The 70754-nt window shown below is 49.4% G+C and overlaps 1 protein-coding gene across 2 annotated transcripts; it reads left to right on the top strand.

Annotated features, from left to right (window-relative positions):
- The first annotated feature begins 33505 nt into the window (after positions 1-33505).
- Chst1 (carbohydrate sulfotransferase 1) lies at positions 33506-49167 on the top strand. Of its 2 annotated transcripts, none has more exons than XM_020172332.2 (4): positions 33506-33946; positions 45608-45743; positions 46059-46160; positions 47076-49167. In XM_020172332.2, exon 4 carries the CDS (start codon positions 47118-47120, stop codon positions 48351-48353), a length of 1236 nt encoding a protein of 411 aa, XP_020027921.2. In that variant the 5' UTR covers positions 33506-33946; positions 45608-45743; positions 46059-46160; positions 47076-47117; the 3' UTR covers positions 48354-49167. The 2 variants fall into 2 exon arrangements, with proteins under 2 accessions (XP_020027921.2, XP_073900774.1); XM_074044673.1 differs by lacking the exon at positions 33506-33946 and adding an exon at positions 39440-39460.
- The last annotated feature ends 21587 nt before the right edge of the window (positions 49168-70754 follow it).

Genomic DNA, 70754 nt, shown 5'->3' with positions numbered 1-70754 from the left:
TTTGGTTACTAAACCAAGTCATTCATTCTCCAAGGGCTTGACTTATTTGGGGGCCAGCTTTCTGTAAGAAAGGTTGCTTTTAATTGGCCAAGAATAAGGGTTAGGGGGGACTTTTGGATCAGTTTCAATTCTTGCCACCCCTCTTTTGGACACTTCTCTAGATTTCTTTTTCCATTTGAAGGAGGTGATATATATTTCTGATTCCAGTCTGATTCTTGCTACTGAATGATGGTCTTTCTCTCTCCATCAAGTGATAGAGTTAACTTGTAAGAGAGAATTATAGATAGAAGACCCAAGTCAGGATATGTGGCAGGACCACCAGTATAAGAGGAGGCCAGGGTCCTGCTGGTGATCATTGTGCAGCTCAGCTTGGGCCTGGAACAGAAGCTCAGTGGAATGAGATGAATTTACATTCTTTGTAGCTGAAGGCACAGTCAGGAGTGGCAGGTGGGGGTGGGGAGGTGGCTCTTAGTATTAGTGTGGTTGGTGGAAAGAAGGTTTGAGAAAACCTACGTTCATGACCCTGGTCAGGGGTGGGGAAGAAAGAGGCAGGAGGGACCTGGGTCCAAAATGGCTGAGCTCCATGTCTGGACAGAGGCATCCAGAGTGGATCTAAAATGACGCAAAGCCCAATGGAAAGTGAAGACAACCCTTCGACTCCTGGTAGCTGCCCACAAAAAGCTAATTTTCTTTTTGATTGGGGCAAAACCCTACCCAACTCAAAAAGTGGACCCTATGCTTTTTCATCAAGAATAGAGTTTGGGCTGTGGTTGCCGCCACGGCCAAGGCAGGCAGGACCCTCACAGTGGGAGGTTTGAGCACTGAGGGCAATGATGTGACACTGGGCAGAGTCATTTCACTTCTCTGAGCATGCTTCTTCATTTGAAAAACGGAAATGTCACTTTTCTTCTGGAATTAGAGATAGGTATCCGTGAACTGAGGTTTTTGGTAGGTGCTCAGCGAGGGAGCTGTAAGCTGGGTAGGCTGCACTCAAATGCACAGACAGGAGGATCACTGGTTTTTGAGCAATCATGACTCATCCTTACAACCTACCTGTGTTGAAAGCTGCATCCCTAACTAGATATCCTGGATGGGGAATTCCATGGGGTCTTAGCATCAAGAGATCCTTGTAATCGGGTCTTGCACATGTGATCTTATAGGAATGATATCAGCAGTGGGAAGGACTTCAGAGTCCTCCAAGTCCTGACATCCCTGGGGACGTTACCTTGGTGCTTTAAGCTGGGAGGAAGCTCTTTGAATTTAGGGAAACTGGTTAGGTGTGACCCACTCTGGCTTCCAAAGCATCTACTGGGAGGACATCTGCCTGATGACACCCATAGGCTCCAAGGGCTATCTGCTCCTCAGCCTTTAGTCTTTAGGCCTGACCTCTCTTCTTGGTTGCTCACACACTTCCTCATTCTCAAGACACTGCTTCTGCATCTGAGTCTAGCTACCTGTAGCCCGCCTCAGGTAATCTGTGAGCCTAGGATTGGAGAATTCCACGTGACCTTGTCCCCCAGAAGGCAATTGTGGCGACCCTGGGAGGAGCAGGGCTCCTGTTTGTACTTTCCTGGGACAAAGCAGAAGGGGTGAAGAAGGGGTGATTAGTTTTGGGGATCTTCTCTCTTGGTCCTTTCTTCAGATTCTTTCCCAAATCCTTTCCTACCTCCAAGGGTGATCTAGGCATCCTCCCCCCTGCCCCAACCACGACCTGGGGTCTCTTCTTGGACCTTTGCACCATTGCCTTTCTGCCTCAGGAATCTTGCAGTAGGACTCTCGCTGGTCATGCGCCCCAAGCCTCCATCTGCTGTCATGCATTTTTCACATTACAGTCACCTCACCACCACACACTTATCTGGGGATTACAGGCTGCCTCTGCCACCTCCACTTTTCCGCAGCTTGGGGTCTAGGAATGCTTCATCACTTTTCACCCCTCTCTTTTTCTTGTCCTCAAGTTAACTATACCCAACCATCATTCCATGGCCAGAAGCCTGGTGGGCACCCCAAGCTTCCAGAAGCAGGGAGTGTGGCAGGAAAAACTAGTGCTGTGCTTCCCTGTCACTCCGCTCTGGTCTCTCTGCACATCCACACGCGCTTGGACTGCTTTCATCTCTCCTGTCCCCAGTCACTGATTCCTGGACTCACTTCTTGGGCCTGGCCTACACCCGACCATTTCCACTCAGGAGCTTACTTAGGCTTCTTTCTTGGCCTTCTAGGCCCTGGTGGGCTAACAGTTGGCAACCTTTCTGCTGGGACCACCTCCCTGCCCAGACTTTTTTCCCCTCCTCTTTCTCTTCTCTGCACTGTTTGTTTCTCTGGCCATTTTCTCTTGTATCTTAAGGCTTCTGCCTGGAATGCCTTTTCCCCTCTTGCCTGCCTGGGAAACTACCCACTGCACATCCTCCTAGGCGGGGCTCCAAAGCTAACCCCTTTGGAAGTTGTCTTGGACTCTCGATAGGCCGAATGGGAAGACTGCCCTTTTCCTGAGCTGTGCCTGCAGCTTCTGGTTCCACCCTTCCTTACACTGAGTTCCCTGCCTTCCATGAGATGACAAACTGTCTGAGAACAGGAATCAGGGTGATCTTTGTCCTCGTGCCTAATTTGGCCTGGAACACAGGTGCTTAGTGCACATGTAAGGGATAAAGAAGTTTTAGCTGAGTATTTCCTGCTCTGACTCGGACTGTGAAAACTGGAGGTGTGGGGGTAGGTAGGGTGGAGGTGTGGGAGGTGGGGTGTGTATGGGGAGGGAAGCAGAGCATAAAACAAAAATAAATAGCTAATTCCTCCTAATAATGCCTGATTTCCTCATTTGCTATTCTGCATTAATTATAATTACTTGCTAGGAGATAAGATATTAATATGTGGCACTTCTGTGGAGTTGTGATGGTACCTGGGTGCCTGGCAGCTGAGATGCTCAGAGACTCTGAGGAAGATGGAACAAGGCTTGGGCACCTGGGAGAGGGTGCTAAGTGTGGGGGCACGCAGTCTGGAGGTTGTCTCTGGGTCAAGGAGCCCTTGCTTGTGTGCTTGAAAGGGGGTGTGCTGAACCCTTGGATCTGGTGAAGATGGAAAGTGAAGGGGTTCATGGCTCCAAAAGACACATGTGGGTTCAAGTCCTAGCAGGAAGTAGTTACTTCCCCCTACTCTGTTCCTAGTGTGGAGACAGGCTCAGGAGAGTCCAGTGTCGGCCAAAAATGGGCTTCTGCCCCCAGATAGTTGGCAGTCTGCCCGGAAGATGATCTGTTCATATTCTGAATAATAAAAACAAGTCCCGTTAATAAAAGCTTTTGAGTGGCTTCAAAGGGCCAGGTTCATGTCCTGACTTCACTACTAACTGGTGGTGTGACTGCTTGGCATTTTGTGTATTTCCTATTTATTGCCCCTCTTCTGCACTTAGAATAATGGCAGGCCCCTCAGTTTGGTCCTCTGTCATTGACATGTGGAAGGCACTTGATGGATGACTATTGGATGAATGAATGAATGAATGAGTGGGCTGTTCTCGTAACTGTGCCCTCAGGGCATTTTTGTTTGGCTCAAAGCGGGAGCAAGTGGTCAAGTGCTCAGAGGCTAGTGAAGATCCAGGATTTGGGGAACTAAAGGAGAACTACTACTTTTAAACTTGGGTGTTTTTTAGAGGCCAGGAAGGGTCTGACTTCTTGACATTCCAGTTCATTTAGTTCATGAAGTACTTTGCAGTGTCAGCATTGCCCATTCATAGATGGCAAAACTGAGGCTCAGATAATTTAAGTAATTTTCTGGATGTCACATAGCTACGAAGCAATGGCGTTGGGATTGGAGCCTTAGTCTGCCTGATGCTAAAGCTCTTTCCATTTTCCATTTTGCTGCCTCCATAAAGGTAGGGGGAAAGATGAAGCTGGGGTGTTCTAACCCTGGGGTGGACACTTGGCCCCCAAATCTTACACGATGACTGTCTGTCCTGCCCAGGGAACTACCCAAACCATTTTCTATAAGAGGTCTTGTCCTGGGCTCCAGGATAGTTTTTAGTTTTCTGTGGCACTCTTTGTGCAAACCTGGGTTGAGTGGATGGCCTTCCCCTCCCTTCTTCCATCTTGCTTGGCTTCCTCCTCTTCCATTCTCCTTGTCTCCAAACTGGAGCTCCCTCAAACTCTTGTTTTTTGAGGATGGATATTGCCAATTTAAGCCAATTCACTGGAATCTCAAAGGTCTGTTCTTCTCAGTCATTAATTTTAAACTTGTAGATTGCCAGGAAGTGCAGCCCAGAGCAAGGCCTGGGTTAAACTCTCGCGACAACTTGATTAGTGATTTTAGCATGCAGCATCGTGCAGTCTGGAGAGACCAGGAAACAGGAAATCATCTCACTGCTCACACTTTCCAGGATTCATCAGTGGGGTCCTCCCTTGGGGGCCTATGGGAAACAAAGCACAGGAATGGTCAAGAGGAGCTGTGCCTCCTCTGGGAAAGAGGAATAGAATGGGGTGGTGGTAGCAGGTGAGATGCTCTGAGCCTCTCTCTCTCCTCTCTAGGACATCTCTTTTCTCTTGGGACTTCCACTCCTGGGTTGGGATTCTAGTAGGTCTTCTGAGCAAAGGGATTTAAGGAACAGGTAGCATCCCCCACCTTGCCCTTAAATAGTTGCATCTGTACTATTTGTGACGGTTTTGAGTTTGGGGCTTTCTAGGATGTGCAATGAAGCATCTTCAGCCCAGTAAACCGTGTAGCCAGCTAAGAGTTAGGACAGCATCTGGGATAAGCCTTGTATCCCTTGGGAGGGGAGATGGGCTTCAATGAGGAGCCAATGGGGGAAGAGGAGAGCCTCCAGATGGCCCTGGTGACTCAGGGAGATGAGAGGTCCTTCCTCGGTGGGCATTTTATGAGTCTCACCCTGAGCTCCAGGACATTCTTTAGCCCTCTGTGGCACTCCTTGTGCAAGTCTGGGCTAACTGATGGCTTTCCCCATATTACCAGTGCATTTTGGGGCCTTAGATCTGGTGGGGGCAAGAGGAGGTTAGATAATGCAGGAACTGGAGAATATGCCTTTTGGGGGGCAGCTTGTGATTTCTTTCTTTGCCCTAGGGTTTTGGGGAGCAGGACTGGGGCAGGTACAGGCAAAAGGAGCTGACACGGATGTCTGTGAAGCTCTCTTGCAGTTTTAACATTTTAAAGTTTTTATAGAAAGAGGCTTGTGGTAAAAACAGAGTCTGCCCCTCTCTGACTCTTCAGTTCTTGCTTCCCAAAGACAGATACTGGACAGGCAGCATGATAAAGAGGCAGGCCCAGGGGACCTGAACAACTGAAAGGGACAATGGTGGAGTTGGAACGGGCAGCAGGTGGTGCTGAAAGATAGCAAGTCTGCTGGATGAAAGGCAGGAATGGCTGGCAGGAGCTGGAAGGGGGGGATTTGGAGAGGGAGGTGCAACTGGGAGCCCCACCTCCCCATCCCCAGGCAGAAAGAAGAAAAAGAGAAACCAAACCCAGGGACTGCTAGAGAGTTGGGGACAGGAGGAGGAGGGTGAGGTTGGAGCCTTAGGGAGGGAGACAGGGTAATAACCAGCCAGAAGCAACCTCAGTGTCCAGTGTCCGCACCTTCTGCCCCTTTGCAGCCTGTGGGGAAGGAGCTACAGTGAGACGACAAGACTAAAGGAGGACACATATGTATGTGTGCCCGTGCACTCATGCATGTATGCCTGGAGAGCCAAGGCTGCTGCTTAGGGATGTCCCTAGCTCAGCTGGGAATTGGCTCCAAGTGACAGGTGGCATTCCGGTCCTAACATGTGACAGAGGGGAATAGATGTCTGTGCCCAATGGTTGTGGAAGTGGACACCAGAGTCTCTTCCCTTTGTTTTTTCTCTTCACCTCTGCTGCACACTTGGGAATAGGTCCTGGGACACGCTTTCCGTATCCCAACCATGATTTGGCACATCCCTCGCCTCCAGCTTGGCAGTTTCTGAGGTGACGCTAGGCCAGCTGGGATGGTGAAAATGTTCTTACATTTCCTCATCACGGGTGCCTGTCCATTCTCTTAACAATCGCTCTGTCCTTCCTAATTCTATTCTTTTTTATGTGATCTTGTGTTATAAAAGGAAAATGTATTGAGTACTGAAAACCCGGAAATGTGTATGCAGAGAAATCCAGAAGAGAATGAAGTCAGCATCTCATGGTGCAGTGCTAACACAGCACTGCGATCTGTTTTCTTTTTCCTGACCTGGTGAATTACCCAGTTAAGTTGACAGACATTTTATGTACATATAATATTTACATATGTCATTATATCTAGTCTTTTCTCTTTATAACATATGCATTTTTCTTGATGCTATTAAAATTTCTCAAAAATATTTGAGAAATATTTGGCTATCCTAAGGAGAGGCCATTTGAGTTTTACCAGACATTTTGGTAAGTTTTTGGCCATTATAAAGTCTTCTTGGAAAGTTATTTTCTCCAGTTGTTTCTATGTGGGCAGTGTTTTCACCTTAGGATGGACCCTAATTCTGAGACCCTGCAAGGATATCTCTGGACAAAACTGTCCAAAGTCCTCAGCCGTCTTTTTTTTTTTTTCCTGTGGTATACGGAGCTTTCTGGTAGCTTGTTCATTCTTTGACAAGTGGCCAGAGAGACATTTTTGAGAAAGTGCCAACTATGGCCTGTGCGCATTCCCAAGACTGCCAAACCAAAAGCCACCAAAAGCACAACCAAAAGCCACGACAGAGAGGAAACCTCCTTGCTGATGTGTGAGTGAGACAAGTTCTGCTGTCACAGCCTGTCAAGTGGGCTGGGTGACAGGCTCTAGGACCCAGAGCCTAAGGATCTGGCCAGCACAAGGTCAAGGTCAAGGGCTCAGTCTTCCTGTTCCATCCCGTGCTGCCATGGGGCCTCTTGTCCACTTCTCCCAAGAAGCAGGCACTGACTAAACACAGCCCCACCCTGGCCTGTGAGCAGACACTGGTTGAAAATATATGGGGGCCACTTGTCTCTGTCTTTAGAAAGAGACTTGAAGGCCACATCTAAAGGGGAGGGTAGCCACCTTAGTGGTAAGGTGATGTTGATGGAGCCCATGAATCCTTGGTATAGAGAAATCCCCAGTCCAGGCTTCCCAGGGAAATCCACCATTGCCATTGGCTAACTTGTGTGTGTGTGTGTGACCAGAGCACACCAGTGTGTGTGTGTGCAGTTCTTCCCACTCATTTATCAAGTGCGTATTGGGTGACTACCATGTATCTAGATCCAGGCTGGATAGGAGAAGGGCCTGGTATGTTTTCTAAGGAGCACAGGATTTGAAGTCTCAGACTCCTGGGACAGACTGTGAGAGTTGTGAAATAATCGTGGTGGTTTTAATAAGGAGACAGCTCATATTCACCTTGGGTGGAGGGTTCTCTGCTTGAGAAAGAAGCAGTATTCCAGCAGGACCTTGAAGCTGAGCAGGGCCTGAGTTGGAGATAGAATAGCCCATGTAGGCAGGATGGGCAAAGGTGGAGAAAGAGGGCCTATGTCCTGGTGGCCTTCTGGTGACTGTGACCCAGGATGTGGTTTATAGCTTATCTATTGTGTGCATTAGAAGACCAGGAATATGCTGGAGAATTGGGACCAGGAGGGTGAAGTAGGGAGATGACAGGAGATGTGAAAAATGAATTTGAGCCATAGTGAGAAATTCCCCAGGCTGCTGGCTGCTAAGTGCTGCTCATGAGGCACTATCTCAGGTTGAACCCGATTTGACATTTGCCTCTGAGCCCTATGTCAGGAGGTGGTCACTTCATCCATGGTGACAAATAAGGTCATGCTCATGAGAGCGCTTCACAAACATCACGCACAAAAAATAACACAGTGAACTCTGGTGGTAGGCTGAGCATTGGGAGGTTTCCATGCAGCACCCCGAATCCTCCCGATGACTCCAGAGGACCCCACTTTGCTAAGTCACACAGTCTCAGCTGACCCACATGGCCTCCTCAGGCCCAGACTCCTATGTCATTAGGCTGATTTGCTTCTTTCCCAGCTGTGAAGAAACAGGGTCTGAGAGAGGCTGGGAAGATGAAAGTCACCGAGGGGACCCAAACTGAAGGCTAGTCCTCTTTACACCCAGCACAAGTGGCAGTGGCAGGGGCCAGGAGGATTGCAGTGAGGGGAGAGACAGGGTTTCCAGGACAGAGAGGGGGAGCAAAGAAAGGAGAGGATGCCAACTTGATCATGGTGCCCCTGGCCTGTGGCATCCATTCTGGAAATACACCCAGTTGTATATTTGGTCTCTTTTACATGGGGGCCATTTGGTTCTAGACCTCAAAGAGTTCACACTCTTAATGATACCTCACATGGAAATGGCATTGTTTATTTCCACTTCCTTACACTGTAGACAAGATAGGGTGAAAGACACTGTTATAAGAGGCTATGTCTTCCTCGAGGTGACAGGGGCACCTGAGCTGTGATTGGGAGTGTGGACTCGAGGACTTGACCAGGCTTCAGATACTATCTCTGTCATCTACTAGTTATGTGACCTTGGGTAAATTACTTGCTTTCCCTGTGCTTGTTTCCTTATCTGTAAAATGGGGATGATAATAATACCGACCCATTGGATGTGCTGCAGAGATGGAATGAGTTAAGCACGTAAAGTGCGCAGACTGTTGCTTTCCCCAGAGTAAGCACCATGTGGGTATTTGCTATGATTTCTTCACTCTGCCTCACTACTTGGATCTCTGGCAAATACCAATGGGTATTTCCAGTCCTGTGGCTTGTCCCCATGTCGCATACACTAAAATGTGAAGCTGTGTCCTGATAGCCTCCATCAAAGGGTCGCATCTGAACTCTGAGGTCCTGCACTTGTGGCTGTGTCTCTTTCTCTCTGGTCTTCTCAATCCTGCAGCTCAGACTAGTAGAGTATTAAAGTACTCTGTCTTAGAGCATGAGACCTAAAGCAATACCTCAAGACCACCTGCTTCCAACCCTTGGTTCTTCAGGGTCTGAGATGGAGAACATGACCTTAATCTCCAAAGCCACTCCTCCCTAGAGTTCATCCTAGCCTAGGTCTTTATATCTCCAGTCCTGCAATGATACTTGCTTTCTCATAGACACTTCTTCAGAGGGGTCGTGGGGGCCCTGTAGGTTCTGGCCTCAGGGGATGGGGAGGCCCCCTAGGCAACTGGCAGAGGTTTTGTTAGATCACCTAACAAAACTTCATATGAAAATGGTCCTTGCGCCAATTTTATAAAATACACTAACATGTTGGTGGGCAGGCAGTGAGGAGAAGGTTTGGGTACTCCTCCCTTGCCTTGGGGAGGAAGAGGGTATTTCAATCCAATGATAAGGGAAGGGGACTGTGGGGATAGGTAGGAGGGAGGAACTGACTGAGAGCAAGAGTAAGTTCCAGCCCTACTGGGCTGATTGGAAGGGGCTGGGTTCAAAAAGGAGAGTGATGTTAGTGTGGTAGGGGCAGGGCAGGCCAGGGAGGCAGCTCTTGTTGTCATCATGACAAAGACAAGTACCAGGGACTTGCCATGCTTAGAGGTACAGCATCCCACTGTTCAACACCCGGGCTGCTTTTGGCAGCATCGGCAGTCCCTTCTTGCTGAGGGTCCTGCCCAAGTGTATGCCTGAGCTCTGGGCCAGAGCCAGGGAGCTCCTTGAAGTTGGCATCCTCCAGAGATTCTAATTGTGTGGGTCTGAGGTGTGGCTGGGAGCCTGCATCTTTAATAAACTTTCTGGGTATTTCTGCATGCATGCGGCTCGTGGACCACATTTGAGAAGACTGATTCTGGGATCTGTAGAGTTGAACAGACTGTTTTTAAGAGAATGGCAGCAGCTCTGGGAAGGAGTGGTGGGTCTATATTCAACATCACACTGATGATCTAACCTATGATATGCACCTACTGTGTTTCATGCCCTGGCTGAAGCACTCCAGAAGCTGCGGGCTCTGTTTTCAGGCAGGAGAAGCCCAGACCAAATCTCTCAGCTATGGCTTGGAGTGGGATAAGTGCTGTAAGAGATGGGCAGATGGCAGCTGTGGCCTCAAAGCTGAGAACAGGCTGATCCCTCAGGGATAATTGTGGCAGTGGTTTGGGGAGGCTGGACTGCCATGCTAAGAGCTTTAGATTTTCTTCTACAGGAGGCTCACTTAGGCAAAACTTAGCCCACGGCAGTCAAGGACTTGCCCAAATTCACACAGCTAGTTAGCAGCAAGACCATACTTGAAACTTACTTAAATGAAACCACTCAAAGAGTATGGTATGTTCAAAAGTGCTTTGGGGACACCACTCCCCTTATGTGTAAGATGAGCTGGGTGTGGGCAGAATTCTGCAGTTTTATTATAGTAGAGGGTAGGCCATGCTGGAGGGAGGAAGGCCACTTTACAACACTGTTGAAAATGCCCATTTACTGGGTGTACTGAAATGGGAGAGGTAGAGGACCTGGAAGGCGTAGTAGTTCTTTGAGTCTCCCATAGCACCTGGTGTGTGGTGAGCACCTGCCAGACCACTCTGTTGAATGACTTTTTTAAATAGAATCTAGGAAGATCTTGGTTCCCCTTGTTTATTGGTGGTAAAGAGAGCAGCACCTGAGACAGGTGAGGCCAGGGGTTGCTTGTGCCTCGTAGGTAGAGAGCAGGTTCGGGACACCACCCCCATCCATCCTCACTGGCTCACAGTTTCCCCTGCTAGGTGGGAGGGAGGCTGAAGACAGTAGGGAGCAGCCTGGGCTCTTCCCTCCCCCTCCTCCTCCCTCCCTGTGATTCCAGATAGACCTGTGGGGGTGTGGGGACAGTCATGGAGGTTGGCTCATCTTCCACCTTCCAGGCAAGCCAGAATGGGTCACTCAGTGTTTTATTAGGACCACTAGGGATAAAAGTAACACACATCCTGTTCCAGCCACCCCTGGGGAGAGGCAGATTTGTTTGGTACTGCTGTGGTAATCCAAGCAAAAGCTTGGGCAGGGGCACCCTCTCCTGGCCTCCCTGTCCCCTCAACCAAAGAAATAAGCTTTATTTTTGGGGCTCAGATTCTTCAGCTGAAAACATCTGAACACAACATGGTGGTCCTATAGGGAGGCTTGAGCCTGCTTTGCTCTTTCCAGAGAGCAGGGGCCTGTATGTGAATTTGGAGCTGTGCTCTGGGAACTTGGTCTTGATGAGCTCTAACCTACTGCCTTGGCTGGGATGGGAAGGGTGGAGAAAAGGGTCTTGCAGGAATTGCACCTTCTGATCAAGGATCTGAAAGGGAAAAGAAAGGGAAAAAATAAGAACTTGCTGATTTTGCTTCTGAAACACCAACCAGGAATTGAGGGCCCGTCACCTTCAGCTTAGGCCCCACTCTCCCTGTCCTGAGCCTCTGGAGCAGGCCGCCTTTGCAGCTTTGGTGGGGAGAAAGCTGAGAGGTAACAGCAAGTGGGAGGACCAGGTGAAGGGTAGGGAAGTGGGCTCAGGAATGGAGTGCCTGTGGTACCCATGAACATAGACAAGAGTTGTTTCTAACTTTCCAACCACTGTCCCATTCTCTTTAAATCTGTCCTCTGTGCCACCTTCCAGATTCACCTTAAAATGCTGCTTTTATCACAACCGTCTCCAAGTCTCTCTATACAAACCTATAAACACTTCCAAGTCTTTGCAAAAACAAAATGAAAACAGCTTGAAAACAAAATGACTCTGGTCTATAATGCCTGACTTTGAACTTCTAAAACACTGGTCTACTAATTGGTTTGGCACTTCCCCATTCTGTAATTCTGAGTACACATCTCCCTAATTAAATCGGAACCTATCGATTCATCTTCTTATTCATTGTTTCAACCAAAATGTATGGAGTCAGAATTGGGTAACAGACACACAGACAGAGAGAGAGTTACAAGACAGCGTGAGGGCTGCATGCCCTTACTCGTGTTGGCGTGTGGTGGGGCACACAGGGCATGATGGTTAACTAGGTTGGAGAAGAATTCTTGTTGACTGAGGCTAGGGTTCTTATTTATTGAATGAAATGGTCAAAGACCCGGGGTGGGTGGAGGTGGAAGAGAGAGATGGAGGGAGACAAGGAAAGAAGGAGGAAGGACAGATGGGCGACAACAGGGTGACAGTATCTGAAGTGAATCCATTTCTATGTGATCCCAGAGGGGTGGGGAGAAGCCATGTTTTCTAGAGTGGGTATTCTTTCCCTAGGCTGCATGTCACGAGGGGGCCAACTGTCCTTACCTGTAGGAAGGAGAGCAGAGGGACCCAGAATGGCAAAAATTGATCTGATAAATAGGACTTCCAGCCCCCTTCCCCCTTGTGATTCTTAGAACCTCACTTTTCTATATCCAAGTCACAGTGTGATTGAGGAACAAGATGAAAGATCCTGCGGTCCAGTCCTCTTTCCATTAGACAGGTGGGGACGACGGGGGCGCAGGAGAGGAGCATGTGAGAAATGGCTGCTGGAAATGTGTAGGACCTGTATCAGGCACTGACTGGATGAATCCACAGGTGACATCTGCCTGCTTATGACTCATCATGCTACTTCTCCCCAGTTCCTGGAAAAAAGTTCCTGGAAAAAAGCCACCCATCGGGTGGCTGTGAGTCCAAATTAGACCTGGATGCATGATGAGAGGACTGGGACAGTGCTGAGTGAAGCCACACATCTTGCAATGCTATGAAGGCTCCATCTTGGTCCTGCCGTTAAGATTGAGACCAAAGGACAATTTTGAAACGTGACTTTAATAGAAAGTTCCTATAAGCACATGAGCTCTGCACAATAGTAGGAAGAGCCATGAAAGATATGAACTTGAGCTTTTAAAACTACCATCTAGATGCAAACTGGGGTTGGTTGGAAACTTCCTGAAAAAAATCTAGGAATTAAAACATGGTAGATCTTTGAGAGCCAAGAATTCCAAAGCAATACCTCAGCATCAGAGAATACATTTTGAAAGCTAGGTATTCAACAGCGATAGAAAGTACTTGATCTGGAAAAAAAGATCTAGGCTAGTGTGTGGCCTGTGAATCTTACATGCCAAAGGCATGAATGAACATGAGTCCTAGAACCCCTGGGGAAGGGTGCTCGCTCACCCAGTGGTTTGGTGTCTTGATTACTGTTGTTATGTATCTATAATGCATGTGATAGGCAAGGAGGCCCTGGACTAAAATACCCTGGGTGTGGTGCAACTTGGACATATTTCTTAATAGCACAGGCCTTGCACACACCGTATGCTGCTTACTTCAACTTTAATCCTTTTTATCCAGGTTGTTTCTGCAATGTTATGTCAATGACGGGGCTTGTCCCAGGGTAGCCCATGAAGATTCTAGAAGCTGTTGTTGAGCTGGCCTGGTTGGAAAAAACGAACAAACAAACAAACAATGGATTTGGAATTTAAAAACCTGTGAGGACCATTCCAGTTGTCAGCAGCTGTGTCATATCACTAGGCCTTAGTTTCCTCGTTTGTAAAATAAGACATTTGTAAAACAACAGCTGCTGTGGCTTCGTGGTCATTTAGTCATGAAATGCAAAATAAAGCCCTTTGGTTTGGCATTGATATTTGGTGTATGATAGGGTGAAGATGACTGCTGAGAAGAAACGATGGGAACACTCAGGACGTGAGCCCGCTTAGGAGAAGTCGCTGTGCATCCGCAGGTGTTTGATGAGCTGCGTTTTTCTCTTGCCAAGAGGGGAGTTTTTTGTCTAGTTGATTTTGCTTTATACTCTTGACACTGTGAAAGGCATTATACCCCCAAGTGAATTTATGAGTTTTGTGAATTTGTCCTGTCTGTGTTCCTGCACGCTTTTGATGGGATCTTTGTCACTGTTTTATGAGTGTGTAGTCTTCCAGTCACTCCCTGTCCTCCTGGGGATGACCACAGCCATTTGCAAGACATGGCAGCTGAGAGGCAGCATCAGGAGACTGGTCTGAGCAGCAAGGGGGCAATGGGAAGTCTTGCTTGGAATGACACCCCAGACTCCCAGGCTGCCTACAACTCTCATCTACAACTCACGCCCTTCCTTGGGGAATCCCAATCATTGCCCTCTGCTCAAACTCCTTTCCAGCCCCTCCCCAGGCTCTGTCGCCCTCTGCAGTGAGTCAGTGAATGTCAACATTGAGTCTTCCTCCTAACTGGCTCCCTGATTATCTTGTTAAGACCATTTTCCTGCCTTAGTTCAGCTTGGATTCCTACTTGTTAAAAAAAAAATACAGAATTCAACTTTCTCCTGCCTCAAACATGAGTGGTCATATCCAGAAATGCTTATAACACATCTTTTTCATGTTTAGTACTTAACGAGCCCTCTCTGGGTCATATAATTTACCTCCTGAATAGTACAGTGTCTCAGCTCTTATCAACTCCTGCTTCTTGCAGAGTTACTTCTAAATGTGGCCACACCCTTTAGCTAAAGGCCACCAGAAACTTAGCGTTAGTTGAACAAAGTTGGTTTATTGGCTCATTGCGACAAAGGAGACAGGTACCTATGGGGAACATGAGGAGTCTTGTTAAGAGTGTTAGAAAGGACTTTGTATAGGATTTGGGCTTGTTTAGGTGATTTGGGAACTCAAAGACTCAAAGAAGTGTGGCTTTGCTCTAGATTGGATGCTGTCAGAAACAGGCATTAATTCTATGATTGGCATCTTACGAAGTTTTATTCAGAAGGCAAGAGGGTGACGTGAGGCTACCACCTCAGTAAAGAAGCCCTCAGTCATGTACATTGCAGTAGGAGAAGCTCTGGTCATTTTTTGTGGCTTACACCAAAGGCTAACTAAGAGTGTCAGGTTAATACCTGGCGAGGGTTGCTTTTCTTCCTCCTGTGCCTCCTGTTTGGCCAAGGGCAAAGGCAGCCTGCAACACATGGATCTATGGTAGGCAGATCTCCATCGTCAACATTCTGCCTATTTGGAGGCTGCTCAGGTTGGACAAGACCCAGTTTCTCTTGTTCCTTTTGTGGCATAGTGAGTTTTCAAAAATATTCTGATGGGACAAGGGCCACACACGAAGACTCTGAACAGACATCAGCCAGCTGCAACCCAGGCAGTGACCAGAAACAGACATTGTTTTTGGTTCTTATAATAGACCTTGATGACAGGACCAATGTTATCAGCTCCAGACAGGAGAAATGTGTCCAAAATCCACCTGATCTTTTTCTAGAGACTCAAGAGGCTGTCTTTTAGCTACTTACAGACTATTCTACATGAGCTTGTAGTGTTTATTTGGTTGGGGGTAGCAAGAAGGGTTTGCTATATAGCATAAAGCCCCACAGACTAAGTAAGAAACAATTAAGGTCCATGTGATTATGTTAAATAAATGCCACAAATGTGGTCTACACACTTAAGTGTAAACTGAGTGGCTTCATCTCCAGAACCAGAAGTTGTATAACTGATGACATCTAGTTGGGCCAGGGAGAAGTTTTGGACCATTTTTTTCTGGCTGAATTATCCCTTCAAGTGGGAATTGTAGCTAGCATAGTTTACACAAAGAACAACTTAAGTTGTCCTTGTGGCTTTCTCTGGGAGCCCGTGTTCACCTCTTTTTGTAAGTTTCTGGATATTCCTTTCAGGGAAACATGCTTCCCTAGGAGGCAGTATATCCTTAACTATCTGAAAGTCTCTACAGACCTTCCTGAAGACAGAGAGCACGTCGGTATGTGGGCCTGGTGCCCACATAAGATGAGGAAGCATGAGCCCAGTGTTCCAGTGTCAGGGACGTCATTTATTCCAACAGAAGAGAGTTAGTCCCCCTTTCCTACTCCAAAGGCCGGCAGCTTTCTTGAGTGGAGGTAAAAACTTTCTGGAAAGCAGGATGGAGTGTCTCTAAAGGGACCAAATAGACCATTGCAGCGAGAACATCCCAAAATCAGTTTCCATTTCCATTGGGTTAAGTTTTGCTGGTAGTTACAAAGACCCAAACAGAAATATCTTCCTGACATAGGGTCAAAGTCCAATTTTTTTTTAAAAAAATTTAAGTTTGGGATTAATTATAGGTGGGAAATTTATACATCAGAAGACTTGGTTTGCTAGGCAGGTGCTCTACCACTTGAGCCACTTCACCAGCCCTAATGTCCCAGGACTTGGAAGGCAAGCTAGTTTCTGAAATATTTAAAGGGACAGATATCAAACATCTGTTAACTTGTTAAATTCCATCAAATTTAATTATGGAGAGACAAGACACTACAGAGTTATTTTTTTTCTTCAGGAGCAGAAAACCTATGTGTGTATTATGTGTGTGTGTGTGAAAAACAAGAGGATTAAGGTAAGGGAGGCTGTGGGGAGAAGTCTCTTAGTTCATAGAGAGGGTCAAAGTACAGCGACAGATGAGATTAATGGTGAGGAGAAAGGTGTTGGGGGAATGAAAATGAATCTTGGGGAGTAGTCAGGTGGAAGTTGTCCTCTTCTGAAATCAGTGACTTGTCATGGGTAGACACTGTCACCTCTGCAGTTAGCTTTCTGTTTAGAATTGATAAGAATCCTTAGTTTGAGGTTTTCCAATGGATTGGTGAATGGCTCTTGGGTTCTGTCTGGCTCAGGGAAACACGAGCCCAAGGGCAACTCCATGGCCTTTGCTGCTGGGTTAGTTGTTAGCAGTGCTTGATAAGGGCTTCTGAGTCCTCAAGGTGTTCTTGCCTAGCTAATCATACTCCAGAGTGCCAAGCCTTCAGGCTTCCAGGGGCACAGCCTGCTTTGGTGGAGCCCAGCATAGGTTGGGGTCCCAGGTGACGTGACATATGTCCCCTTACCCAAGCTAGGCACCTGAATTGCACTGGAACAATGAATTTGAACAAAGCTGTGTTCATTGACTTATTGTTGTGAAACAGAATACACATCGTGGGAGACTGTGGGGCATGGTCCCTTCTATGTCCTCCTTGACTAGGAGAGGACTTAGGCCATGTGGAATGTTCTTCCTGTGGCCAGTGTCAATCATACTTGGACAGAGTGGGGGAGTCAGCAGATGCCCTTTAACTTATCAGCTGGGCAAGACCTGAAGTGACTTTTACCACTTAAAGGGAGCTCCTATTACCTGAAGAGCTAAGAAATAGTCCTCCCTTTTTTCTAAATGTGAAGGTACTGAAGGGAGATGCGGACGTAGACACATTTGTAGAGAAGCTGAAGTCTGCGCCCTCCTGAGAAAACATCCAAACCAGGGGCCTCCTTCCAGGGGTTTTCCCAAAATGGAAAGTTGACCTCCTTCCCCTGGACCAAATTGGGACTATGGTAACTTGGGGAGGGAAGGTCACAAGGATGAAGAGAAGGACTGGAGAAGGAAGATGACTTCCAGAGTGGCCTTCTCTGGAGGAAATGAAGCACTAAGAACAAGAATAATTACGATGCTCTCTTGCCTGTTTTTCTTGGGTTGGATTGCTCTCTTTTTCCCATCTAGGAGAATGGCAAGCCCTGTTTCAGTGTGAGTTAAGGAGGGCAAAAGTCAAGACTAGAAGAGGGGAATGAAGAATGGGGCAGGGTCTGATGGCTGGTGGGAGAGGGCCTAGCACCCTGTAGGACCCCACAGACTGTTCTGGTCCCCCACCTCCTATGGTCTGAGGTGGGGACAACCTGCAGGACACAGTCCCTTGGACTGAGCTGACTATTCCTTCCCCACATCCTGGAAGGCCCTGAAGGCCCCTTTCTCTCCCAGAGCACTGTCTTTCCTCTCTGACTTCTCTCCTTTCAAATCCATCTTCATTAGTAACTATAAACGTCAGAATCAGAGCCATTAAAAGGCTGTTCCTAGATAAATAATGCTTTTCATATTTAATTTATGAGTGGTTCTGCAGCCTCTTTGGGGTGTACTGGGTTAATTAAGAGCTGAATTAGATGGAACTGCATCTCCCCAAGGGCACTCAATTAAACTCTTTCTGACAAAAAAAAAATAAGGAAAGAGAAGGAAGAGAAGGTTTAAAAAGGAGGTCCATTGGGGAACACTGTCCCTTCATCATGACCTTGAACTAGGGCTGGGTGGAGATTAGTTCAGGACCCTATAATTCAGTCTTTCCTTCCTTTTCAGTTTGAAGCCTCCTCCAGTTCCCAAGCCCAGAGTCCAGGGAGGTACAAGGTGATGACAATGGGGAGCCAGGTCTGCTTTTCTGGCTGGTAAGGGCCCCTGTCACTACCCTTGGAGCCAAGGTACTTGCCTGGAACTGGGCCTGCTGCCCATAAGAGGCTGTTAGAAGTTAGAAATAGCCCTGGAGGCTGACCCCCACCTCAAGCCAGGACTAAGGCTCTGCAATTCTAACTTCTACTCCTAGGATTTCTAGCCCCAAACCCCATCCTCTACTGGGGTTGAGTAGATGGGGGACTCTGGGTGTGCCCATCCTGATTAGATCATAAGCAGTTGATGAGTTCCCTCTTCCCGGGGGAGGGGAAGACTACGGCCTTGCTGGGAACAGGTCCCTCTAGGTGTCTGCATCTCCTCCCTCCCTTGCCTTCCCACTTCAGCAGATCAGACTGCAGATCTCCAATGATTTGGCCCACATGCCTGGGTATAGCTGAGGAGAACAAAATCCCAACGAGTTTGGGAATCACAGGGCCCATGGTCCTAGAATGAGTTGGTACAGAGATGAGGCCAGAATCCCAGGCCACACTCACCAACGCACTCAAATGCACATGTGTGGACTCACGCCCACACACTCACACATGCCCACCCTTTCATGGGCTCCTGGTTTAACAGGTTCTTACAAACCCTGTTCATGTGGACTCACACACCTCCAATCCAACAGCCCTCATTCCTCAGAGGCCTGTTGGGACAGAGGTCATTCCTGCATCAGAAGTTGACTCTCCCATCCCTCGCTCAAACAAGAGCCTCCTTCCCACATACCTGGAGACCTTTTTACAGGCTTGATTGTCACAGTCTGCAAACTTGCAAAGTGATACTGTTAACATCCTGTGTTCCCAGACAGATTCGCTAAGTGCCAGACTCTATCAGACTGTCCTCTGACATCATTGCTACATGCTTGCTCTCCTCCATGGGCTGTGGGCTAGGGAGACAGTCTCTGTGCTGAACATGTGTGCACACACATGTGCAGAGACACACGCACACCCACAGCACAGGTTCAAGTCCACATTGCTCCCTTATACATAAAGTATGGACTGCTCCTTGGCCTCCCCCACCAGCAGTTAATTGCAAACTTTGTGGTAAGTGGAAAATGAGCTTTCTGGTGTCAAGTAAGAAAAGCCACAGGAATGGGGCCAGAAAAGGCAGCTCTCAGTATTAGAGGGTGATATCCCTCTAACCCACAGGACCCTCAAGCAGATGCTCCCTCCTTCCTAAACCTGCTGGGTTTGATGACATTTTGCACTCTGAGGACCTCTTTCTCTCACAGGGCCCCTCCAACAAACAAGGATGAAATGTGGCCTCCTACCCCTTTGCCTTTGGTCAGGTCTCTATCCTGTAGGGAGATGCTGAGGGCTAAAACCAAGCAGGGACTCTTGGGTGGGCTTTTGGATAGGGAGCTTTTTTGACTTTCCACTTTTACCTGGTCTCTGATTTTTGGGTTATCTCAGTTTTTGTAGCCACTATTTCATACAGAGTTGTGGACAGATTTGGCTTCTCTGGCTGATCCCCTCTGGGCTCCTCCTTGCGCATTTTTGTGTATCCCCTTTGACTCCTTAAAGGCATTCACCTGGACAGATATTCTGGTGGGCTACCCACAATGTGCTGGGGCCTTCTCTTCTGATTTTAGGGAAAGGAGGGCCCCAACCAGGATCCCACTGCTGATGAAGGGCAGGTGGGATCGAGACCCAGGGCTCCTAGCTGTGGCCAACATTCTTCTTCCTGGCCATTCTCTCTGTAGGTGGTGGCTTTCTCTCCTCTGCTTTTCTTCCATTGTTACATCTTTCTCTTGCATGGGTGTATCTTGCTTTATACAACAGATGAGTTCTTTTCAATATCAACTCATGGTCAAGTGTGTCCTCCCTTTCTCAGGGGATGTTGCTTCTTAGGTTCTCATGCTTGTGGTGGTATAGTTTTAAAGGGGCGCCATATGTTTTCTTTGATCCTTGCAGAGTGCTGGGAGATGGCAAGGTGTGTTGTAGGGGCTTCATGGTTCAAGTGAGGATACTGAAGCCAACAGAGGGAAATCGGTTCCCCAGAGAGAGGAGGAGCTAGACCTTCAGTCTTTTGCCTGCCCTTTGGTGGGAAGTGTCTGTCTGTCTGCCCCACTTGCACTGAATTCTACGTTAGAGCAAATCCTCAACTTGGAACTGGATTGCTTTGGGCTAGTTGTGTGTTGTTCAAAGCATGTTCCATAGAACACTGTGATGTACTAGAAGGGCTTCTTAGTCAAATAAGGTCGGACAGTGCTGCCTAGTATCAATCCGTCTTGGGAATTTGCCACGTGTATGAATATATTAAAGGCTCTGGGAAGCCCTGCTGTGAAAACTTGCTTACTTCTGCTTATTTGACCATAGTACCCTTTATTCCTGGTAATACTGTCACGTGGATGCACTAAATTGATCTAGTTTAGTTTCTGTGTTAATCTGGATTTTTCCCCCTTTCAGGTTCAGGTGAGGTCAGTTCCCACACTCCGCTTGCTGGCTTCTCTCCCATCTTCTTTGGCTTTCCCTAGCTTCCTTCCCCACACCCCACAAGATATGAGACACTGTAGCTGCTTTCTCTGGCTCCTTAAGTAGAAGGGACAAGAGCAGGGAGGGCTCATGGTGGGCATGGGTAGAGTGACTGGGAAGTGCTTTGTGGATTAAATGGGCTGGGAGGCTGGTAGAGGTCAAACCAAGTGGTCCTGGAGTGTGAAGGATCAGCGGAGCCTGTGCATGTGTGGAGGAGCAGTCTGGGTCCTGCTTGCTGGCCCAGGTGCCTGTTAGGGACCTCTTTTCTCACTCGCTGCTGCCCTATTCTCCCCACCTGATCCCAGCCTCTGTGCACTGCCCACCTTTCTCATCCACTATTGTCTATCATTCTTTGTTCTCTGGAGCCATCTTCACGTCTTACGGGGTGTTATAGCCTCCTCTCCCTGACTTTCTCGCTCTCGCTATACCTTGTATTTCTTCTTTCACCTCTTGCCTGCATCCTAGTACCCTGAGAAGTCAGGCTTTTATTTCCTCTCCACCACCTGCAGTGGCCTGTCTGTCTGTTCTCCCAGGCTTAGTTCAGTGTTGACCTCTATGGAGCCTGACGCAGAGCAGGGCCTCCCTAGGAAGCTGTTGGATGAAGGGGACCTGGGCTGTCTCACAGTATGGCCCTCTGAGCCAGGACTGATGATACCCTCTGCCTTAAGACAGAATGGCGGGACGGTTCTTCTGTCCTTCCCATACTCCTCTGCCACAGTCCCTTGTTGATTCTTCAGCACTTATGGTCCTGAGGCTCAGAAGGCTTCTACAGGGCAATGTCTGCCCTCCTTTGGGGCCCACGATAGGCTTTTTGGATGCAATGGCTGGAGCAGCCTTAATACGGTCCATCAGTCCACCGTGTCCTTCATGACCTGGTGGCCTGCCTTCCAGCTTTTCAGCCCCATCACTCACTCAATATGGAAGAGTTCCCGATGTGAGGTCAGATGACTTTGCCTTGGAGAAGTCACTTTTTGTCTCTATGAGCCTCAGTTTAGCAAGCCCAAAATAAGGAAGCCAAGTGCTTTCGCAGGGATCCAGTGAGGCTTCAGTGTGGCAGGAGACATGAGGGTGCTTTATAAATCTTAATAAGTGCAGTTTGTCCATCCCCCACCTAAGAACAGAGGAGCCCATTTTTCAGGTGTCAAGGTGATTTCAGCAATAGTTCTCAAATTAACCGCCCCCCAACACTTGATGTCAGTTCCTAGAATATGTAGGTCACAGACATCTCAGCTTCTGACCAGAGTCAGCCTCAAGCTTCTGTGTGCTCCTTTGCCTAATAGTGAAATTAAGCACTCTCCCGAAGCATGACTCCCTCCAGTTCAGGGCCTGACACACAATACATGACTTCAGTGCCGCCCTGGCTCCTTGCACAATGACCTCCATAGGGTACACTTGTGATCCCAAGCTGACTAATTTCTGTGTGTTGAATGAATGAGTGATCCATGTGGAAAAACTATCCCACTTTCTGCCTGGATCTTTGTCAAATGGTCACTGCAGGGACTCCTAGAATCACAGGTGATGTTCTTCTTGGGGGAACCATCTGTGAATCTGCAGGACCGGGCAGCTGGGTGCTGCTTAGGCCTCTGCTTCAGCCACAGCACCAGGTCATGCTATCTGGGCTCTCTCATTGGATCCTTGTGTCCTCCCACTGGATTCTTTTCCTGTTCAAAGAACTGACCAAGTCAGTCCTGGGCAGTTAGACTCCTCTGCAGGGGACAGTGTACATGAACTAGAGCATTTAGAGAACCATACTCTGTGGTTTACTGTCAGTTTAGCTGGAGCCTTGGGGGGTGTGTGGATGGGGCGGGGGAGGACACTCATGCTAGCATTTGGCTATGTATCTTTTTTTTTTTCCTCTAAAAGGAAGTGGGTGATGGATGGTATGGAGAACAATCAGGCAGGCTTGTTGGTAGGCCTGCATGGATGGGAAAGATCTCTCCCCATCCAAGGCTCAAGCTGGGAGTCTGTATAGAAAGGATGGAGCCTAGCCTTTGCCCTCCTTTCCCTGTGGGGGGGCTGTCAGGTCTAGGTCAAAGCCCAAGTTCCTGTTGTCCTATATCAGTTGGGACCTTGCATTGTATGATCACTTCCATGCTTCATTTAATGGTTATTTAGTGACTGCCAGCTATGAGGAAGGGGTGGCCCTGGGTGCCAGGGGGCAGGGGGGAGCCAGCCAACTGTGACCCCCTCCCTGACGAACGGGCTTGGGCAAAGTCAGGTGAGCTCAGGGTCAGATCAGGCAGGACCCTTTTTGAAAGCCAGAGGGCACAAGGTGGAGGGTGGAGTTTGGAGATATTTTTTTTTCCTACCCCCGTGCTGCTTAGTATATTGAATGGGATTTTGTCTGGACTTGGCCTCCTGGGAATTGACCCGTCAACAGCTCCTGAGTTACTGTACTGTGTAGGAATGGGGCAGAGGAGAAGCACGTGGAGTCCACTGTGCCCTGCATTAAGAAGTGTACCCTGAAGCTCTGTCCCCAGCAGGAAGGGACAGGAACAAAGGAGCCAGAGGGTGATGGAGGGAGCTGGCATTGGCTCCAGGGCTTCCCAGCAGGTTGGTGTTCCAGTTCTCTGACCCCAAGCAGTGGGCTCTGACAATGCTCTCTGTGTGCCTGTAATGTTTGCTCACTGGTCTAGGTTCATTTGTTCTCTTCTTCCCTCCCCAGAAGGCAAGGGCCTCTGCCTATGGTTTTGTGGGTGCCTCTGTATTTGGTCCTGATTTGATTGGTCCTCAAATTTCTTTCTAGTCTCTCTTGCACATCCACCTGTTTGAGCCCTCCCCTCTTGACTCAGCTCCTGGTGAGCTACCTCTAACCCTCATCTGCTGCCTGCAGGACTCCCTGGGGACCAGGCCTCTCCCTTGGCTTCTCTGGCCGCTTGTGGCCTCAATGACTGCACATCTGTAGGCAAAGCCTGGGGTCCTCTTCCAGGAGCCCAGATTTTGTTGCTGTTGTTCTTTTGCAAGGTTGGTTAGATATGTCACCAGTAGGAAGAGGGCAGGAGCTCACACAGGGCCCCTTTTAAGGCAATATTGAAGCCATAATAGTAATTACAGTACGAGTAGTTCCTGGCATTTATTGAGTATCTACTGTGCTTGTTACTTTGTTAAATGCTTTATTTAATACATTTATTTTCTCTCAACAACCTGATGAGTGAGTGGCTGTCCCCATTCAAGATGGTGGCCCAGAGAATAGAAGAGAAGAGCTAGCTGTCTCACTCTGCCTTGTTAGGAGATCTTCTTCTCTAAGGGGTAGGGGATCACATTTGCCTTGTTATCAGGTCCTTGACTTAGGTCGTACCTCTTGGTGGGTTGAAGCAGGTATCTGCCCTGCGAAGGCCTTTCCCAGGGATCCTCTTTCAGTGTTCTTTGGGTTCTAGTACCATCTCTTCCCTCTGCCTCACACCTGGACTCTCCAGCCCTCTCGCCATCCTCCCATCATGGCCAGCAATGCCTACAACTCTGACAGTCATGACCTCTACATCCCGGGGAGCAGGGCAAGAGCTGCTGGGCATCTGGCTACCTTGGAATGAGTCTCTTTGCTGTTCCCACAGCTCAGCCAAACCCTGCTGGGGTTTTGGAAGGGTTTTGCCTCTTAAAAGATATCTTTCCTGTAGAGAGTAAGGGGTCAATCACTGGTGTGAAGGAATCCTCCTAGGATAGGTGTGTTCTAGATGTGCTCAGAAAAAATAGCTGAGTAACAGTAGTTGAACCACTTTGGAGATGGACAGAGAAATCACCCAAAGAAAGACTTTTCTGGAATGTCTGGGTGAGCTGGTTACAGTAATCCTGGGTGTTCCTTTCCTTTGCCCCTTGGCCAGAGTCCCCATTCTCCTCTCAGACTCTGGGTGACAGTCTAGCCGAGTGAAGTACTCAGTAATGCTTGGTGACTGTATGAAGCTTAACAGGACCTTTTAGAGAAACCATTTATTTTTTTGGTGGCACTGGAGTTTGAACTCAGGGCTTCATGCTTGCTAGGCAGGTGCTCCTACTGCTTGAGCCACTCTGCCAGCCCCTGGAGAAAGCATTTACAGTATGGATTTGAGAGGGAGTGGGTGGACATGGGGAGGGTTGGGACTGTTTTAGGGTCTGGGGAGACCCAGAGAAAGACCTGCCTACCCATCTGTACCTGCCAAGGAGTGATGCTGGGTGCTGGGAAGTTTCTTGGCTGCACAAGGGAAGCTGGACCTGGTGAGACCAGGTGGGAACTGGAGAGGTAGCCCATGTCAGCCTGTTCGGGCCCCGCCCCCAGCCAGCTCTGAGCTGCCTGCCTGTTGGAGCTTTGGTGTCTTCACCTGTAAAACAGAGGTGCCTCTGTGTGCCCCACCTCCCTGCCTCTCCTCTCCATGTGACAGGACTGGGTGATATGCTTACTGCAGAACTGTGCCAGGTGATTTGGGGTCTGCAGGCGACCCCCTTTCCTGGCCAATCTAATCCTTTCCTCTATGTTCCAGGGTATTCAGCTCTCACTCAGTTCTAGCATTTGTCACTGTGTTACTTGGTCCCTAACTTTCTGTCCTGGGTCCACCCTCAGCCGCTTGCCCCATACCCACCATGCTCGCACTAAGCTCTCTCAGGACAGGGATGCTGCTGGTTTATTTTACCTCCAGCCTACCCCAAGACCTCTGTACCGAGTTCATCCTTAGTGTGGGTGGAGTGAAGTCTTAGAGGGTGATGGGCTGGGCCTCAGGCTGAGGGAGGCACTGCTACTGCTACTGCTACTGCTAATAGTCTTAAAGTAGCCCAGGCCTGGATAGCTGGAAAGCTGTGCAGCTCCACAGATGTGAAAAATGGAGTCTAGAGGGTGAGTGACTTGATGAAAGCAACCTGGCTTCCAGGCCAGCTCTGCCCATGTCTGTCAGCCCTGACAGGGGTATAATGTCCTGTGGTGGGCCACCTGTAGGAAGGAGTGTGGAGTCCCAGAGGATCTGTGTGATAAGATAGGTGACTGAGTGGGAGATGGCTGATGCTGCAGGACTGAAATCTGTCTCCCCAAACTTCTGCTCTCATCTCTTTGTTTCTTCCTTATGGGGCTCTTGGAAGCCTAGAGATGGGCCCCTAGCCCCATCAGCTGTGAAACCTGGAAATGTGATTTCTCAGCCTTTTGACATCCTGGGAGGTGCTCCCTTCCACTTTCTTGACAACCCTCCTGCAGGAGGGAACCCAGGAAGCACCTGGTGCCCTGGCTAGGGCAGAGCCTTCCCTCCTTGGCCACCCCTGCTGGGAGGCTGGGCAGCATTTGTTACAAAGCTCTGCTTAGACCATGGTGGTGAGGGCTGGCCTGGCACTGCCCTTACTTTACGAATGTTTCTGGTAGTCTAATAAACGAAGCTCTGTCTGGTGTCTGTTCTCCTGTGGTTTCTTTTTAAGATGTGCCTACCCTGTTCCAGGCTCAAGGCTTAGGGTCATCGGTGACTCAGTTCCCCTTCCAATAATCCCAAAAGTTCCCCTTACAATAATCCCAAAAGGTAGGTGCCATGTTTTCACTTTGTAGATGAGAAAAGTGGGGTGCAGAGATGAAGCTACTTGCCTGAAGTTTGAAGGTCAGGAAATACAGTGGAGTGGGGATTCAAACCCAGGACCGTAAACCAAATTGGTGCTTTTCAGGGAGCCTCATGCTCAGCAAAGGCCTTGGATTTCTCTGAGGAGCAGTGGCTTCCTGTAAGCCTCTCTGAGCCTGGGATCTTTCTCAGGTGCAAGCTGGGTTTGCCTGCAATTGCCTGGGAGTCATGTAGGAGGCAGAGATAGTGGGCTCAGTGCCAGTGGTCTGGGTGGTGGCCTGGGGAGTCATCGTCAGCTGGAGGACCAGCATTCTACAATATCTTCCCAACTCAGGCTGTGGGCTGCTCCTCTCTGTGAAGTCTTCAGCTTCACAGTGGCTCCAGCCTGGCTCCACTCCTGGCTCTTTGGCCACAGTGGCTCTGAACGATGTGTGGTGGAGGTCAGTCATGAATCGGTTCCCAGGTGGGAAGTCACAGCCAGATGCAGTTGGCTGGGTTTGAGGAAGGGAGACAGGCTAGAGCAGGACTGGGGTGGGGAGAGTCCGCTTGCCTTTGTATTAAATGCACTGAAGCAATTGACACAATAGCTTGGGAATCAGTAACCCAGGTACTCGTGTCGTTTGTTTTAATTTCCCTTAATTTTTGAGTGAGTAATATGCTCCCACAGGTGACAAAAAAGCTAGATTGTGGGAACTTTTCCTCCTGCCTTTGTCTCCAGTGTGTGAGTCCTCTCCTAAAAGGCAGCCATAGTTTCCGTGGGGATCTCTGGAGGTGAACCCCATGTACAAACACACATGCACAGATAGTGTTTTAGAATATGTGTTTTTGCATACTTTCTGCACAATAACGTTTTGCACATTGCTCTTTTTCATTTAACAGATTGTCTTGGAGACCTATATTAATATACCAAGATTTTCCTCTTTAGGAATTTAATTCAGGGTAATTCCATCCTATGACTGCACCATCATTTATACTTTTTACTGAAATGTAATTTACAGACTGCAAAATGCACGGCTCTTTAGTGGACAGTGCAATGGACCTCTGCATGTGTACACAGCCATGTGACTACCACCCAAATAAAAATAGCTTTCCATTGCCCCAGAAAGTGCCCTGTGTGCCTCCTTCCTCAACACTCCCCATGAAGAAGTCATTATCAGACCTCTACAACTGTACCTCAGTTTCCTGCACTTTAAAATGGGAGTTCATTAGAACTGACTCACAGGGCTGTTGTGAGGATAATTTGAGCATCCAGCACATGATAATTGCTTAATAAAGGTGTTTTTACAAAGCTCTGGTTTGTGCTTTTTCTCCTGCCTCTGCTGGGGCTCTTCAGCTAGCTCCAGTCTCTCTCATTCTCTCTCTCCATATTTCTCTCTCTCTCTCTCTCACACACACACACACACACACACACACACACACACACACACACACAAATGTACACACACTGTCTAGCCACACAGAAAGATGGAGAAGGTCACTGTGTGGCGACCATGCTGAGTGAATGGGCCCATTGTCCTGGGCTGAGTTCCCAGCTGTGGTGTTGACCAGGCCTGGGCTGTCCAATCGGAGGTGACCATAGGCCCCTGACCAAGAGCTGGGCACACCTGATGAGCACAGTTACTGCCCTTTCTTCCCCAGAGAGATGAGGGGAAAGAGTCCCATTTCCTTCTGGGAGTGGGAAAGGGAAGCCAAAAGGATTCCTTCTACTGTCCTTGCTCCTGAAACCCGGGGCTGGGTGCCCCTTGCAGACAAAGTCCTCTGAGTTGGCACTTCAGAGCAGAGAGACTGGAGCAGGCCAGGAATGAGCCCAGGTGAGAGAAGAAAGTGGGCATTGTGTACCTTATTGTCCCTCTCTCCCTTCCCGAAGTGAATGGATGTGGGCAGCTCAGTGGAGAGTCCCATGGAGCCAGTCCCTAGGGAAGCACCTAGCAGAAGGGCTCCCCTCCCTGGCAGCTCTACCTCCAGGAAGCGTCCCAGACTCTCTATTGTGTGGGGGGGTCTGTGTGTTGGTACTGCACCAGAGATGGCCCTGAATCAGTGCCCCCTGACTTCCCACCTCTGATGCCTGTCTGTGGGGGTGCAGTGCCCACGGCTGCTCCACTTGTGACTCCTGCCCCCAGGGAAGGTGCTAGAAGGGCCACAGTTTTCTCAGCCCCAGTCAGGGCTGTGGAAAGGGTGTCCTTGGGGGCCTGCAGAAGGCAAGCCCCCCATGAGCAAGAGAGGATGAGGGATGAAGGATGAAGCAAGTTAGAGATGGGAGGGCAAGAGGCCAGTGAGCGGGGAGTGAGTAGGGCTTATCAGCAAGGATCATGCTTCCTGAGGGCCTAAAGTGTCTTCCTGCCTACATTAAGTGGCCAGACTGGAGCTGCTGGCTTCTCCAGGTAACATGTGTTCCTGGAGTGTGGCCCAGAGCTCTGGTGGCCTCTTGTAGTTCTATGACATGCCATTGAGTTGCTCCCTGGACTCAAGGCACAGCCCCTCATTCCCTCTCCCTGGCCACAGGCTCAGGCAGGGAAGTTTTGGGTTCTCCCTGGCCCTTGCCAGGCTCTGAGCTGGACTGAGTAACCCTGCTTATCCACTGAGGCTTCTGTGGGCAGGAGCACAGGAGGGCCAGCCCTGCTAGGAACCAGCCTCCCTTGCCATGGAAACAACCCCATGGAGGCCTGGGAATTACCCAGGAGGGGAGTTTTAATTGCAGCCCACGATCATGTTCTGTTCTGCTATCTGCCCCCTTCTCCCATGGCCTCCTCAGCCCCAGGGCCTGTGGGATGCTCAGGGTGTCATAGTTTCAGGTCACATGCAGGGTTGTAGCCTTACTTGCCTTCGATCAGTATGTCTGCCTCTTCAGGGCTCTGAGGCCAGTGTCTCAAGCTCTGTCCTGGTGGTAAGAGTGTGGGAGGCGCGTGGGAGAGGCAGGGGCTGCTCAAGCTGGATCTGGGTCTAAGATCAGCACTCTGTTCCCACTGCTGAAGGCTCTGGAGAGCCCCAGGAAGCGTGAGTCCTGAGGACACTCACAGGATACTCAGAGGCCTAGCTAGGCCTCAGAGCTCTCAGACCACAAGGCAGAGTATGGCCACAGCCAGCAGGGTGGGGTGGGGAAGGCCCACTTCTGTGCTGTAACCCTTCCTCAAAGGGACGCAGACATCTGGCCTTCTCTGACCTTCCTTCCTCCCCGGAACTTCAGGACTTGGATGAGACTCACCTCTGAAAAAGCTAGCTGGACCACGTGAAGCTGGGAGAAGGAAGATGTTCCCTGGAGGATGGGGAGCCTGGAGCCTGGGACCTCCTTCCATGAACCACCTCTGCCTTCACCTACCAGGCTCAGAAAGGCCAAGAGCCCAGGGTGTTCAGAATGGTCAAGGTGGTAGGTGTGACATCTGGGAGGTTCACAAATGGGGGCTGAAATCCTTGCAAAGCACTGAGATTCTCTGTTCTCCTCCCTGGGTTGGGAGCATCCTCTAATTTACTGAGGGGGATTTTGTTCTGTAACTGGACTGAGAAAGAAGGGACTTTCTGTTGGGGTATTTGAAAGAGAGACCTCCGTGGCCTGGATTTGAAGCCATGGTTAGAGGTCACAGTCACCAACAGGCTAAGTTCTTTGCAAGGAGGTCTTGGAGACTGAGGGGCTATGTCCCTGATTTGAGGCCCTGAGATGCTGGGGGAAGACAATGCTTCTCCTGCCTCTGGGGAATAGGGGGGACCTTTTAAGTAGCCTCCTCTACAGTTTCTGGGGATGGAGCAGAGAACATGACAGATGGCCAGTGGTGACTGCTGGGGAACAGCAGTCCCTCTGAGGGATTCACAGAAGTCCTTGAGGGTGGAGTAGGAAGGAGGCAGCTTGCAAGGGGCCTTGGCTGGAGGACCTGACAGGGCAGGAAAACACTTTCAGCACCAGAGAGGTCTCTTGAAGCCACAAGCTGGTGGGGCCCGGCAACTTCTGGGCCCAGAAACCCTGAGGGAGAAACAACCTCTTAAACATCTGAGGGCCCAGCACATGTCCTGCCAGAGGTAAGCTCTCAAATACTTGTTTCATTTCAACCATGAAGACATTCATGTCCCTCAATTCATCCAGAAGAGCAATTCATCCGGAACAGGGGAGAAGTGGGGGATAGGAGGAATGTAAGAGACCTTTTCCTAAGGAAGCTGGAGACCCAGCTGGAGGCTCAGTGTACCTGCTGTGGGGCCTTTGGTAAGTCTCTTGGCCTCTCTGGGCCTGGGTTTGCTCATCAGCCCTCACATTGAATGGCCTTTCTCAGTCGTGCCCTTTCTCATCACCTGGGGGCCTGCCGAGCCTAGCTGTGTCTGCTCGGGCTTTTCTGGCTGGAACTTTCTCTTCAGGTGCTGAGACTCTTGGGCCTGAAATCTAGGGACAGCTAGGAGTCACTATCTGTGCACTTGCAGTCTTGTCAGTATCCCCAAAGATGTGGGAAATCAAGGACAGAGGCAACAGATCTTAAACCCAAGCCTGGTCATCATTCTCCCAGAACTGACTGAAATAACAAGGTGGGTGGCACACAATGCCAGCACATGGACCCTCAGAAGATCTTAAAAATCCGGATCTCAGGACTCCAAATCCCTGAAGAAATTTTTGATCACCAGGGGACCTGCATGCTGGGTTTGTGTGTGTGTGCGCATGTGTGTGAATGTTAGAGCTCCCAGGAGGCTTGGGGGCTCTTTCAGGAAGTCCCTGTATCTGGGGCTGCTGAAGGTCCCTTCCCCTGCCTGCCTGACCTCCTGCCCTTGCCTGAAGGAGCCCCCTTGAGTCAGGCAGGCTGATGTGACCCAGTGGGAGTGGCTGGTATGTGAAGCCCACTGGCTGTGGCATTCCTTGGCTCGCCAGCTCTCAAACCTGGGCAGGTCGCGTAACGCCTTTGACTCTCATTTTCTTCATCTGTGAGTGGGGATGGCAGTATCTGTCTCACAGGGATGTTTTATGGGCAAGGGAAATAACCTTACAAAACGAATATTCAGACCTCCAGCATCACCCAGTGGCACTCATCTCCTTTCCGTCCTGCAAATAAGCCAGGCCTGCTGCTGTGTCCTCTTACATGCCCCCGTTCTTCTGCCTTTAATGCCCCATCCATCCACAAGCCAATCAACTCCCTCTGAGGCTGCATTTCTTTGACTTTCACCTTTTTTTTTTTGTTTCTTGGTGGTACTGGGGTTTGAACTCACAGCTTAGCACTTGCAAAGCAGGCACTCTACTGCTTGAGCTACACCTCCAGTCTCTTCCCTGACTTTCAAGGCCATGCTTTTTTTTGTAGTTAGTCACATTTTTAGTGATTGCTGCTATATTGGGTGGGACCCAAATTCCCTGAGCACAAGGCCTTTGCCTCATCTTCCACCTCCTCTTCCCCTTATAGCACCTGCCCCACTGCTAGGCACACAGAAGGCGCTTAAGAAACCCCCGTGCTTGTTTTGTGGGAGGTTCCAGAAAACTGGAAATACAATCCTGGTGCTTCTGAGACTGGGTCTTCTGTCTATCTTTAGAGTTTAAATGTTCTTAAAAAAAAAAATCCTCAATTCCACCCCATCTTTACATTATAACCACACCAATCTTTTCCTGTAAGCCAGATGTACATGTCCCTTCTCCCCACCCGAAATACACCAGAATTTGAAAAATGAGGTGCTGGATCTGAGGGTAGGAGATAGAGGAGGTTCTCTAAGTCCCGACTGTTCTGGTCAGGCTGAAACTTGGGTAGGGATCAGCACTGGGTGAAAGGGAAGGTTCTGGCTCACCCTGGTGTGGTTAGAGCCAGGCTTTCTATGGAAGGGCAGGCAGAGTTTGCAACTACTTCTGGAAGGTCATCACTGTCCTTAGGCATCCTGGAATATGGTCACTCCCTGAAGGGTGCGTGGGAGGACAGATCTGGTCACCTTGAGTTGGTGATTGAAGACTGGCCCTGTGGCCTGCAGTGGGTGGAGCTCAGAAAGGGCCCAGGGCGGCTGCTGCAGGCTGGTGGGGTGCAGCTGCTGGCTCCAAGGCGATGGGAGAAGAGTTTATAATTATGAGTTTGCAACTGTGACCAAGATAAATGACCCTGTGGTCTGCTGGGACTCTTGGGGCAGGGGCCGTCACGCCATCTGGTTCTGGGCAGAGAGAGGCTTTCCTGATGATGTGAATCCTGGGTCCTGTGGTTCTCTTGGTGAGTGAATGTTTGTTCTCAGCTACACCAATCAGCTGATAACAACACAGTGCGATTATTAAGCGCTTATGGTGTACGAGGCACTGTGTTCAGTGCATTACATCTATTTTACCATCTGCTGTTCACAGTAGCTCCACGAGGTGAGGACCATTATTTCCATCTTCCTAATGAGGAAACAGAGACACAGAGAGGCTGTGCCACTCACACAAAGTCACACAGCATGCCCATGCAGGCTCCTCTGCCCTTGGAAGCTACAGCACCACCGCTGTGGTTGGCCTGCTGCGTGAGAGGCTTTGATTGTGTAGGCAAGGAATCTTCCCTGGATGCCTGGAGTTGCCAGCCTGTAACCCTGTCTGGGAGTGATGAACAGGTTGTGGCTGGACGTCCGAGATCTAAGGAGAATCCAGATATGAATCTGACTGCTCAGCTGCCTCAGGAGACAATCTCCTGGTAAGATCAGAGGTGTCAGAGGTTCAGCCCACCAAACCACTTACCCATTCTTCAGATAGGAAACAAGCCCCCAGGGTGGCTGGGATTCCCTGCCCTCCTCCCCAGCCTAGGGGCTAACTGATCCCATGGTGTCACTCTGTTGTTTATCTTGCTTCTCTCCATTCACTTTGAGAAGTCAGGGGTCTGTTTGTCTTGTCACCATCCAGTCCTTGGTGACCATGTGGGATTGGCCTGGGGGAGATGCTTGGTTAATATATGTGCAGAGAGTGGTGCACAATGCTGGGCCTGCAGGCTCTGCCAGTGGTCTCCCTAGCACAAGGGCAGGTGATTTCCACCTGGGAGGCCGGTGGCAGCTTGGTAGGATAGGGGGTGGGCAACGGTGGAAGACATCTGCCAGCAAACGCACTTTAATGTCCCAGTAAGCCACCACTTCTTGACCCTGCCCAAGAGGGACAACCGGGAGCCAAGGCAAATGATTCATTGGGAAGAAGACAGGCCTGGGATGTGAGTGGGGTGTGGGGGGTGTGGGGGGGAACACGGGACGGGACTGGCACTGAAAGGTAGTTGGCTATGGTTCTGGAGTCCCTGGTTATTCTGGCTGGGGAAGGGCCAGCTTGGGGCTCCAGCCGCACTTCGGGGACTGGAGTGGAGCGCTCAGGTGAAAGGCTTTGGCCGCGCTGAGAGCAGCACCCTGGTGGTTGGGGTGGCGGGAGGGAGGGAGGGTTAGGGAAGAAATGCGGGTGGGCAGCGCCCATCTACCCATTATGGGGTGGGCGTGGCTGTCCCCCCTCCCTCCCCGCCCACGGATTGGGGTCAGCCCCGCATCCTTGCCTGGGGTGTCCCCGGCGATCGCGGCTGGGGCGGCGCGGTGGGGTGGGGGGGGGCGCGCGCGGACCGGGTGGAGGAGAGGGGGCGGGCGGCGCTGGGGGCGGGCGGCTCTGGGGGTGGAGCCGGGACCGCAGCGCCCGCCGCTCGCTTGGCGCTGAAGTCGCCGCTGCTGCCGCCGCCGCTGCTCCTGACTCCGGGACGCGAGGCGGGCGCTCCGTGAAGCTCCAGCGCCTGCGGCTGCTGTTCTCCGGTGCCCGGGGCTGCGGCGCTCCGGATCGCGGCCCCTGGCCCGGAACCGCTCGGATCCCCATCCCGCGCTCTGCCCTGGTGAACGCACGGTGCTGCTCGAGCCGCCCCGGGCTTGCACCCCCGGGCCATGAAGAGCGGCCCGTGAGGGGCGCGCGGAGGCGGAGGAAGAGGAGGGAGGCCGAGGAGCAGGGCGCGGGAGGCGGAGGATGCCGCCGCCGCCGCCGCCGCCGCCGCCACCCACGGGCCCCCGGCGAGCCTGACTCCAGATCCGAGGATGGAGCCGGCGCTGGGCGCTGCAGCGGCTCCCGGCGCGCCCCCGACCAGGTATCGGCCGGGCCCCGGGGCCCCGGGGCGGGAGGCAGCGGACTCCGCCGCAGCAGCCGGGAGGGGCGCGGGCGCGGTGGGAGACGCCCCTCCGCTCGGGGACAGTCGCTGCCAGCGGTGCGCAGCGGGGGATGGCGGGGGGACGGCGGTGTGTTGGATCCTGGAAAGGGATGCCAGGGCTGGTGACCGGTGAGCGCCGCGATCACCCCAGCCCTCCCCGCCCCCATTTGGGGGAGGGCAGCAAACTTGAGACGCGCGCAGCCCGGGAGGTGCCTGGCTTCCCTCTGCTGCGGAGCGCACTTGGGGGCTGCTCCGGGCTCACCGCCCCACAGCCTGCCTGACTCGAGGTGCCGAGGAACCTAGAAACCCTGAGATCCCCGAGCCTGCTCTAACTTTCCAAACCAGGGCTGCACCCGCAAGCCCGAGCTACCCCCGCTTCCTGCTCTCAGCTCTGCGCTGCACCCACAAGGCTGTGATGAGCTGGGTCCCTATGGGGTCGGGGTTCCCTGATGGTGCAGAGCCCATACTCCCTACGGGAAGCAGAACAACCCTCTGCTCTTTTATGGATGGGTTGGGGGAGCAGCTCCTCCCAAGCCCCAGGGATCCAATGTTTGCCTTACACAGTAACAGCCCAGAGCAGCCCTGGGATGCTAGGAGTTAAAAGGCTAAGCTACCTGGGAAAAGCAAGGTCCCAGGGTCCTCCTAGGGCGGCACCTTGATCTGATTTTAGATACCACTGTGCGTTATCTCCTTCCCATCCCAGGCCTGCCCTTTCTCAGGGTTAGGTTCCTGGGCTCTGGCTGGCATCGCCCTGATGGACTTAAACACTCCTAAGCAGGAGTCTCCTAGGAAGGTGGCTTCTGGGATCCAGGTGCCAGAGGATGGGCTTGGGCCTTTGACAGAGAGGTGGAGGCTGGGGCTGGGGAGACGGTGCCCAGTCAAGGACAGAAATTCAGCCTAGCGTTTTCTGGAGGGCTGGTGGGAGCAGGGGGCAGCAGGGACCTAGGATCTCTGCTGGAGGCAGGCACCCTCGCTGGGAAAGAAGCTTCTTGGGAAAGCCAAAGGGACTAGTAGGTGCAAGAGGGAAGCAGGTATGGGACCAGATACCAGGAAGCTAGCTACCTCCCGGGGTTCCTTCATCCCTTGGGGGGGCTGGGCTGTCTCAGGTAGAGACCTTACCAGGTAGGCAGCGCCCAGGCTCCAGCCCTTAGCAGCACTTTCAGGCATCACCATGACCCCGTTTTTTTTTTTTTTCCAAAGTGCTCTCACCGTCATGACTCACACACTGGATCCACCAGGGAGGTATCAAGCTTCCAACCTAATCCATTCCCCTCCCTCTTAGCTCTTTAGGGAGCTGCTGGGGAAAAGAGGGGGTGGATTTGCTCTTGGGCCTCAGACCCCTGCAGGAACCTGGCACTGCAACTTTCACTGCCTGCTGCTTTCCCTAATCCTGGGGGGTTAGTGGCTCTAGGCCAGGCCAGGGTGGTGGGGAGGGGAAGAGAAGGGTGCACAAGGGAGAGGAAACCCTGGCTAATTATCCTCCTAGCCCTGCTGGGGCTTTAAAATAACAACCCTTGTTCCCCTTCACTTAACACCCAGCCTCCACCTCAAAACAGAACCTGCACCCCCAAATCTACATGCTCTTCTTTGTTGAGCCGTGCTCTGGGCTGGAGGTTTGGGTCTCAGCACCCAAAGCGAGCTCTTCCTGAAGCAGACAGCTTCCCTCTGCCCTGGCCCCTGAGCCCCCTTTGCCATGTGCAGACTCCACTTCAGAGGAGGGGGAGCAGAGCCCCCTGCCCCTCCTCACGGGCCCTAGCTCCAGAGGAGGGTGGGGCCGAGGGTGTGGATGTAGGGTGTATGTCAGGCTGCCATGGAGGAGGGGGGTTCATCTTTATTCCACTGACTCTGCAGGGGATCCCAGTACCACGCCTTCAGTGACGCCAGGTTTGTGCCCCCCAGGTTCCTCTTGCCCACCTGCTGCCCCTGCTGCCACACTGTGGGCCTCTCTTTACTTTCCCAACTCCACTCTGCATTGGTGTGGGGAGGTAGCATTTGATATTCGTAATCTGGATCAGAGAAGGTCCCGAAGCCCTGAGTCACTGTATGGTTTCCATGGAAACAGACTTGTTCTGAGGACTCGGTGTAGCGAGGCGGTGATGCTGGTGGGGGAGAAGGGAAACATATAGTAAAATCAGGTTCCACAAGTTGGCAGGAGTTGGACCAACTCCTTTCCATGGGGACCATGGATGGGCAAGGCTCTGGACTCCCCATAAAAAGGACTGCCATTCCTATCCACTAGGGTGTCCCCTCTGAACCCGCTTAGCAGGCAGGCTGCTGCTCCCATGCCTTCTGGCTGTGTGCCAGGGCTAGTGGCCACCTCTCATACCTCCTCTGTAAAGTGGGGACCATGAGAACACCTGCTGCATAGGCTTGTGAAGGTCAAATACGTTAATAGGTGAAATGTACCATATAAGTGTTCGGTGAGCGTCATTGTTACTCGTGAAGTCAGGGTATTGGTTTTCCTGGACCCCCCTGCCATTCCAGTGGTAGTCCTGACATCTGCCTGGGCTGGCATGCTTTGGAAGAGCCCCCTCAGCAGTCAGGAACCCTGTGGGGAACCACTCATCCAGTCTCACAGAACATTTATTTCTAGTTGTACAGGGTCCAGCATGCTACTCGGCATCGTTGGCTCTTGTTCAGACCCTACCTGTTCCCTTGTGGGAACAAAGCCTCCAAGTCCTGATGGATGGCTTCCTGCCTTGGCTCCTGCGGGAGGGCTGACCACTGAGCCCCCCTGGGGTTGGGTCAGAGGGAAAGGGACAGAAGAGATCCAAGCAGAGGTGGGCTGTCTCTGACAGAGAGAAGGGGCAGACCATCTTCTCTGATCCTGGGGTGGCTGGCCTATCTGGCTAGAGAAGCCCCAAAGCGGGCTTAGGGACTCCATGCCAGGCTCCCAGATTGGGACGTCTACTGCTTGTGTGCGGCCAGCGTGCTCCACAGTCTGTGCAGTTGGGGGTGCAGGGGAGCAGGAAGAAGGCTGACTCCACCAGTGCCAGCCCCAGCAGTGTCAGGGAGTGTGACCTATGTAGATTTGGGGGTGCTAGTGATGGCTTAGTCTGAGTCTTCCTCCCCAGACCTTCTCATTGCAGCCCCGCCCCCTGGCCTGCAGACTTCCTCTCTTATAAAGTGGGCTTCAGCTCCAAGATCCCTAAAGTTGCCCTTATTCCCATCACTATCTGCTCTCAGAGCTGCAAAGCGTTCTATTTTACAGATGGAAAAACTGAAATTCCTGGGTTTTGCCTGTTTAGCCAAAACCTAAGCTACCTGTGGCCTCTCCCAGTTCCACACCAGCCCTGGAGATGGCCTTCCCTCGTCCCTAGCCTTCCAAGAAGCTTTCTGCCTAATACCCCTGCCAGCTCTGTGTCCTGCCAAGGTCCCCCCTGGTCTCTCTGGAGCACTTTACTGTCCTCATTGGTGTTCACAACACCTTCCAGTTTAATATCCTCTGCAAATTTCATTAACGGACTGTTTACTCCTTCTCTCAGGGTCATTAATGAAGACTTTAGATAAGATGTGACCCAGCGCAGGGGCTGGGCAGCCCTGCCCCCACTCCCAGACTCTTTGCTTTTCAGCCCCTTCCTCCCCCCACCCCCTGACTTGCCTCTTCCACCCGTGGGCCCTTGGGATCTGCCCCACTCTTGCATTTAGGCTCCATAACAAGTGCTTGGGGCCGAGTCTGTTTGAATTAATTTTGTAAGATTACTTGAGGCGCTGTATCAAATGCTTTGCTAAAATCAAGATATATTACCCTGTCTGCATTTCCTTCATCTACCAGTCTTGTAATTCTATCAAGAAAGCTATCAAGTTTGTCAGGCATGATTTGTTCTTTATAAATCCCACGGTGCTGCGTGGGGCACAGGGTTCCCGCGTTTTCTAAATGTTTAGAGATTTGCTTTTTTGTGTTTGCTTCTTGATTAGATCTGGAAGTCTGTGGGCTGAGAATTGTCAGGAATGCTGGCTCCTTTGCATGGGATGGGGAGGAAGGCATGGCCCCATCCTTTCTTTGGAGTCTATGCAGTGTTAGCCAGTTTAGGACCCTGGATACCCTGCAGTGCATTGGGGGCCCATACTGGGCACGAGGAGAGGATGGAGGGAAAGGGGCCCCTGGTGCTGGGCAGTGGATTGACAGATGAGTTCACCTCTGCTGATGAGCTGGATATGGCAATGATGAGTGATCAAGTGCTCATCAGTCACTGCCAAGAGCTTCCTGGGAGCTGGGTGTGGCCTGTGCTCCTGAGTGCGGGGAGTGTGGCGCTCAGAGAGGGTAAGGCTGCTGGGAACTGCAGGTCCAAGTTCACCCTCTGCTGCATTTCTCTTACCTGCAGGGTCGGGAGAGCTAAGCAGGTGGTTGTGATGTTCCAGGAGGCCAGGGTGGGAAAGGAGTGGAAACCTGTAGGGAAGGTATGGGATAAGGGAGGGTCCTGTACACCATGCTCCATCGCTGGAGTCAGTTCTCTGCCCTGTCCCAACTGAGCCATGTGAGCAAATCACCTAAGCTTACCTGTGAACTGGACACAGCTGGTTTGTTCTATAGGCTTGCAGAAGGTCCACTGAGGTGATGTATGGCAGGTCCCCTCTCTGCCCTGCTCTGGGTGTGCAGCCACATTGGATCTTGTTAGTTATGGAGGTCCCTGTTGATGTTGGGCAGAGATGCCCACTCCATCGGCCATGCGCCCGTGGGTAGAGCTGTGGCACTCCCTAATACTTACCACCCAGGAGGCAGAGGGGCAACATGTGAGTCTGGCAGCCTGGGTTGGACATGACCCTGGGACCAACTGCGGGCTGGTTGTAGGTCTGGTATTTGGAGCGGGGAGGCCTTATCTGGGCCTTAACCTCAAACCTCGTGCCCCACTCTGGACTATTTTGGGCCAGGTAGTCCTAAAGGCATTGTCTGGTGCCCTTTGGCTGCAGAGAATAGGCCATTCCTGGGCTTCTTGGCCATGAACCCACTTAAGCCATCCCCTGCTTGCTTATCCCACCCCATCCCAGGAGCCCTGAGCCAAGGAAGACTGTGTTTGGGCTCCTGTCCATCAGAGCCGATGCTGCTAGGATGTCTATACTCATTCTCAATCATCTTTGTTCTTGTCTCTGGCAAGTGGAGAGGTGGCACAAACCCATCCATATGCCAGGGGAGCCAGCTGCCACAGGCAGTTCCCAGCAGGTGACACCCTAAGGACATGATTTTAGAGATGGTCAGTTGGTGTGAACAGATGTCTGTGCTACGGGTGGATGCTGAGGTGAAGATTGGCACAAGTGTATCTGGGGACCCTTGTGGCTACTTTGGCCCTGGTGCTCTCTGCCCCTGTGTCCTAGCGCTGGGTGATGCTCTTACTCTCAGGTGTGGCCACTGCTTCTGCTTGGACATGTCCCCAACTTGTCTGAGCCTCACTGCCCTCATTTGGAGAGGTGACCATGACCCCTGGCATGAAGTGGCAGCCCAGCAACAGGAGCCAGGTATGTGTCATCTCTGGGTGCCTGCTCCTGCAGACCTGTATCACATGTAAGCCTCAAGGTTCCTGTGACCCCAGTGTCCCAGCCCTAAGAGGGCCTTATGCAGGGGACGGCCCCTTCCCCCAGTGGCAAGCTCAGCAGCTGTGGGTGCTCCTTCCTCCTGTTGATGTTTTCCCATCCTTGAAGCCAGGAGGATGGCCAGAGCCCCAGGATCTAGGAGGTGGGGCCTCAGTACTATTCTGACTGGCTGTGGCTGCCTGGCTGTGGTGGTGGGGGACAGGAAACCAGTGCCTTTCCGCCCAGTGCCTGGGCAGCAGAGCCCCGCCTACCACAGGCTGGCCAAGACAGGGATCCGTCTTCTGACTCATCCCTCCCCAGGAGCCTGCACACTGGGGTCTTATGCCCGGCCAGGAAGGCAGTCGCTCTCCCCACTGCTGGGAGGATGGCAGGACAGTGAGGTGGCTGCAAGAGAGGTGTCTCCAGCCACACACGTTCTGGAGCTTATTGGTTGTGAACACTCCCTGGCCGGGAAGCTTCTGGTCAGACCAGCCCCTCCAACTTGTGCTCCTACTACAGGAGTGCTTGCTCTGAGCCAGTGCTGTGCTGAGTTGTTGGCATCCATCACCTGGAGCATCTGAGAGTCCTGATTGGCTGTCCATTTCATGCCTCAGGACAAGGGAGGCCTGTAGAGGTTAAGTGCCTGGCTCAAGGCCTATAGCTAGAAAGAAGCAGCAGTGAGATTCACACCCACGCCCCCTCTCTGCGGCCAGGTACTTGATGTCTTGCCACCTGCCTCCTTAAGTGAGTGCCTGAGGGCAACTCCTCCAGGAGACTTGAGACAGCCAGGGCTGTCCTTGGGACCACCACCCCTAGATATTGGTGTGGCCTGCCTGGAGACACCAGTGCTCATAGGAGGCAGCCGGGCAGCTCTGCCTCTGGTGGGAAGATGGAGGACCAGTGACTTGGGGTGATTGTTTTGGGAACCATGGCTTCCAGACCTTGCTTCCACTAGAGGTGCCAGAGGAGGTTCTGGTTGTGCCTGTGGGTCCACAGGTAGGCTGTGAGGCCCAGGGACTTGAGAGGTTGGTGCAGACTCTGTACAGAAGGCTCATAAACAAACATCCCTGAGGTTTAAGTGGAGATAGATGTGGCACTCGTGTCCCCAGGGAACCCCGGGCTGACCCAGACCCCATCAGATCACCCTTTTTGGAAAGCTATGTGTCAGAGTTGTGAACCAGCATACTGCCCACACTGAAAGATGTTCTAGGACACAGCCCCATGAAGCTTGTCTGTGGGTCTTATTAGGTATGAGATCTTGAGGTCATGGCTCATGGTGGTGCTTGGCTCTCTGGAGAGTTCTTGGGAACAGTCAGTATAGTCAGTATCGGGAATAGCCAGATGTTTCTGGAGCAGATGCTTTTAATCTTTATCTCATGAATCCTATGAAATATGTAAATGAAATATTCCCTTTTCCCATTGGCTGCCAGGAAACTCTGACCCAGAGTTGCTTGGCTTTTGTACACTGATCTGGTTCTCTGGTTCTTTCAGGCTTTATACTCTTGTTTTCCTTTTACTTCATTTTTACCACCTCATTTTCCTTGGGAAGAAAAAAAACCCTCGCTGTTTTATGTGTTTTTCAGCCTTAACCAAACAAACATCTTTGGTGGGTCAGCACTGGCTACTGCTGACCCAGGGATTAAACATTTCCTCCCCCGAAGTCACCATCCAGCCAACTCCTCCCTGCCAGGCCAGGTCCCCTGTCCCTGCTGTGATGCCTGGCATCCCAGAGCCTTGGGACCCTCCATCCTGGCCCCTGCCTCTGGTCAGAGGGCTGGTGTTCAGCTTCTTTTTTCTCTGCTTTCCCTCGCCACCTCCCTTGGCTTTTAAAGTGTTTTAAGGAGAAAAGACTGGGAAGGAAGTCATTTTCCCCAATTAAGCATTGGCTACATCCAGTGCCCTCAGTCCCCCTTGAGATCCTGCTTCTTGTAGTCCCTGCCCTGTCCCACAGTCTCCAGCCCCTCTCCCCCCACTGTGCCTAGCACCCATTTGACCGCAGAAAGCCACCTCTAGGGAAAGGTGGTGACCTCAACTTGCTACTTTGGCAGTGGGGTCGGGGAAGGCTGGCTGGCAGTGCCCCACCCTGTCCTCAGCCGCCTCTCCAGCTCTCGCATGGGTGGCTTCACTGGGTCCCTTTTAAAGATAATAAACTCAAATGAACCCAGACTCCCGCCTCCCCCCCGGGGCTCCTACAGTTCCGGGTTCCTGGCGAGTACGTTCAGGGTTGTTTGTGCATATGTATAAATAAATGAACACTCCCCTTTCACTAACTAGAAATGGTGACATGATAGTACACGTGTGCTCTCTGGCCTTAGCTTTTGTGACGCCGTGTTTTGGGTGCGTGTCCACCTCAGCATAAACACATCCATGGAGCCCTCTCTGCAGTTGAAAAGACAATCCGCAGAGTGGAGAAAGGCCAATACTGAGGGGGTCAGGCCAATGGGGAGGGGAGGAGGGGCGCTTGGAGGCTTTAGGAGGTCTGGGGAACTTCCAAACTGTGTGTGTAAAATTGGGGGCACAGTGGAGATTTCTGGGAAGAGGGATTGAGTTTCTAAGGGGTCCGTGGCTCAGGGGAGCACTTGGGTTGCTCAGGGTGGCCATAGAGCAGGAAGGGAAGGAAGAATGTGAGCAAAGGCAGAGTCTCTGGGCTCTTGAGCCCCATGGGAGCAGTCACAGATCAGGCTGAGGGGAATGGAGATTCCTAACTCTGATTTCTTTTGGAAAAAGTCTGCCAGAAGAAGGTCCCTTGTCTGCTGTGAGGGTCCAATTTGCCCTGAAAATGGAGTGGGAAGGTCCTCCTTAGATAGAGAACCCCAGTGTCAGCTGGGAGGTCCTCATCACTGGATTTATTGAAAGAGCCAGGCCAGCTAAGTGTAAGTCACTCAGGACAGACGGAGGTTGTGAGCTGCTCCTGTCGGTGACAGTCGGTTCAGAGCTCCTCCTCTTGCTAAGCATAATGAACCCAGGGTGGAGAAACCCTTGGGAGGAAGCCAGGCTGCCTGTTGCTGCTTCCCTCTTGGTGAGTAGCTGAGGAAGAGGGGCTGCACAGAGGGCTAGAGGTGTGGCTCTGGCAGTTGAGTGCCTGCCCTGCAAGTCTTGAGTTCAAATCCTAGTTATGCCAAAAACCAAGAGGGGCTGCACAGAGCTGAGGCCACAGCCCGGCGGGCATGCCATTGTCATTGTCACACCATACTTCCCCTCCTCACCACCTGGCTGTGGCCCAAATTAGGCTGCAACCATCCTCCAGGAATTCGGAACACAGCAGATGCAAGGAAGCTGCACTGAATAGGATCTAGCCACTAGAGGGCAGCAGGAAAGCCACCGCAGTGGCCCAGCTTGGAGAGTTCCCAGGATAGAAAGTTCCCAGGACGGTCACAAAGGGTGGTGGGCGGAGGCTGGACAGAGGTCCTGCCAGATCAGACCCTGAGATCGGGATGATTAGTTTTGAGGTGCTTTCCAAGACAAAAAGCAAAGCAGACATTAGTGATAATATCAACTGATTTACTGCTGACTGTATTCTAGCCACTGCGTGAATTAAGTTGTCAAACAGTCTTCTTATAATTATCCCCATTTTGTAGATGAGAAAACAGAGTCCCAGATGGATGAAAGGATCTAGTCTGGGTCCCACAGCCTGTGAGTCTTTGAGCTGGGATCAACTGGGCTGGCGCCAGAGTCTGTGTCCTAACCGGGAGCCAGCGTCTACCTAGATGTCCCATGTTGAGTAAACGCTTTGTTTTTTTAATTCTTATAACCATACTAGGGTTATACCCTGTGGGGAAACAGGCTTTGAGACAGGTGGTGCGTCATCCAGGTGGCACACCTGCCGAGTGACAGAGCCAGGCTGACATGGGTCATGGCTTGAGTCCTTCACTCTGAATTAGAGTTTTCCAATAGAGTTCTTCTCCACTGCCACCCTGGCGCTCATCAGAAGTTGGCTGACACTGGAGACTGAGCTTTCTCCTGGGAGTTTACTGGCTCCTCTGCCTTTTAATAGAAAGGACACATTCTGGGTTCCTGTGCCCAAGCCTTGACCCACCAGAAGTGGAGGGAGGCCATGTGAGAGACTGCTGGAAGCCCAGAAAGGGGCCTGGGCCCCATGGTCTGACTTGGAGGGCCACTGGCACGGAGAAGTCTTTTGCAATAGCCAAGGCTCTATTGGGAACAACAGGACCTGGCCTCAGGGCCTCTGGTTTCCAGGGCAGTTGCCTCCAGCATACCAAGGACATTTGGCCAGCCCTGGGCCTGGCTCTGCCAGGCTGGCAGGAGAGCAGGGGCCCTTCCAGGAGGGCCTGACTTCCCCCACCTTTCTGTTCCCATGCCCTGGCTCTCTGGGAGGCAGGCAGATGGCTTGCGGCTGGGCTTTTGAACTCCCCTCCTCTGGTGCCCAAGCTGTGCCTTATGAAGTGGGAGTCTCCCTGTCTTAAAGGTTTAATGTCACTGAGCAGAATATCAGCTCCTAGTCCTGGCCTTTAGTTTCTCTAAGTGGGGGTGGAGAGGAGAATTAGGGAAGAAACTTAAATGGTCCTTCTGGGAAAGAGTCAAGAAGCTACTTTTTGAAGAAAATCCAGGGTGCATTCTGTCTTTGGAACTGGAATCCTAGTTTGGGGACAATTCTAAAGCTTCATTTCCTGTCCTGGTGGAGACAAAAGGGAGTAAAATATGGGTGGAAAAAGAATGGATCCAGCAAAATGAATCTGAACATGGACTTCACAGCACATGGCCTGGGCTGGGACCCTGGCTTTGCCCCTTCCTAGGGTGGGAGCTCCATCACACCACAAGGAGCCTCGGCTTCCTTCTCTGTAAAATGAGTTGTGATGGTGTCCACCTCACAGGGCTGGCAGGAGGGTGGGCATGCATGCCTGGCCTTTCATGGTATCATTTTATCTGCAGTGCCCAGAATGGTGCCTGTCACCCTGGGTAGTTGATAGGGGTCTATGGGTGAACACATTTGAATGTAGTAGCATTGAAATTGAAGAATGGGCCTCTGATTCCTTAAAATTGCTACTGACACTCACTGCTGGCATTCCTTTGCTTCTGGAAGGGCTGTCATGTTTGTCTCTGGGCATTTGGGCAGAACAGGGCAGCCCTTGGCAGGGGAACAGGAATCAAGTAGAGAGGGCTTAAAGACCCCTCCCCTTTGGGGCAGCCTCCTGTGCTGCACAGTGTGAACTCAATGTGGGATGGGGTGTGTCTAGGTTGTGGCTTTTCTGTGGCCACATTGAGAGGTTCTCAAGAATCTAGACTGTGCCCTTTTGTTTACTGCTAGTTGTGACCTGTACCTACTCCCAGTTATAGCACACATAGCGCTCTTTAAAACAGCACTTCCGGGCCCCAGCACCTCAGTGGACCCATTGCCGTTTCAGCCCAGGCCCTCAAGACAAAGGACAGTGCAACTGTGCCTCTTCCCTTGGGGCTCTCAGCCCGTGCTGAAGGGACCAGACCATTGTCTGGAGCCTGACGCATAGGGCCTCGACTCTCTGCTGTTTCTTATTTGCTTACACATATTTTCTTAGTCTCTGAGCCTTGATTTTTCCATCTGAACAATGGGAGTGAGAAGCTCGTGAGAAATAAACATGGTGCCAAAGGTTGGGGTAGCAGAGCCAGGTAAACGTTGCAGGTTTGGGAAGTGGGGATCCACTCAGTTGCCCTCCCCCGCGGAGGAGTCAGGACAAAGAGCAGGCTGTGGGGAAGAATATTCAGAAGGCACACAGATTTCACCCAACATCCATGTACCAGTGAATGACATAGACCAGACAGCAAGGGGAAAGAATATGCTAGAAGTATTGGAATTACCACCTTACCCTCTTCTAACTCCCGCTCTTTCTCATGCTGATTCACCAGTGGGCTGAGGCCATGAGTTGGCTGCATGTTTGAAGGCCAAGTACGCTTAAGCTGTAGGAATAGAAAGTCCAATCTCCTTGGAGTATGGACTGCAGGTCGTGAGCTCAGGTAGAACCTCTCACTGCTAACACAGGCCAAAGCCTTAGTGCTCAGCAGATCAAAATAGTGCTCTACTCCTGATGTCTAACCCCAATTTGGTAAAGCGTGTCAGAGTCAGGAATGCCCCTGGAACATTTTTGCTTTGACTTTCAGGTAGCCGGTGTCCTCTCTCAGAGTGGTCAGAAAAAGAATTGCTCTTCCTGGTTGTCCTTCTGGAGCTGTCCTTTTGACCTGGAATCCTGGGGTGACTTCACAACCCCCCATCACTGAATAAGTTGAATTCTAAAAGGTCTGGCTTTGATTTCAGATGCAGAACAGATCTGGGCTATGCAGGCTGGGACAGTTGGGCACCATAGGTTAGCCAGTTTCTGCCCAGGGTGGTGAATGGGTAGGATGCAGATGAGGATTCAGGGGACCAGGCCTCAGGGCTCAGAAAAGGCACTGGGTTGGTTGGGGTCTTGAGTCAGTGACAAATCCAGGGAGAAGGATTATCATTGTCTGGTCCCGGGGCCGGGGGCGGGGGACCGAGGAGCACAGGGTACAGGAGAGAGAGGTATTGGGAGCGTAAGCCCACCATCACAACTCTGCTCCTCTGTCTCTGCAGCCTGCAGGCCACAGGGCTGCCACACAGACTCAGACCACTGGACTGCCACTGGCTGGGCCTAGGTAGCTGGCAGCTGAGACCGGCGTGGAACAGTCCCCTTTGGTAAGTGAGTTCTCTGGCATTGCCTCCGCGAGCAGCCCAGGTCCTTTCTCAGGCCCTGGTAGCTTGAGCCACCCTTCCTTAGGGGGTGCTGCAAGATGCTCAGGTTGGTCCTGGGCCCCTGGCACACCCTTCCCTTTCCTGCTTCCCTGAGGCCCCTCCCCATCCTCCCTTGTGTAGATGGATGGGCTGAAGGGCCAAAGAACTAGAGGGTTGGCTTGAAGAGCCAAGTCCTGCCTCCCTGGGCTAAGAGCTTCTTTGTAGGCCAGTTCGCTCTGTGGCAGGGAGGATCCTGGGCCCATGGCTAGGTGCTAACCCCGATCCTGGGACGTATACTTGTCAGCATCCCTACTCTGGGCTGGTTGACTGTTAAGGCCTTGCAGGAGCCCAGAAGTCCCCATCTGGAGATAGGTGGCCAGCCACGGCCACAGTTGGAGGGGGCTTGGGATTGCCCAACATTCCTGGTTTAGCTGACATGGATGAGCGGCTGCTGGCTGCATACCAAGCCATGGGGTTTAGGAGGGAGCATTTGATGTGCACTTTTCCTCCCTTAGGGATGGGCAGAGAACAGAGAAAAGATGACCACCTGGGTACCAGTTCTCAGGGCTTGGAGAAGATGCAGGTGGCCCCAGGGATGCTATCAAGGGTGACAGGCAGTGGCAGGGTAAGGCTCAAGGCATCCCTGAGTGTGGTAGTTAGGGGGAATTAGGCACAGTAGCAGTGATCTGTAGGGTAGATCTTGGGGTGCAAGAAACCAGTTTGTTGAGGGAGCTTCCAGAAATGGCAAAGCCTAGAGTAAAAGCTGTTTAGGCCTGCTGGGGTGTGTGTGAGCTCTGGGCAAGGGCAGGTGTTTCCCTGGGTCTTCTGCAGTCTCCCACTTGTGGGGAGTGTCTGACCACTAGCCACCTGTGCCTGCAGAACTGGAGCCTTGGAGCAGCAGCCCCATGAAGGTGCCCAGCCATGCAATGTTCCTGGAAGGCCGTCCTCCTCCTTGCCTTGGCCTCCATAGCCATCCAGTACACAGCCATCCGCACCTTCACAGCCAAGTCCTTCCACACCTGCCCAGGGCTGGCGGAAGCCGGGGTGGCGGAGCGGCTGTGTGAGGAGGGCCCCACTTTTGCCTACAACCTCTCCCGGAAGACCCACATCCTCATCCTGGCCACCACACGCAGTGGCTCATCGTTTGTGGGCCAGCTCTTCAACCAGCACCTGGACGTCTTCTACCTGTTTGAGCCCCTCTACCACGTCCAGAACACGCTCATCCCCCGCTTCACCCAGGGTAAGAGCCCCGCTGACCGGAGGGTGATGCTGGGTGCCAGCCGCGACCTCCTGAGGAGCCTTTACGACTGTGACCTCTACTTTCTGGAGAACTATATCAAGCCACCTCCTGTCAATCACACCACAGACAGGGTCTTCCGCCGTGGGGCCAGCAGAGTCCTTTGTTCTCGCCCCGTGTGCGACCCTCCGGGGTCCCCCGATCAGGTCCTGGAGGAGGGGGACTGTGTACGCAAGTGCGGTCTGCTGAACCTGACCGAGGCGGCAGAGGCCTGTCGCGAGCGCAGCCACGTGGCCATCAAGACGGTGCGCGTGCCCGAGGTGAATGACTTGCGGGCCCTGGTTGAAGACCCCCGGTTAAACCTCAAGGTCATCCAGCTGGTCCGAGACCCTCGTGGTATCCTGGCGTCAAGGAGTGAGACCTTCCGTGACACATACCGGCTCTGGAGGCTCTGGTATGGCACAGGGAGGAAGCCCTACAACCTGGATGTGACACAGCTGACCACAGTGTGCGAGGACTTCTCCAACTCCGTGTCCACTGGCCTCATGCGGCCCCCGTGGCTCAAGGGCAAGTACATGCTGGTGCGCTATGAGGACTTGGCCAGGAACCCCATGAAGAAGACCGAGGAGATCTACGGGTTTCTGGGCATCCCCTTGGACAGCCATGTGGCCCGCTGGATCCAAAACAACACACGGGGCGACCCCACCTTGGGCAAGCACAAATACGGCACCGTGCGCAACTCGGCTGCCACGGCCGAGAAGTGGCGCTTCCGCCTCTCCTATGATATTGTGGCCTTCGCCCAGAACGCCTGCCAGCAGGTGCTGGCCCAGCTGGGATACCGGATGGCCGCCTCGGAGGAGGAGCTGAAGAACCCCGCCATCAGCCTGGTGGAGGAGCGGGACTTCCGCCCTTTTTTGTGACACGGGCTTGCGGTGGGGGTGGGAGGCACGTGGCGCCGGTTTTGATAACATGGACCATTTTTAACTGTTGCCTTATTTCCCCCTCCCTCTCCCACCCTACCTTTGTGTCCTTCCTGGCCCCTGCCCACCCCACTCCCTTCTGCCTCTTTTTGTCTCTGAAATTTGCACTATGTCTCCGATGGGAATGGCTGGGGCAGAGGGCACGTGAAGTGGGGTACATCCCACCCCACCCATTTAGACATTGGATCTCTTCGTGGACAGTGACGACGTTTACAAGCACCCCACTCACACATTCACACACGCACACTGGGCACAGAGAAGAGGCGCCCCTCCCCCAACACACACCTTGTCAAGCTTTTCAAGTGGATGAGTTGTCGGGGCATTGTGGTTTTTGCACTGTCTTATTTCTACAAGGTGAGATGATTAAAAACAAAACCTCTCTCTAGTTCAGGAAAGGGGGGAGGGTCTGTCCTTCGCCCATCCCTGCTTCCTGCCCCTGGCTCCCACTTCCTCCCTTGGAGCAGAGAAACTGCCCCCCTGCCCACCCTTGCCTGTCGGTGAGCAGGTTTTTAACTGTGAGGTGAATGTGGACCTTGTTTATTTTTTCCAGTCTGTGATGATGCTGTTTGTCTGTCTGAGTCTTGTGGCTGCCCCTGGACCAGTGATGACTGATGAATCTTTGAGCTTCTGATTGATCTTGGGGTCCATCTGTGATATTTCTTTGTGCCAAAAAGAAAAAAAAGTGGATCAGTTTGCTAAATGAACATTGAAATGCTTTATCCGTGTTTTCTGTAAATAAAAGTGTGCAATAATACCCAGGTGTGATTGTGGAATGATCTGAATGTTCAAAAGCAGGCTTTGGTGTTTCTGGCTTTGGGGAGAAGACTGAGGTGGGAATTAAATTACAAACAAGTCTGTCTTTCAGAGCTCTGCCGACTCACACTGAATTGAGGGCTCATTTCCTTTTCTTTTGGCCAGTTGAGATGTGGTACGTTTTAACCAGGGTAATCAAAGTGATTCATGTCTGGTGAGTAGAATGACCCAAGACCCTTCCTGCACAGATGCTCCTCCTTTAGTGGGAGGGTGGGTTAGGGCTCAGGTAGCTGGGGATGGGGACATCCAAGGAGTAGGAGGACTCAGGTCCAGGCCTGCTTATCAAGACGTGCAAGCATTTGAATATTTGAACAAGTGGAACTGCTTTCCTGGTTTCTATACAGACAGAATATCTGCTCTGCTTATTGCCTTCCCATACTTGGCAATTTGAACATTCCTCCAAGCAACCAACCTCCCTAGCTGGCCCTGGGGTGGCTGGAGATTACGATTTTGTTGGCTGGGACAACAGGAGTGCTTGGTGATGGCAGTCCCAGTGGTCCTGGTCAGTTGGGAGAAGGGTTTCCTGAGGACTCCTGGGCTACGTTAGGTGAACCAGGAGGATGTGGATCCAGCAGCTGGAGCAAACGGCTTAACCAATAGGGTTTAATCAAGGTAGGCCAGTTTCTTTTCAGTTTTGAAATTGTGGTAAAATACACATAACATAAAATTTACCATCTTACCCATTTTTGACTGTACTGCTCATTGAACACATTCATGGTGCTGTTCAGCCATCATCACCATCCACCCCCACAACTCTTTTCCTCTCGTGAAACTGAAGGTCTCTGCCCTGGAACAATACCTCTCCATCCTCCTCTCCCCTGGCTCCGGACAGCCATTCCACTTTCTGTCCCTGTGATTTTGACTACTGTAAGTGCCACATACAAATGCAATCACACAGTATTTGTCTTTTGGTGATTAGTTTATTTCACCAAGCATAACGTCTCCAAGGTTCAGCCATGTCGTAATATATATCAGGTGTCCCTCCCCTCCCCCGCTTCCCTTCCCTCCCCTCCCTTCCTTTTTTCCTCCCCTCCCTCCCTTCCCTTCCCTTCCCTTAACTATCATAATGAGTGTGGTGCAGAAAGCCAAGCTATTTCCTTTCATTCTCTTTTAATAGTAAGAAGTTGTTCAGGCTTGGAGTGGTGTGTCTTCCTTCCTTCCTTCATTCCTTTGTTCTTTCCTTCGTTCCTTCCTTCCTTCCCTTCCCTTCCTTTTCTTCCTCTTCCTCCCTCCCCTCCTTTCTTTTCTTCTTTCTTTTGATTTTTTAAGATAGGGTCTTGCTATATAGCCCAGACTGGCCTGGAACTTACTATTTAGCCTTGGCTGGCCTTGAATCTGCTATCCTCTTGCCTCCACCTCCTGACTGCTGTGATTACAGGTATGCACCACCACACCTGCTTTTACTGCTCCATCTTTCTTAAGTATTGTCCTTGGCTTTGGTCTGAGATGGCTTCCCAGGAAGTGGGAGGGAGAAAAATGAGACAGGAGGGTATACTTCTGTTTATAGAAGTACAACACCAAAGTTATAGATATCACTTCCACTCATGTCTTATTGGCTAGAACCTGATCACATGGCCACACTTATGTGCAAGGGAGGCTGGGAAATGTAGTTTTTCATCTGGGTAACCATGACTATTAAAGTGGCTGATGAGTCCAAAGCTGATCCCTCTGGGATTCAGGTTTCTTTTCTGTAGTATGATTTCCCCTGTCATGCTTCAAGACTGGGAAACTGGTTTGGAAAAGTCTGTCAGGACTGGTGGGCAGTGCCTGGGGCTCTTCTCTGCCCCTGGTGTATAAGAGCAGCTACTCTAGACTGTGGTGAGGAAGTCAACTGATTGGTTTGGCTTTATGGCATCAGGGTGGCCCAGGTGAGCCTCACTCTGTGCTCCTGGATGGTCATTCTAGCACCAGGGAATGCATTTTCACTCTCTGACCACCCTACCTTGGATTGTCCCTCAGCTAGAGTCATCCCTCCTTCAGGTGGGTGGTTTTGTGTTGAAACTGGGAGACCCTGGAGACACTGGCCTAGTTGGAAAGAACCCATCCTCTCAGCTGCATTTCAGAGACTTCCATAAGGCTGGCTGGGGCTTTCAGAAGGTTCTTTTTGGTGATGGAACCATTCATTTATTAGTTTATGCATTCCAGCATTTCTGATTCTTCCATGTGCAGGCACTGGGTTATGGGCATTCCTTCAAGAACCATAGCCTAGTGGAGGCAAATAGGCAGAAAGATGGCTGCAGCATGGGCAACCCACAGATTGTGCCACAGAACAGGACTGGCACCATACCAACTTGGTCTTAGAAATCACAAGGCTGCTAGGAGGAGTCACAGGCTTCTTCCATAGGCCTCAAGGTCTTGGTCTATGTGTTCCTGGTCTTGAGAACACATAGTACCTGAATTAAGTCTTGGGGAGGTAGGAACTGGCCCTATGGGAGAAGGGTGAGAAGACTGTTCCCAGCTGGGGCGGAAATGGGTGCAAGACACAGAGGGGAAGGCCTGGGGTGTTTGTACTGTGCAGGCTGTGGGCAGGGGGATATGTGGGGTGGACCAGGCCCAGGTCTAAGCCATTTGCTTATCAAGCACAGACATTTTGCCAATTACCCAGGCAATTTAACCTGTAAGGGATTTATTTATTTTTTTGATGATCAAATCCACGAGACAGAATGCGAAACCAGAGAGCTTTCCTACTCTTAAGATAAAATAAAACTCTCACAGTGCTCTCTGTAGGCCTGTGTGTCCTGGCTCCTGCCTGCCCTGAAGTTCATTTTGCCCTCAGCTTCCCCTCACTCTTCACCCTTGAGCTTTCCTATTTCTTTCAATTTCTTGAACGTCTTGGGGTAGACTTTTGTAGTACCAGCTCTCAATTCGCCTGTTCCACATGGGAGGGGAGCATCTTTGCACAATGACTCTGGGCTTAGCTGTGTGCCTTGCATTGGTCAGTAGGACAAGAGCAAGTCACAGGTATGAGAGGAGCTGCCTGTTGGAAGCTTCCGACTGGCCTGTGAAGGAAGCTGGAGCATAAAAGACCACAACCTGAAGAACCAAGGAGGCCAGCCAGTCTGGCCCAGATGGCTGGAGATGCCTGGATGAGCCCAGCAAGATTTCTGACCCTCAACATTGAGGTGAAAAACATGCCTGCTGTTTTAAGCCATTAAGTTTTGGAGTGACTTGTTACACAGCAAAAGCTAACTGATACACATACCATTTTCCGTCTTTACATAAGCTGTTCCTTACGACTGGTTTGTTCCTGCTCCCCTCTTTACCTAATTAGTGGCTGTTCATTCTTTGGATTTCAATTGTTAACACTTCCTTGGTTTTACCAGGTTAGTTCAGTTATCCTGAGCACTGGCCTTATACAGCTGGTTATATATCTTGATTAGAGGCCCTTACAGCACTGTGCACATCTCTTTTATTGTATTTATCACAGTTGTAATCACACTGTTTACGATAGGAGCTGGCACATGATAGCTGTCCAATAAACACTGCTTGACTGAGTACAAGCATCTGATAAATGACCCTGCTTGTCCCGGGCCTTCATATGCAGCGGTGTGGCCTCTGATGGGTCTGAGTAAGACAGAGGCAGCTAAGGCCTTCCAGGCTGTGTTTGACATGAGATCGAAGGCTGGCTGAGCTGAGTTTTGTCCCAAGAATCTACATCCTTCCCCCAATTCTAATTACACACTAACACTGGTGCTCCGTTTCTGTCATAAGGCTGTCACCTGCTTTGCCACTTGTTATTGTTTCCAAGGTTGACTCTCAGAAGAACAGTGAACAAACACACGTGTAAGACTTACAGTTTTACAAAGCAAACTTGCTCTCCTGTCAGTCACCCCTCTTCAGCTGCTGTTTCCTGCTGACTGAGGCCCCTCTTTCAGCAGGAAATGGTAGTCACAGTGTCACACAGGCAGGACCTGCCCCAACCTCTCTTCTGTGTGTCGTGCCAGGTGGCTTAGGTTCTGAGGCATGCAGAAGTAACTTCCTGGTCTTGTCCCCAGACTCAGGGCCACTCTCACACTGCAAGTGTAGGGCTGCCTGCATCCTGTCTTTTCTTTGCATTGTACACTTCCTGCTTATGTGTTCCCACTTGCTCACTCTTACCTCTTTTCCTGCCAACCACAAACTTGTTTCTCTCCCAGCCCATTTCCCTGGGATGCTGGGGACCTCTCCAGCCCACTTCCTACCATCAGAGGGTATTGTCCAGGAACAAATCTGCCTTCCCGATTCATCCCCTCTGCAGGAAATCACTACCTGGGAAGGATCTCTCTAGGCAGGATGCTTTTCCTGGTGGGGGTTTTCCAGATGCGGGGGAAAGCACCTTCATGCACCCAGGGGAAAACACACAAACGTCAGTTTCCCCAGGGCTGGAGGTCAGGAATCAGATCACCAGAGGCTAGTAGCCAAGGTCAGGGCCCACAAGAAAGTCTAACTGCATCTATGGGCTGCATGGCCACTGTGGTGGAGTTTGTGTCTGTGTGTGCGGGCAGCTGGGAGAGTCACTCCCACATGGTGGTGGCGGTGGTGGGGGAGGATCTGGCTGGCCTGGGAGCCTGAAGTCCATCTCCCAGGGCACACACCAGACAATCGCTAAGGTTTCACGGAGCTCCAGGGGCTCCTTGAAAACACTGATTCCGCCTAACCCTCCCACCCCTCATTGCACTTTTTTGCTTTTTGGACTTTCCACCTGCTGATGACTTGCGATTGAACTGGGTTGCATTTATCTTGGGAACCACTGTGATAAAAAGTATGACTCTAGGCTCCTGTCTCACCTCTGCCATTTACTTGCTGTGTGACCTTGGGTGTACCACTTTACCTTTTGGAGCTTCCATAACTTCATCTGTGTGCAGGTAACTATGATGGTATCTGCCTTGCCTTAGAGGGCTACTGTGAAGACTGAAGAAGGGAGGTAGTGCGTCTATTTTTATTTTTGATGGTATTGGCGCCTCTCACTTGCTAGGCAAGTGCTCTCATGTGAGCTACAGTTCCAGCACTTTTTACTTTAGGTTATTTTTTAGGTAGTCTTGAGTTTTTGTCCAGGACAGCCTCAAACTGCGATCCTCTGGATCTCTGCCTCTCCAGTAGCTGGGATTACAGGTGTAAGCTGCCATGCTAGGCAAGATAGTGCATTTAAGTGCATAGAATGGTACTTAGTATGTCATGAGTCCTCAGTCAGTGCTAGCCACCACCACCATCACCATCACCATCACCATCACATCAGCCCTTTACCCACAGTGCCTAGCAAAGTGCCTGGAATATAACAGCTGCTCAAAGGAGCATTTGCTGAATGAGTGCATTTCTTGGTGAGTTCTAATTTGAACTGTTATCAGCATATAACGTTACAACTGAATAAAATGGCACAGGGGCCAGTGATGTCCCTTTGTTAGCAGAGAGCTGGAGTTGAGAGCTAATTAGGGGCAGAGAAGCAGGGGCAGTCAGAAAAGCCCACAGAATGATCGGTAAGCACAGGCAGGGGCTGCCCTATCCTCAGGACAGGACCCGAAGGCTCCAGGCGCTCTTGGGTGTATAACCCTCAGGGTAGACCATGAGTCAAACTGCCATTCCTTGACCGTCTTCCTAAGACTGTCTAACTTCCTGGAGAGATGGCACAAAGCCAGCTGCTTAGCCAAAGCAGCTTAGTTAAAGGACTTGGCTTTTCTGCTCCATGCATCTGTGCTGCTTTTTCACTCATAAAGGACTATTTTTAGCATGGTGCCCTGAATGTTCTCCCCTTCCCTAAGGCCATGGGGCCCCCAGTCTAAGATGTCCAGTGAGGAAGAGTATAGAATTTTCTTAAGTTTGGCCCTCCCGTCTTCCTGGAGTGAGCCTATGAACAGCCAGCCGACCTCATCCGATAGCTGGGGCTTCCTCCTCTGCACACCTTAGCAGTCCAGAGAGTTGGTGCTCTGCCTGCATTGCTCCCTGCTTTTTCCTTCCTCAGTCACGCCTCAGCCTCCCATGACCTGGTGGGGTTGGCTTTAGGAAGCTGGTGTAGCTACAGAGGGAGTAGCCTTTGCAACCAAGGTTTGCAGGAGGCATTTAGAGCCGTCCAGAAAGGGTGGGAAATCAATGGAGAATCAAATTGACTTCATTCTACTGTGTCTTGCTGAACAAATCAGTAATCTTCCCAGAGCCGCAATGTCCTAGCTATAGCTTGGGAGAAGTGAATAGAATTATCTTCTGGGAATTCAAATGGCCAAAAAACACATGAAAAAATGCTCACCATCTCTAGCAATAAAGGAAATGCAAATTAAAACCACACTAAGATTCCACCTCACCCCTGTTAGAATAGCCATCATTAGCAACATCACCACCAACAGGTGTTGGCGAGGATGTGGGGAAAAAGGAACCCTCTTACACTGTTGGTGGGAATGTAGACTAGTACAACCACTCTGGAAAAAAATTTGGAGGCTATTTAAAAATCTAGACATTGATCTACCATATGATCCAGCAATACCACTCTTGGGGATATACCCAAAAGACTGTGACACAGGTTACTCCAGAGGCACCTGCACACCCATGTTTATTGTGGCACTATTCACAATAGCCAAGTTATGGAAACAGCCAAGATGCCCCATCACTGACGAATGGATTAAGAAACTGAGGTATCTATACAAAATGGAATTTTATGCAGCCATGAAGAAGAACGAAATGTTATCATTCGCTGGTAAATGGATGGAATTGGAGAACATCATTCTGAGTGAGGTTAGCCTGGCTCAAAAGACCAAAAATCGTATGTTCTCCCTCATATGTGGACATTAGATCAAGGGCAAACACAACAAGGGGATTGGACTTTGAGCACAAGATAAAAGCGAGAGCACACAAGGGAGGGGTGAGGATAGGTAAGACACCTAAAAAATTAGCTAGCATTTGTTGCCCTTAACGCAGAGAAACTAAAGCAGATACCTTAAAAGCAACTGAAGCCAATAGGAAAATGGGACTAGGAACTAGAGAAAAGGTGAGATCAAAAAGAATTAACCTAGAAGATAACACCCATGCACAGGAAATCAATGAGAGTCAAGGCCCTGTATAGCTATCCTTATCTCAACCAGCAAAAACCCTTGTTCCTTCCTATTATTGCTTATACTCTCTCTACAACAAAATTAGAAATAAGGGCAAAATAGTTTCTGCTGGGTATTGAGGGGGTGCGGGGCGGGGGAGAGGGAGGGGGCGGAGTGGGTGGTAAGGGAGAGGGTGGGGCAGGGGGGAGAAATGACCCAAGCCTTGTATGCACATATGAATAATAAAACAATAAAAAAAATTATCTTCTGGGATAATTTGGTACAGTGGGCTACACAGGATATTCAGTTGGGTTAAATGTATTGACCAAATATCTCTCCTGACTTAAAAAAAAATTGTGTTAAAGATTTTATCCTGTGATGGTGGGCTTGTCTGTTTCCCCATGTAGTTTTGCCATTTTTTGCTTTATGAGTTTGGGAATGTATTTTTAGGTGCATACAAATCTGAAGTTATAGATATTTTTTGCAAATGGAATCTTTTACCATTATCAAGTGTTCCTTTGGACTCTAAGTGTCCACCAAGGCCCATGCGTTGGTGTCTTTGTCCCCGGGGTAATGTTAATTGGGAGGGGGAAGAAGCTAAGAGAGAAGGCCTAGTGGGAGGAAGGTCTTTAGGTCATTGAGGGCATGTCCTCGAAGGGAGTTATGGGACCCCACCATCTTCCTCTCTCTCCTTTGCTCTCCAGCTAAGTGAGCAGTGTTGCTTTAACACACACTTTCAAGTATAACATGCCACCACAGGCCCAAAGCAATGGCCCAATGGATCATGGACTGAACCCCTGAAGCTGTGAGCCACATTGAGCCTTTTTTCTTTGTAAGTTGGGTGTCTCCGGTATTATTTATTACAGTAACAGAAAGTGGAGTAACACACCGTAGTAATCTTTTGCCTTAAAGTCTGTTTGTCTGAGGCCAACGTGGCAACATGGGACCTCTTGGGTAAGAGTCCATATGACTTGTTATTACATTTTTTGGCACACATACATGTCTCACAATTTCTGAAACATTTGAATATATAGATAACACCTTATTTTGTTTTTCTTATTTACCTCACTCATTTTGAGCTTTTTCCCCTCACTTTTTGATTCACCAAATCTTTTCTCTTACATTTTCTTACTTCTACTAATTAGAAAATTACAAATCTGTTTCTGTTCCTTCAGTGGGAGCCTTAGAAATTACAAATTCCTTTTTCAGTTTATCCAAGCCTAAAGTTAATCAATGTCTTTACCCTTCTCTTGAAAAACACACTAATACCTTATACTTTAATTCCATTCACCTTCTTTTAAATTTCTGTGTGGTAATGTGGTGTATTTTTAAAACTAATGCATTGTTTATTTATTTTAAAGATCATAAGTTATGTTTTTATTTTTTAAAGTTCATAAGTTGTACTGTATTTGAACTCAGGACCTTGCTCTCGCCAGGCAAGTGCTCTACCACTTGGGCCATGCCTCCATCTCATTATTTAGATTTTATTAATTAATTAATGTATTTCAGAATATTCAACTTAGTTGTGGTATTATTTGCACCCCATGAAACCAGCTCATTTTAAGTATGTTATCTGATAAATTCTGACAAATGCATGTGTGTGTAACCAGCTCCACAAGGGAGATTGGAGCATGTCTCGACCACAAAGCCTCTAGTGTCTACTTGCAGACATTCCTCTCTCTTCACCCACCACCCTTGGCAATCATTGAGCCACTTTCTGTTACTTCAAGACCATCATCATATGGACTCTACTAGTGGGCTCTTTCTTTTTATTTTGTGCCTTTTTGTTCCTTAGAGTAGATCCAAATTTCTACCTGGCGTTACTTTTCTTCTGCTGGAAGAACTTTATTCAACGACAGCTCATGATAAATTCTCCCAGACTTTGTCTGAAACTCTCTTTATTTTTGCCTTCATCTTTTTGAAAGATATTTTCTCTGGACTAAGAATTCCAAGTAGACAGTTTTTCTTACTGTACTTGAAAGGTTTTTACTCCATTGTCTTCTAAGGTCTTTTTTTTTTAAGTGAGAATTCTGCCACAACTCTTTTTTCCTCTGTACACAATGTCTTTTCACTGTCTTCTCTGAAAATTTTCTCTGTGTCAGTAGTTTTTAGAAATTTGATTCTGATGAATTTTGGTGTGTTTTTCTTTTTCTTTGTGGTACTGGGATTTGAACTCAGGGCCTCATGCTTGCTAGACAGGTGCTCTACCTCTTGAGCCACTCCTCCAGCCTTGTGATTTTATCTTCTTTTTTTTTTGTTTTACATTTTTATTACCCTATTATTGTTGCACTAGGGGTACACTGTGACATTTCCAAATTTCTTATGATACATCATAGTTGGATTCACCTCTCCATCATTCTCCTTTCCCTCTTCCCCCATTCCTGGAATTGTTCCCACAGGCCTCATTCTTCCATTTTCATCATGAGTACCTCACATTTTCCGCCGTTTCTCTTTATCTTTATCCTGTTTGGGATTCATTGAGCTGTTTCAATTTGTGGGTTCATAATTTTTATCAAATTTGGGGGAATTTTGGCCATTTTTTCTTCAAATGCCTTTTTTCTGTCTTTCCTCCCGTCCCTCACCTGAGGCTCTAACACATGTATCTTGTCACTGTCCCACAGGTAACTGACGCTGTGTTCATTGTTTTGATTTTCATTTTTTTCTCTCTCTGTGATAAACTTGCATGGTTTCTAATGCTTTGGTTTTCAAGTCCAAAGTTGATTTTGTCACAAAATGTCTAATCTGTTGTTGATCTCTCTCTGTATTTCATTAGTGTGTGTTTTTTCATCTGTCTATGGTCCTTGGCTCTTTTGATTCTATACCTCTTCTTTGATTCTGGTTGTACACCTTTGGGCATTTGTTATGTTTTCAAGCTGCTGATGACTAATGCCATCATCTCTATCATTTCTGGGTTTGTTTTTATTGCTCAACTTTTCCTTCCTGGTAGTGAGTCACAGATATCTGATTTTTGTGCATGCCTGACAACTTTTGACTGGATGCTGGATGTAGCATAGCAGTCAAGGGCTAGGCAAAAAAAGAAAAAAGAAACAAAAAAAAAAGAAAGCATATCAGTAATTTGAATGGCTATAATTTTAACATAAAGAATTATTAGCTAGAAAATGTGGCTAGTTTCTAAAAAGGGGGCAAAAGACAACTCTAAGGTGCACAAGAATCACAGATTCAGGAAGCCCTCCTTTCTCTAGGGCTGAGGGGAGAGTACACAGGCAGGAATTAGGCAATTGTGATAGGCATTATTCCCCATGCCCTTTCCCCAGGGCTTCAAAGACATTCAGGTCTCTTTGAAGGTAATGTGGACACTAGAAGAATGTGTAGTCTGTCATGGGAGGGAATTTTGCCAGAGGACATGGGCTGGGGCTTTCCATAGCAGCTACCCACTGGATGGCTGAAATAGTCACTAGATGTGGGTGGGCCATAGTTGGTCTATAAGATCTACTTGATAAGTGGCCACAAAGCTGGGTGGGCAGGGAGTGGCCAGAGGGTCAGTGCTGGTTTGCAGGAAGTGGTCTGTTGAGTTCTGGAGAACACAGTAGAGAATGATCCACTAGGTCTTCTAAATACCATTGATAGCTATGGAGTTAAAACACCAGACCCAGAAGAAAGCTTTGTCCTTGGCAATAACCTTGCAGTGATACCTGCTCTGCTTCTGAGCTCTTTGAAGACAAAATCTAACAGAGCCATCAGCTGACAAAAGAGGCATGTTTACCAGATCCAGTTCTAGTATCAGAAAGCTTGTATTTACAGCTAAGAGACTATACACTGACATGGCTATTATGCATTTTCTATTGTTGACTGCAGGATTAGGTTAGATTCCATTTCAGAGCATCAGATTTTGTTCTGACACAAAGTTAAGTTACTTGGCATTCTTATGATCCTTCTACGGCTTAGTTTTAAGTTTTGTGATGGTGGATCCAAAGCAAAGCTAATTTAGTGCCACTACAAAATTGTGACCCTCCTGAGGACTCTATCCAAATGTCCTGTGTATCATGAGGTGTTGCCACTCCAAATGTTGGGAATATGAGTCATCCTGTGGTCTGTGTAGGCTCTTGAAGTTGCTTAATTTCTTGCTTTCCAGTGTTTTTTCCTTGACATTGTGGATTTTACTTCATGTATGCATAGATCAGAACTCAGCCAAGACTCAGAGACTCTTTGGCTGCTTTCTGGATCTCTCTGTGCATCAACCTTTTCTCCGAAAATATGCCTCACAGATTTAGCCATGTCATTTTCCTAAACTTCGATCCTCTGTACTCAGTGAAACCTCTGGAGTATGTTTTTATCACCCTTCCCAGCATCACTGCAGTCTGGAAAGTGAGCTGGATTAATCACAGGGAATCATCTCTTTGATTCCCTGGCTCAGACAGCATGATCCTGGGCTCCCTGCTGCGAAATGTCTGAAAATAATTGTTGGGTTTTTGTTTGTTTTGAATTATTTACAGCAAGCAAATTCTATAGTATTTTGAAGCTTCAAGAGCAAAAGTGGAAGTCCCATTTTTTAATTCTACATTTAAAAATGATAGATTTTAAATAATTTATATGCTATCTTCTTTACATAAAATTTTTCTATAATTTGCACCTCTCAGACTTTCTGAGAGTCCTTATTTTTCCTTCAGGAGTATAATAACTCAATAATGGCAAACAATTTTTATATATCTGAAAAAAATTTTTTCATATCTTTGTTTTTTCAGGATATCTTCTCTGAGTATGGAATTTTGGGTGACATGTATTTACTTTCTTGGCATCTTGAAATCCATTCCATTTTCTCCTGGTGTCTATGTCTGCTGATGAGAAATGGCCATCATTTTAGTGGTTCTCCTTTAAAAATAAGTTGTATTTCCTCTCTGAGTGCTTTAAAATTCTTCTCACTGACTCTGGAGTTTGTAGTTATTCTGTGTTGGGACTAGGTGTGGATTTTTTTTTTATTGAATATGCTTGGATTCAATGGAATTTTGACTCTGTGGGTTCGTGTTATCAGTTCTGAGATTCTCAGGTATTCATTTAAAAATATTGTCTTTGCCACATCATCTTGAACTTTTCATGTGGGATTATAATTATATAATATTATATTAAAGCTTCTTAATGCACTCTTCATTCTTTTTCTTTGTTTTTGTCTTTTAGTTTTCCTATCTCTTTGCCTTTTTCTGTTCAATTGTGGATAACTTCTTTATAACTATCTTCCAGTTTACCAATCCCCTCTTTAGCTGTGTCTATTCTATAGTTAAATATGATGACCCAAGTATTTAATTTCAGTTACAATGTTTTCCATTTCTACTTATTCTTTACCATTCCTTGTCCCCTGCACATTAAGCTACTTTTTATTTCTCAGCATGCAAGCTGAATGTGGTGGTGCATGTCTATAATCCCAGCATTTGGGAGGTAGAGGATCCCAAGTTTGAGGCCAGACTGGACTACATACTAAGACCATGTCTCAAAAAAACAAAATGAAACAAAACCAACAGTGAAGAAGGTAGTATGCATAATTCTTTTAAATTTATTTGATAAAATAAAGTTCTCAAGACCCTTGCAGGTCTGTTATTTGGCCAGTTGTTGTTTCTCAGTCACCACGTTCTGTCTCTTCATGTGTTTGGTTGATGGAAAGCTCATTTTTCTTGGATATTTATGAGACCTAGAATTGTCAAGGGTTTTCCCAAAAAAATATTTGTTTTCTTCTTTTCCCAGGACACTGAGGGCACTACCTGGCTGAAACCACTCTTTTCCTCCTCCTCCTTCCCCTTCCCCTTCTTCTTCTTCCTCCTCCTTCTTCTTCTTCCCACTCTAAATTAAATCCTTGGCTTATAGCCTTTTTGGACCACTCAGGTGAGATGAATTCAGGTTACAAACTTATATGAAGGCTGGCTGATGATTCCAAATTCTCAGTAGGTACTTTTCTTATTTTTCACTTTTTGCTCAGTTTAAAGATAGCCTGATTCTCTTGCAGTCCCATGAAGGAGGGACCTTCTAAGTCCTAAACCTTGTGAACCCCTTGGAAATTTTAGCTAATTGGTGGGAAGTGCCACGGAACTCCCCACTTGGGGAAGATCCTGGGCTTTGTTAGCTCTAGTTCTTTGATAGCAGGGAAGACAAAGCTGTGCTTTGTAGCATTCAGTGAACACTTCTGGGCAACACCTCTCAGCATCTTCCCCTTATCTCTTGTTCCCATCTTCACCTTTGCCTTGCTTATTATTAATGTCTTTTTCTGTAAGAGGACAGCGCATCTTACTTTTAAGAAGACTTTTTGTTATATTTTCTAGATGTTTTAGTTGTTTTCCATAGAGGGTCATTCCAGGTATCTATTAGTGTGTTTCATCAAAAACAGGAGTGGAAAGGTCACCTACGTGTCCTTTCCCTACCCTAGCACATGCTAGGGTCTCATGGACAATTGATAAGTTAATGAGTGAGTAAGAGAATGAATAACACACATGCACAAAGCTTCGGATGCATGACATCTTAGCCAGCCTGGAAGGACCACTTGACATCAGGCAACTAGCCTGATGAGTCAGGGTCCTGCTGATGTCAACTGATTCTGATTTAGGGTGACCTAGAGGCACCCTAAATGGGAAACCTGTCCTCACAGAGGACCCCAGCCCTATGCAGAAAACAATTCTATCTGTGGGCCTTTGAGGATGGATGGTTTTCAAATTGGAGTATGGGTTTCCTGGCTTTTCTGGGGTTGTGAGCTAGAAATGTCCTCTTTGAGTGATGGAGAATTGTCCTTGGAGACCGACTGCTGTGTGCAGAGCCTTTGTGACTCAAAGTGTGATCCATGGACAAGCAGCATTTACATCACTGGGAGGTTGTTAGAAATGTAGAATATATTGGGCTCTGCTTATGAGTTATTGATTCAGATCTTCATTTGTAAAACCAGGCATGGTGGTGCATGCTTGCAATCCCAACACTCAGGAGGCTGAGGTAGGAAGATCTTGAGTTTAAGGCTAACTTGGACTCCAAAGTGAAATCTTTTCTCAAAAAAATTTTTAAAAAGCTGGTGCTGGTGGCTCAAGCCTGTAATCCTAGCTACTCAAGAGGCAGAGAGCAGCAGGATAATGGTTCAAAGCCAGCCTGGGCAAATAGTTTGTGAGACCCTACCCTGAAAAACTCCTCACAAAAATAGGGCTGGTGGAGTGGCTTATGGTGAAGGCCCTGAGTTCAAGCTCCGGAACTACTTAAAAAATAATTAAATAAAAGAAAAAACCCAACCCCCCTCAAAACCAAAGAATCTTCACTTCTAAAACTTGAATGTATTTATAACTGATAGATTAAAAAAACAAAAATCGTGTGTATTTGTGATATTTTGATGCACACATACATTACGTAATGTTGAAGTCAGGTTGAACTTATCTGTCTCCTCCAACATTTAGCATCTCTTTGCTGTGAAAACATTCGAAATCCTTTTTTTCTAGCACTTTGAAATATACAGTACAATATCATAATTCAAAGTCACCATACCAGGCAAGAGCACACTGGAACTTCTCCCTGGGCTTCCTGTCCTCTCAGGGGAACTGAACTGTGTCCTGAGGTCCCAGTGGGCTTCACTGGCATCACATTCCAAGGAAGCATTTTGCCACCTGGACACCTGTGGTAGCCTTTCTTTTTGAATGTTGTTGCTTTAACAAAATCCCTAAATAAAGTTTTATTCATCTCGTGGTTGAGAAGGCTGGGAAGTTCAAGGTTGGGCAGCCTTCTTCTTGCTGGTGAGCTTCTTCTTGCTGGTGGGAACTCTGCAGAGTCCCAAAGCCGCTCAGGACACCACACTGCATGAGGGGTGTGTACAAGAGACAGAGCCCAAACTGGCTTTTATAAGAGACCCACTCTGAGGTAACCACGAGCTCGTGAGTTACACAGAGTAATCCGCTCAGGAGGGCAGAGCCCTCCTGACACAGTCACCTCCTAAGGGTCCCCAGGCCCTTAACACAATGGGCTTACATTTCAACATGAGTTTTGGTGGGAGAAGTTCACACCACAGCAATGGCTGTGTCAGCAGCTGGCTGCAGGGCACTGCACTCCCCACTGGGGACAAGGGGTCCATGGGACTGCTAGAGGAGTTCATAGGCCAGGTATCCTGAGCATGGAGCCCCTGAAATGCGGGCTGACCTGAGGGGCAGCAGGGAAGCAGGGTAGGGTCTCTGGGTGGAGCAGCTCTAGAACAAGACTTCAAGTCCCTGTCTTTATATGAGTGGCAACTTAGAACCACACGAAGGGCATGTGCCCTGTAGTGCCACCTGTGTTAGCTGCAGGCCTAGGCTCTAACTACGTGCACACTGCAAATGAAAACCTCATCATTATTTTGAGATACGTGTAAAACCTTTGATTGTATTCACAACCCATTCCCATTATCGCCAGAAATTTCCACATTATGTTTGTCAGAGGGAGAAAAGGAAGAGCCGTGAGATCCTTTTAATGTAACTTCAACTGTTAGACGTTTTGGAATGGTTATAAAATGGTCTCACAGCTTTTATTATGTACTTGTGTGAACAAAAATTTCCTGTCCGCAGTGACTTTCAAGAATTTGAAGAGCTCATCCTTTAGATAAGCCCTCATCAAGATTGTGTGTGGTCATTTCACGCAGAAAGTCTGATATTTAAAAACCAAAATTTGTGTTTATGGAAGAAAGCTCAAGTTTCTCATTAAGTTTTTTGAAAAGATTTTATTGGGAAGTTTTACACATATTCTGTATTTAATATTCTCCCTATTACTTTGCACTTTTTTCCTTGTCAAAATTATATAAGGAAAATGTAGTGTAGGTTTGTTTTCCCCCACCCAGCTCTCTAAAGATACTCCCAAATTACCTCTAGCTTACTCCAACGTGCTGTGCAAATGTTCTGTTTTCTCTGTACCTGGGGTGTCTTGCTCTATTCTTCTGAGCTCCCCACTTTTCTGAGCCATCTAGGATCTGTTCACCCACTGTGGGAAGAGAACAAATTGTATTGCAATGCCCTGCAAGAATCTCCCCTTCCCATCTTCTCTCCCCAGCCCCATATCCCTCCCTTTCTGTGAGGGACACCTTCTTCAGTGAAAATCTCAGCAGCCTCAGGTGGTTCCTATGGCAACCCTAGTGCTGGGAGGAGCAGGCTTGGTGACCTAGGGATGGGCTTCCACGCCAAGCTGCCTCTCCTTTTTGGAGCAAAATTAGAGTGGAGGGGAGGCAGGCTTAGAGCACTAGGGGACTGACGCACCTCCCTAAGACACTTGCCGTAGATACGCACTGATCTGAGGTCCCCTGCGTACCTGGCTCCCGCATTTCACAGAGGCCTCAAGTTCTCATCAAGCCACACTCTGACCTTGAAAGGTTTCAACTGGCCTTTCTTCTGGAGTCCCAGGGATATATCTGGACTACCAACAACTTCCACCTGACTTGTACTTGCAGAGTTTACAATCCACCTTGGGTGGTTTGTGGAATGGGGCCTGGGTCCAGGCTTTGGAATCAGAAGGACGTGGGTTCAAACCTTGCCTCTGCCACTTACTACCTTTGGGTCATGGGTAAGTCATTTAACTACAGTGAGGCCATAGTCTTGCTTTGTGCTACTGTATCCCGGTGCCTGGCATACAGTAAGTGCTCAATCTATGAGGGTCATGTGATTAGGAGTTCCCCTCATATCTTCAAGTTGTTCTTTTTCTTCTCCTTTTGTCTTCCTTCCTTCCTTCCTTCCTTCCTTCCTTCCTTCCTTTCTTTCTCCCTCCCTCCCTCTTCCCTTTGTTCCTCCCTCCCTCCCTTCTCCTAATCTCCCTCCCTCCCTTTCTTCTTCCATGGTACTTAAAAATTTTTTTTTTGCAGTATTGGCATTTGAACTCAGGGCCTCAAGCTTGCTAGGCAGGCGCTATACCACTTGAGCCACCCCACCAGCCCCTCTTTTTGTGTTGGGTATTTTTGAGATAGGGCCTTGCAAACTATTTGCCCACGCTGGCTTCAAACTTTGATTCTCCTGATCTTTGCCTCCTGAGTAGTTAGGATTACAGGCGTCAGCTCAGTACTGGGGTTGAATTCAGGGCCTCTATCACTTAAGTCACTCTGCCAGCCCTTTTTCTGTGTTGGGTGTTTTTGAGATAGAGTATTACTTTTATTTTCCCCAGGCTGGCCTCAAACTGAGATCCTCCTAATCTCTGCTTTCTGAGTAGCTAGGATTACAGGTGTGAGCCACTGGTGTCTGTCTTCTTTTCTTTCTTTAAAAGATTTTTTACAACAAAATCTGCCTGGGGTCCAGGTGGCTGTGAACCCCTTTAGCTCTTTATAAAAGCCTCTCCCAAAAAACAGTATCCTAAAGCAGGAAAACAAACTAAACTTTGAGCACATAAATGAATAATTCTGATTATTGTGAGGATAATTAATAAATGAAACCACTAGAAACTACCCAGGGGAGCCTATTATAGAAAATAACATTGAAACGTACTTATTGCCCAGAACTACTTGTACTACACTCAGGGTTTTGAAGCCCTGACTCTGTGGTCAACGGCATTGATGAGTAATTCTCTGGCTAGTCTTATATTATGTCTGGAGGGGAATTGAGTCCCTTTTGAAGTTTGAAATACCTTGACAATGGACAAATAATTAGTAACTAGCTGATAACAAATAGCACCAATATTTTAGCTTTTGCTGTTTTCCAGGCTAATTACAACATGTAATATCTCAAGTTGGGTTATTTTGGATGCAACTCTGAGGCAAGTTTAGTGTGTTTATAAGAAGTGCCCCTGGGATGAACACCCCAGGAAGGGAGGATGAGGAAGGAGGGCTGGGCAGAGGGGGAAGCCATGCTGAGGCCCATGGGTAACTCAGGCCACTCTAAGGGGAGGTCTGCAGTTAACACTGGCTCCTTGGAGTCATCTGAATGGGCCAAGATGTCCAGGCCTTTGTTCTGCCTGCCTTATGGGTCAGTCATTGGATATAGGCTACCTGGGAGAGTGTGGCACCTGCTGGTGGATCTCTGCAGCTGCTGTGCTCCTGAGGACACTCATAGCAGCAGGAATACCAAATCTTTCCTCGAAGGGGATATGGGCTGGGTAAGCTGAGGCTGGGATGAGGACATGGAACTTTGGTCACTCTGGATATTATAATCACTCTTCAGCACATCCACCACACCCCTAAGTTTAGCAACCCCCCAAATTTAATTAATTCAACCTTCTTTCATTGATTAGCAATCAAATGTCAGCTCCAAGTCCCCTATCAAGTTATGGACAGTCCCCCAGTCAGCCTGTGTCCCTTCCTCAGGTCCCAGCTCCATGACCTGACCTGCCAGCTGTGTCAGGTGGTCATCTCCTGTTCCATCCACTGCCCAGGTCACCTCAAAACCCCGTCACTTTCCACAGGTCCTACTAGGCTTTGAGCTTCTCAAAGGCAGAGCAGCTTTTGTGGGGCCCATGTGCTGGGCAGATGGTGAGCTCTGGTGATGGACGTTTTTTGGACGTGGTCAATGGTTGTCAGGCGCTTATTTCAAGCCGGTGAGCAGTACAGAAGACTGTACATGTGTTACTCATTAAATCCTCGTGAGAACCCTGGTGCTTAGGAAGGAATAAATAAACAAATGAACAGACCTACTTAGAGTTCAGCAAGGGAGGCTGGGCCCACTGTTGGCCATACAGGAGAGAAATGAGGGCCATTCCTTTTTTGGTCCCTTGATCCCTGTCCTCTGTCCCTTTGGTTCCAGAGCTCCAGGCCTTTCTGGGGTTAGTAGCAGGAAAACTCCACATTGTTTTAAGCCCCTTTCTGATCCTGCTACCCACACCACCAGTCCACACAGGGATACGGGAGTGAATTCCTCTTACTTCGTGGGTCCACTTCTGCACCCAGCATATTCAAGTAGGCTAACATTTGGAAAATTCGGGACTCATAGAAAAATAATACATTTCAAACTGAGCACACTCTGCTCAGGGACCTCCCTCACCTGGCTGGGAACCACCGATGCCTATCTTTTCTCACCATGGTGCCTCCTTTCACCTGGCAGAGCTGGTGATCCCCCTTCCATTCATAAAACTTTCTTTTCTCACTACACCCACGTGTTCTGCTTGGATTCTTTCACACCAGAGCACAGGGACCGAGATCTTCTGGAAATATCTTTTGGGAAAATATCTTTTTCCCTTTCTTTTCATGATTTCATGAAACCTATATAACTTCATGTGCATGTACTTTAATTTCTGTAACTAGTAATGTGATAAAGCTTAGTTCTATGTTTTCCATCAGCATTGTGTCAGTAAAGATGTGCTAGTCACCATGTGTGCTCCCAGGCTACTGTCCCAAACGGTACCCACCGTTTATCCATTCCTAGCAAGGAAGGCTAAATTTCATCTTTCTGCTCTTCCCTCTCAACAAGCCCTGAAATGGGGCCCCTTGTAATTTCCTTATTGATCTGCACCTCAGTTTCTCCTGGATCTGTCCCCACAGTGGAATTCCTGGTAATGGTATGTGTGCATACTTAATTTGAGTAAACAGACTTACACTTAAAGGGCCCCATGTTCTTCAAACCCTGTGACTCACTACACTGTGAAATTCCCCAATTCTAAGATGCTAGGGAATAATTCATTTAAAAAAAAATTCAGACAAACCAAATACAGAGAATGGATATAGCCTGCTGGTCTCCAGTTTATAAACTTGAGTTAGAGGACCAGAAGGGAACTAGCCCTAACCTTGACCTTTTTGTTTGTGTTTGTCCAGGACAGAATCAGGGTTCAAACTAACAAGTCTTTCACAAAGCTTGACCCCTCCTTGAGCAGCCCCTTGTCAGAGTTGTGACCCAGGCTGCTGGTGAGTTCTGTGTGTCATGAAGAAGGCCACTAGCCAGCCCAGCTGACCTTCCTTTCATACCTCTCCCAGCACTCCAAGACCATCACTCTGTCAGAGCAGACAAGATTTATCTGACAGGAGGTGCTCCCCATCTGTGCTCCCCCAGACAGCTCCAGAATCCTGCCAAGCCCTCCTGGGAAGATGGGAAGGGGCTGGGAGAAGGCCTGGGGAGGGGAGCATCTTAGTCAGTTTGGGCTGCTATAACAAAATGTCACAGAGCAGCTGATTTGAAAACAATAGAAATCAGGAGGCTGGAAGTCCAAGATCAGGGAGCCAGCATGGTTGGGTTCTAGTTGTTAATAGCAAAAGATATTTCCAGAAGATCTCGGTCCCTGTGCTCTGGTGTGGAAGAAGCCAAGCAGAACACGTGGGTGTAGAGAGGAAGGAAAGTTTTATGAAGGGAAGGGGGATCACTGGCTCTGCCAGGTGAAAGGCGACACCACGGTGAGAAAAGACTGGCATTGGTGGTTTCTGACCAGGTGAGGGAGGTCCCTGAGCCAGAGTGTGCTCAATGTGAAATGTAATATTTTTTAATGAGTCCCAGACTTTCCCTAATTTTAGTCTATCTCAGGGTGAGCCCCTCTTTCTGGTTGTATACTGCCCCCTTCTTGTTGTAGCCTCACGTGGCAAAAACAGGGTGAGAGACCTCTCTGTAGTCCCTTTTATAAGGGCACTAACCCCATTCATGAGAGATCCACCCTCACGATTTAATCTCTTCCCAAAGACCCTGCCTCCAAATGCCATCACATTTGACATTAGATTTCAACCTGTGAATTCTGGGAAGACACAGAGAGTCTATAACAGGTGCCTGTGGACCCTGCTCCAGCTCCTCTAGCAAGAATGGGGATTGTGCCAGGGATGGATGGTGGTACAGCACTCAGGAGGGTGAGGCAGGAGGTTCAGGAGTTTGAGGCCAAGTTGGGCTGCACAGCAAGATCCTGTCCCAAACCCCAGCTTCCTCCCACAAAAACAAAAGGGAATTGTTGTTGCTTAGACTTTCATGAGTGAGAAGGTGCTCAACAGTGGGGAATGTCTAAACCATTGTGTGGCCTTAGACAATGGCCACAGGTGTCCTGAGAGTCTTTAACAATGGTTCTTAAAAGAGAAAAGTGTAATAGCTTTAAGTTTTCCTGTTCAAATCAGAGCACCTGGGCCTCCAGCCCACCCAACCTTGAATTCCCAAGCTTCCAGTGGGCCTTCTGGGAGTTAGTTCACCCACTGCGGTGTTCTAGCTCCCTAAAGCCAGAAGTCCACAGGGAAGCGTCAGGAGCTCAGGTTTTTTTGTTATTATTATATTTTTTTATTAGGATATATTCATTGAACGGGGGGGGGGGATTTGTAGTGACAATTCCGATCAGACTTATATTGTACGTTATTTGCATTGCCCCCCTTGTCTCTCCCCTCAGGCCCCTCCCCACCCCACTCAAAGCAATTGCAAGAGGTTTCCCAGTTCTGCTCCACATAGGTACATGAAATCCATCAACTATATACTGTCACCCCAATCTCCTTCCTTCACCAATATTTAATTTGACGTTCAAAGGGGTGTCTCAATGTGTGCCCACTGTGGGTTTGCTCCACTGTGGTCCATTCAGTCCCCCCAGTCACTCCCCTTTACTTCCCACACCCCCATTTTTCAACAGCTTTCAGTACCCATCCTCATATCCTCCACCTTCACATCTTACAGTATACACTGTACGCTCTATCACTCTCTTTTCCTCTCCCTCTTTCTCTGAGTTCCATAGAGTACTT

The sequence above is a fragment of the Castor canadensis genome, chromosome 1 (genome assembly GCF_047511655.1).
Source record: "Castor canadensis chromosome 1, mCasCan1.hap1v2, whole genome shotgun sequence".
Classification (NCBI taxonomy): Eukaryota; Metazoa; Chordata; class Mammalia; order Rodentia; family Castoridae; genus Castor; species Castor canadensis.
The sequence above is the reverse complement of the archived record's forward strand: the minus strand, read 5'-3'. Positions and strand labels throughout refer to the sequence as shown.

Excerpts from the sequence above, each read along its gene's own strand:
- Chst1 (XM_020172332.2), top strand. The coding sequence starts at position 47,118 with ATGCAATGTTCCTGGAAGGCCGTCCTCCTCCTTGCCTTGGCCTCCATA.